General features: G+C 35.2%; 5 protein-coding genes across 5 annotated transcripts; 3 read left to right on the plus strand and 2 right to left on the minus strand.

Annotated features, from left to right (window-relative positions):
- The first annotated feature begins 7,391 nt into the window (after window positions 1–7,391).
- On the plus strand, window positions 7,392–22,467 carry LOC132175353 (kinesin-like protein KIN-UA). Its single transcript, XM_059587273.1, has 19 exons — window positions 7,392–7,900; window positions 8,442–8,542; window positions 8,634–8,756; window positions 9,387–9,572; window positions 9,779–10,000; window positions 10,133–10,286; window positions 12,466–12,615; window positions 12,949–13,037; window positions 13,318–13,521; window positions 14,093–14,239; window positions 15,397–15,531; window positions 15,670–15,801; window positions 18,376–18,508; window positions 18,622–18,714; window positions 20,145–20,270; window positions 20,486–20,611; window positions 21,686–21,829; window positions 22,060–22,188; window positions 22,271–22,467. Exons 1-19 carry the CDS (start codon window positions 7,702–7,704, stop codon window positions 22,429–22,431), a joined length of 2,754 nt encoding a protein of 917 aa, XP_059443256.1. The 5' UTR covers window positions 7,392–7,701; the 3' UTR covers window positions 22,432–22,467.
- Window positions 22,468–27,613: 5,146 nt separating this feature from the next.
- On the minus strand, window positions 27,614–29,147 carry LOC132175367 (AT-hook motif nuclear-localized protein 24). Its single transcript, XM_059587299.1, has one exon. The coding sequence runs from the start codon at window positions 28,740–28,742 to the stop codon at window positions 27,849–27,851; it is 894 nt and encodes a 297-aa protein (XP_059443282.1). The 5' UTR covers window positions 28,743–29,147; the 3' UTR covers window positions 27,614–27,848.
- Window positions 29,148–44,932: 15,785 nt separating this feature from the next.
- Window positions 44,933–47,094, plus strand: LOC132175191 (protein DETOXIFICATION 56). Its single transcript, XM_059587057.1, has one exon. The coding sequence runs from the start codon at window positions 45,225–45,227 to the stop codon at window positions 46,719–46,721; it is 1,497 nt and encodes a 498-aa protein (XP_059443040.1). The 5' UTR covers window positions 44,933–45,224; the 3' UTR covers window positions 46,722–47,094.
- LOC132175192 (ATP-dependent Clp protease ATP-binding subunit CLPT2, chloroplastic-like) lies at window positions 47,019–50,302 on the minus strand. The gene is made up of 5 exons (XM_059587058.1): window positions 50,050–50,302; window positions 49,908–49,946; window positions 49,697–49,806; window positions 48,522–48,701; window positions 47,019–47,426 (listed from the first exon to the last, which is right to left on the minus strand). Exons 1-5 carry the CDS (start codon window positions 50,262–50,264, stop codon window positions 47,278–47,280), a joined length of 693 nt encoding a protein of 230 aa, XP_059443041.1. The 5' UTR covers window positions 50,265–50,302; the 3' UTR covers window positions 47,019–47,277.
- Window positions 50,303–66,447: 16,145 nt separating this feature from the next.
- LOC132173980 (ACT domain-containing protein ACR8-like) lies at window positions 66,448–69,698 on the plus strand. Its single transcript, XM_059585694.1, has 7 exons — window positions 66,448–66,745; window positions 67,378–67,423; window positions 67,535–67,649; window positions 67,749–67,816; window positions 67,918–68,484; window positions 68,580–68,684; window positions 68,863–69,698. The coding sequence occupies exons 1-7, from the start codon at window positions 66,678–66,680 to the stop codon at window positions 69,223–69,225; spliced, it is 1,332 nt and encodes a 443-aa protein (XP_059441677.1). The 5' UTR covers window positions 66,448–66,677; the 3' UTR covers window positions 69,226–69,698.
- The last annotated feature ends 2,391 nt before the right edge of the window (window positions 69,699–72,089 follow it).

Genomic DNA, 72,089 nt, shown 5'->3' on the forward strand with positions numbered 1-72,089 from the left:
GACATTATCTGTTGAAAAATGCTTCTTTGTGTCCATCTCATGTATATTTTCATAATTTCGTTGAGTTGATGGCATGCTTCACTCATCATTGATTTTTTTTCTTCTTTTTAATTAAGGGTGGGTGAAGCATGTCAACTCATAAAAGACAAACACCAGATAGACACCAAAATGCAAAGAAGCGTTTTTCTTATCTTTTATCGGTTAAAAAGTCATATATAAGATCAAGTGATTGGTGCCACACCAACACCAAAAATAAAATAAAATAAACAAAAATAAAAATAACACCATCCAATTATATGCTGACACGTGTTAACAAGTTGTAAAAGAGTGATTTAACATTTTTCTTGCAGGTTAATTTTGCATCAAGGATCAATATTCCTCTTCCAAGTGCCTATAAGAACTTCAAAATTGAAACCAGGCTTGAGCAGGCCTAGATGCCATCTCTTGAGGAAGAAAACTATCAGAAAACATCCTTCAGCTCACTCAACAATGTCATCAGCCCGAGTAAGTTGCTTCTACATTAACCATGAAACATGCAGGAAGAAATTGCACGGATCTAGAATTATTATCTCATATTACTATTTTTTGATTAATTAATTGTAATCTTTTAGGAATATTTATTATTATTATTATTAGGAGTCTTATTAGAATTTGGATTAAGAGTTTAATTAAGATTTAGATTAGAAGTCCTGAGGATAGACATATTTTCCTTTAGAGTCGAGATTTCATTTCAATTCTTATTTTAAGCCCATATGAGGCATTTTCAATAATTAAAATTTGATAAGGAGTTTTAATTTTCTCATACATAGAGTTCTTCCAAGTACCCTATTGTCTTAAGAATTCCTTAATTTTCTTAGCACCAAATCAGATTATGACACTTATAACTTCATAGGGTGGTTTAATCATATATGGGGTGGCCAAACCACCACTTGCCATTTGAGAGTACTGGTTTCAGCCACTCCTAAAGACCATATATATATATATATATATATATATATATATATATTAAAGAATATTTTTATCATTGAGATATTTGACAAATTTTAATAATTTAAATGAACATTAAAGCAATAATGAATCATTTCTCAAAAATTAAATAATAGTAAGCCTTTAAGGGGTAGTGGACTTTTCCTTAAATATAAAAATAATTGGGTGATTGAATTTTCTTTTTTTTTTTAGAAAAAAAAAAGTTGGGGGGGAAAGCTTTTGGTTGTTGTCCTTGTTTTTGTCTGCAACTGCAAGTAGGGTGGAGCATCTTAAACAAGATGCCTTGCGTGAGAAACTACAGAAGACACTAGATTTGGAATCTAACAAAATCTAATACAGCACAATACGATCAGAGATTCAGAATTTATTATTTATTTTTTTAAAAAAAATCTTCTCTATCTCTTTAAAAAAAAACCAGAAAGTTTCTGGTCAAAATGTTTTAAAAAAAAAAGTATTTTTGAGATAAATTCCTAAGTCAACACGCCAAAATTGATCACACCGTAAATGTTTATTTTTTCTTTTCTATTTTAAACGCATAAGTTTATCAAAAAGGTACAATAGATCCTTATGTTGTTTTTTCATCTAAAATCGTGCTATTTGTTAGAGACAAAAATTAGCTACAAACTAGTTTGTAATTGCTACAAATCATTCTAATAAATTGCTAATTGTATCTTAACATGTGAGAATCACATGTTTTTTTTAATAATGTACTTCTCATATGTTAAAAGACACTTAACAATTTTATTAGACCGAGTTTGTAGCTAATTTCTCTCCCGCAACAAAAGTGTCTATGGTTATATCACATGAATGAAGTTTCCTAAAACCTTAAGAACCATAAACCTAAGACTAATAAATCCTAAACTTATATCCTAACAAACATTTTTTTTTAAGCAATACAACAAAGCAAGGAAATGGTTAAAGATTAGAGTCTTTGTCACTTCTGATTCTAATGGCAGTTATTGGAAAAGAGTGAGTGAGAATGCTTCAAAATACACGGTAAAAAACGACTCATTTTGCAAGTTGGCTGACACATATGTAGTCGGAGGCGGTCCGGCTTGGGGCAATACACTTAAACCCAATCTGCATAACCTAAAAGTCTCTAAATCCTAATTTTTTAGACGTAATCCCTAAAAATAAATTAATATTGTTTTTTTTTAATCTATTGAGGGGACTCTTTCACGTGGTCCTTTCATCCTTTGTACAAGTCAAGAAAGCCTGCTGCTGTATCACAACTTAATTATAGTGATTAAGACAGCCTGCTCTTTGACTCTTTGATAGGCCGGTGAATGAATATGGAGGTCCAAAAACTTTTGTTGCTTAGCCCCATTGGGAATTATTACATGCCATTATTCTTTCAATGGAAAATAAATGATTGATATAGCAAATAATTATACACATAAAGTAACACCTAGATCTACAACATATATTTGCTATAATCTTGTCACTATCTCGTATTCTCGTAATTAAGTGCATGGTACGTAGCCTCCCAAGTATGGATCATGATCTTTTACAATTAATTATATGAATTGCATTTAAGTTTGGTAAGCCATACATATAGAAGGGGCTGCCCTGCAAGCACCAAGCACACCATACATGTGTATGCATAAGTTAATATGTCTAACGGTGTACATGATTCTATATTATTTAATTTTTTTATAATACGTGTTAATATTAACTTCATATATATACACTATCAGATACACAAATTTTAAATCATAACCATAAAGTAGATACTATTCATTTAATTTGAAATGGAGAGAATCTTGTTCCATATGGATAAGGAAATCATATGACAACATTGAGGTATTTAACATGCACTTGCAGACGACGACTTCTCAATGTCTCCTCTCTAGAGCGTCTAAGATACTTTTTAGAGACCGTGTCATCTCTCTTTCACCCTTCGATCTCTACTTTAACTGCTTCTTCAAACCGCCATTTCAGGCGGCCTCTTTCTTAGCTAGTGGGGCAAGAACCCATTTGGCCGGGCCATCCATATAGCCATTTCACAGTAAATTAGTCAGGATTTTTTTTGTACTCTTTTGGTTGTAATGGGATTTTTGTTGGGATGCTCCACCCATCTTTTATACTCTACCCCGGCCCTTCCCTTCTCCCCTAGCACTTGCTTAAAAAAAATATAAATAAATAACATGCACCTGCAGCACGATCTATGGACCACTTGCCCTGAACTACTGAACTGATTGGTCTCTGTCATAACAAAGTGCAAGGAGAAAAAAAAAAAGGTTTGAGAGAGTGGATGAGGCTCGCCATAAGGCCTGCGGTGGTGGAGCAGACCCTGCTTTCTCTTCACTCTTACTTGACACAGAGTTCTCGTGCCATATTCAATATTGGTGTAAAGTTTCTATCAATCCATGGGAATCCTTTCTCCCTTTCTCGTAGTCTCCTACCCTTTATAACTAAAAAAGATAACTATACTTTATCTAAAGAACATTTGCAGTACCATGATGTGAAAATTCGACTGCTCATTAACTCCCCTTGGCCTTGTAGATGAGCATGCACTCGCAAATATTTAGTGCATTTTCCTCTTTCTTTATTTGAATGTCCCATAAAATATCAAATGACTTCTTCTTTTAGGATGAAAAGTTGTATGGATTTGTTTTGTCAACCTCATATGGTGATTAAGGTTATATTTTTGTCATACACTCGGAATACCTCTAAGAATAACATTGTGCTCATTAATTTGTTTTGTCTACAATACAAAGGTCCCTATTTATAGAGTACTGCATAAATACAAGCATAGTAATCCTAGATTTGATTACAATCAACCCATAAATAGAGAATATTTTAATATCAACCTAATTATAGAATATACAGATTATATTTTCCGTATATTCTAACACAATTATTCACAAAAAGAGATATGGAGAAAAATAACAAAGGCCCCACTCAAAAAGCTTAGAGGTCTCATGCCCCTCCCACTAGGTGGCAAAAAATAGGGAACATCATCTTCAAAGGATATGACATAAGAAGGGTCACAAACCCCAAAAAAAGATATAGCTTCTACCGTCTCAAAACACGCTTTATTGAGTTCTATTCTTAGAATCTCTTATTGACTTGAGCTTCAGAGGCTATTTATTTGGCCTCCTCAGGGAGGGCTGGCGTCATTATAGTGATTTTCTCCTTGTTTTGTAGGTGCTCATCCTCGAGTCCGGCGGTGCAAAAATTTACTTCGACAAGAAGCATACTTCTCTTCCAAATTACCCATAGAAAAGCATGAGTTTGAGGGGTTCAATTCTCTTTCAAGTTTTGTATCTTCATCATAGGGCTTTAGCCTGCTGTCATTGTTCAGCGAGCAGTGCATCTCATTCTCAAAAGAGTCTTTTGGTGTCAGGCATTTCCTTTATGTTGAGTAAAATCATTAAGAGGGCCCGGATCAATGGACTTGTTAACCACCTAGCTAGATGGTAAATCGAGTCAGAATTTGACACAGCCTCCAACCACATCACTGTCTTCTCTAGATGATTTAGGCTTCTTATCTTCCTTGGCTGCAATAGAATTTTTATACAAATTGAATATCAATAGAAGGTACCAATGCCATGGACCCACCATGTGATTAACAATTCAATGAATCAGAGGTGAATGTTGTGGTATAGATGAAGAGTAGATACCTATTAACATTTTTGTGCCAATTTGTGAATGCACCCATGACTTCTGCAGAATTGGACCACCTTTTTCTTTTCTTTATTGAGTCAGATGACTGTCAAATGAACTCCTTACTGGGATCCATTTGCCTTTTTATAGTCCCCCACAACTTCTATGATTGGATTTGAATGGAAGAATCTTAAATCAATTCACTTCGTAAATGTCAGTGCGATCTCAGAGGGCTTTTGAAGAGAATATAAGGCCTATATTGAAAGAGTAATACTATTTAGTAGACTGTTATATGATTATTTTTCATATAATTGAAATGACGTGACAGTGAAAATCAACCTTTAGATTACTAATGGCTAGTAAAAAAGAAAATTAAATGCTGATTTTCACTGCTACATTATCGTAGTTCTGTAATATATATATATATATATATATATATATATATATAACAGTCTACTAAATAACATTTCTCATTTTCAAATGACAAATACTTAAAACTAAGGGTATCTATACTTCATTTATTGGACTTACTTTTTTGTAACTTTTAGTCGAGCTCTACTCAGTCCCCTATCCTAGCACCATACGATATAGCAAGCCAACCACTAAATTGGGTATAAGAAAATACTTTCAATCAGCATATTGAAGTGACATATGTTCTTACATTATATGATTCTAGCATAAATTTTCAATTCTTACATGCATTTTTATGAGATCTTTAAAAATGTATGTGAGAATTGCTTAAAGGACAAATATTAGTTTAATAGACTGAATTTGATAAATTTTTTTTCAACCCATTTTGAAGAAAATTTTTTAAAGCATCTCACCAATCTTTTTAATGGAACATGTCATTCTCACATGCATTTTTTAAAAAAGCTTTTGAGAGTCGCAAGTTCTAAGAACGTATATTAGTTTATATAGACTTAATTAGACAAATTTCTTCTGACTTAGATCGGAGGAAAACTTGTGTGTTGTTATTCTTTTTCACTTTAAAAAAAAAAAAGGCTTAGTAGAGGTTAGTGGTCTTTTGGCTCCATTGTTGAATTCGAAAACTTGTTTGTCAGTAGTAATAGTAGATTCAATGATTCAAAGAATCATCTTTACTCACTTTATTTCTTTTTAAGCAAAAGTAGTTTCTCTCTCGTGTACTTGCCAAATCTTTTTGATTTCTTTTCTGGGCCCATCTTCTTCTCTAATTATCACTTTTTCCTTTCCATATTCTTTTTAGTGCCTCTCTCAAAATTTTGAAATCCAACTGCTCTATCTCAAACATTCAAAGATTGCCCTTCTACCTTTTAAATTTGTCTTTTTTTATTTTCGATAATTTTTTTTTTTAATCCTATAATATTTTTATCAGTTTGGGCACGGAGCAGAGACATTATTGAAACCCAAGTAGCATATTGGAGAATATTGCAAAAATTAAAACATGGAGATGAACATTACGAATACAGTAGTAGCTATAGGAAGTAAGTGTAATTTTTTTCCTATGATTAAGATTATTATTTTTAATTTGCTTAAGATAACTACTAGATAAGTGACTATTCAACATGTATTATAACAAATGTTTTAAATCTGAATCATTTTTCCGTAATTTATTTTTTATTTTATATAAATATTTTACATATTAAACCTTATTTATTGACAAAGAGTTTAAACCCAGACATAAGATTTCTAATGGAGATGGTTCCTGGTCAGCCTCCCCTTAATTCTCAACAAGATGATACAAATCAATTATTGATAGCTGTCCTAAAGCATAATGTGGCTTTTATTTTTCTGTGTCTATTGATCAAATTATGCCTCGTTATATAGCTCATTTTCTGTCATAATAAATGAGAGATTTAGAATTCTCAAGAGAGAGAAAATTTCTTAAGGATAAAATAAAAACTTACATTAAAATTGTTATATCAAATTGTAGTTTACCCAAAAAGAAAATAACTACTATAATGTTGCTTGATGCATGAGTGTAATGGACATATGGAGTCACGTGACTAATTTTTCGTCCAAATTAATAGAAAATACTAACACCGGAGGAGTGAAAATGCGCGATGATTCGAAGAAGTCAACCGTTTAATTTTTGTTTTTTTTTAAAGATTGGATCAACAATTATTTGCCAAAAGAAAAATCATATTTCACAAGAGGAAAACAAAGTGCACTATTTACAATACCAATGATATACAAAATCGTAAAAGCGTCTCGTTTTGGAATGTGTTTGAAAAAAAAAAAAAAAAGATTTGAAAATAAGGGGTTAAGTTCTTAAAAATGTACAATTATAATGGTCGAACCGCTTAACAACATTTTTTTATTATAAATTTTATCAGAAACTTAATTGCAATTTTAAAACCGTACGTTTTGAAATCGTTAAACTTTTTAAAGGTGATGAATTATGAGACATTATTAATTATGGTTGGGTTGCATGTCACATGTGAATCCATCCAGTCATGTCCTCTTGAACACTACAAATTGAAACCTTTGCACAAGCTCAAGTGTGACTTTCCTAAACAGTCCTTGTTAAAATCAACTTCCCTGTTGCCAACAAACGTGTGCGGTTGGAGGTTGGGAATTGAATGTTACAGTTAATCGTGGAGAATGTACGAGGGGCAGTTCTGTCAATCAACGCGTTCGTGAGCCCACGTTTACACCCTTCACGACACACTCACGGAACCCCGTTATCCACAACGGTAAACCAGAATTAGGCACGCATTTCCATGTCTACCCTAGTGAAAGTAAATGGAATTTCAAATCTAGAAGGGCCATTGAGTACTTTCCCGCACACACTCTTTTGAGTAACAGCAGAAATGGTCAAATACGATCTCTGTGTCTCTCAATACGCTTCAATTGAGAAAGCAAAGCAAAAGCCCGGGTTTCTCTGAGTCACATCCTACACGATTATCCACCTTCATTGGGTTTACTTCAATTTCAGCACTTGGGTCTTGTTGGGTTTCTTCTCTTTCTCTCATATTTCTTCGTATTCTTCAAAATCCCAAGAACATTTTGCATTCTTGCGGTGTACTTTTGTGTTGTTCTGTGCAAGCGAGCAGAGTCTATGCTTCAATGGCTTAAGTGGGGAGACCAAGTTTGAAGCTTTATTGGTTGGTGGTGTTGTGGCTGATGAGAATGGCCACTTCTGGTGGTGCGAATTATAGAAATGGGACTTACAGGAGCTCTCTGAAGGTGGACAAGCCTCTCTCTTTGAACTCAAACCCCAAGTCCTCTGTGAAGTCCAAGCCTTTGCCGTCTTCCGGGCCTCGCCGAAACAGCACCGGCTCGCTCGGCACCGCCACCGGAGCCGCCAAGGACGACGCTGGAGGTGAGTTTGTGGTTTGCTGTCTTTGCTGAGTCGAAGAGTTTGAAATTCTTATAATTGGTGATTGAGATCTTGGGCTACCTATTTTCGTGTTTTTGTTAGTATAGGTTACGCATTTAAGGAATGTGAATTATGGTGTGATTTCGTGGGTTATTATTTATTTATTTATTTTTAATTTTTTTTTTTTAATTTTGGATAAGTAAGATTTCATGGGTGTTTTGTGTAAAAGGAAAAGAGAGGTTTTTTCTGGTGATACTGGCATTATGGGTTTTGTGTGTGAACTACTTTTCTTGCTTTTGAAAATGATATTGCGTTGGAATAGCACTAAAGAGGAAGAAAAGTACTTTCCAAGTCAAGTAAATTGGACTACAATTTTTGAATTCTTATCACCAACATTTCTTCACTAAGATTCTGGAGCATTGTGTTTTTGTTAATTAAAAAGGGATGATTAGTAATGTTTCCTATTTAAAGAAGCTGTTTTTTAAACTTGCGTTGGATAATGAACTTTTTTATTGTTCATTATATGCTTCTATTTTGAGAATAGTTCCTGGAAGAGTTCGAGTAGCTGTGAGATTGCGACCGCGTATTGCTGAGGAATCCGTGGGAGATGCTGATTTTGCTGATTGTGTAGAATTACAGCCAGAGGTACTCTTCAATTGACATTGATACTTACGCTCTTGACGGTTTCATTGTATGTTCCTAATACTGTAGTTTGTACTTTTGTGTTCCTTCTCAGCTTAAAAGGTTGAAACTTCGGAAAAACAATTGGGATTCGGACACTTATGAGTTTGATGAAGTGCTCACTGAGTTTGCATCCCAAAAGCGTGTTTACGAAGTCGTGGCAAAGCCTGTTGTTGAGGTATGTATACACATCCATAGTTTCTTTGTATACATATGATTTTCAGTTTTGCTTTCTGAAGACATAGCTGGTGCATGGATTAATCATATCACTTGGCTGTTCAAGATACAACATGGAATCAAATCAAGAATCTTACCATACATGCAGTTAGAAAAAAAATTATAATATATTTGCATATTCTGAATTTAAAAAAGCCTAGAGTCTATAATATTGTAGAGAAATGAGGAAAAAGCTCTTAGATCATGTAGGTTTTCAGGTTATCAATAAAATTGTGAATACAGCTCTTTTGTTTTCACTTAAATTGTATGAGGGTCAAAGTAGAAGCTCCTGAAGGTATTAGTTCAAGTTGAGTTTCCTCTTTGGTTTGTACCTACATGTTGTGCTCATTGTTCCTTACATCTGAAACTATCATTCGCTTATGTCAATTATTCATATGGGACCAGCACAGAAAGTCATCAACTATACTTGTTTTTTCACCTTTCATATGCCTCATAGTGGGGAACATATATATAATTGTTTATATCCTTTAATCCTTCATATTACATTAGTTTCGACAAGTTTGTTTGTTTGTTTTTTTTTTTTGGTGGAACTCCCTCCAAGCGACATGCCTTTTGTAATTTGCTTTTGCAGAGTGTTCTGGATGGTTACAATGGGACCATCATGGCATATGGGCAGACTGGTACTGGTAAAACATATACTCTTGGACGACTTGGAGAGGAAGACACGGCTGCTCGTGGAATAATGGTTCGTGCTATGGAGGATATTCTAGCGGATATTTCTTTGGAGACTGATTCTGTCTTGGTCTCATATCTGCAGGTTGTTGGCCTTTAAAGGAGATATCCTTATATGTTGTTTCTAATATCATCATTCTTATTCCTTTAATTCTTTATTGACTAGTTTATTCATATATGAATTTGTAATAATTTTAAATTTATCTCGTGTTCTGAAGTATTTGTTAAACATTCTGTCAACACTGTTACAACTTCCTGTTTAATATTTTGGTTCCTTCCACATACATGCAGCTTTATATGGAGACTATACAGGACCTTCTTGATCCTCCAAATGATAACATTTCTATCGTGGAAGACCCCAAAACTGGTGATGTTTCACTCCCAGGGGCTAGCCTAGTGGAAATCAGGAACCAACAGAGTTTTCTTGAACTACTGCGATTAGGAGAAGCTCACCGCTTTGCTGCAAACACTAAATTGAATACAGAATCTTCTCGTAGTCATGCTATACTGATGGTGAATTAATGCACTTTTTTTTTTTTTGTGTGATGCTTCTGCACTTCAAATTCTTGGAGCATAGAGGCAGTTATATGAAAATTCTTCTTGTTGATCTTAATGGAGCATTGATGAATACCTCTAATCCTACAGGTACATGTAAAAAGGTCTGTCAAGGGAAGGCAATCAGCTCTTTCAACTGAAAATGGTGCCAACTCCCACTTGAAAATGTTAAAGCCTCCCATTGTTCGAAAGGGCAAATTAGTTGTGGTTGATCTTGCTGGTTCAGAGCGTATTGATAAGTCAGGTGTGTGAGCATAACAAGAGGACTTGATTAGTGTTCTTTCCCCGTGATGATCAGTAATTTTTCTGTTGTTGTTTGTTTGTTTTATGGTCTGACTCTTTCTTCACATGAGTAGCTTACCTACTGTTCTTAAATTTTTGGTAAACTATGAATCTGTATCTTTATTCTGGGTAGTTTTTTCCTCTCTTAGTTTACATCAAGCATTTGCGTGTGATTACTGGGCTTGCATGGCACAAATAATCCATCTCTGTAATGAACCAGTCAATATAATTCAATTTCTGCTTTTGAGGTGAATTTTGGTCAGCCGATTTGGAGAACTATACTCCATTTGTCCCACAAGAGATGAAAGTTTACAAACGTATTTTTATGAAACTAACATTCTTCCTAAATGTCCTTAGATAGGCCAAGAAAGTAAGTTTAAATTTGAGAAAAGGTGAGTTCAATTTTTTTTTTTTTAAAAAAAGGCAGTTCCAATGTAAGGGTAATATGGGAAGTGAAATTGATAAATACTTTCATTTTTGAAAATTTATATTTAGTTTGGGATAGTCTAAAAAGGTCTATTGTGAGATGAAGGGAGTGGATGAAGAAGAAATCTAGGGCTGCTTGGAGATCAAACAAACTATGACTAGGAGTGTGAAGTGCTGATTGGCAAATATTTTTACTTAAAAAAATGTTGGAACTAGGCTTCATCTCATATACTACTAAAAAAATCAGAAAAAATTACCCGAATGGTGATTTCTGATTTGTTTTTTGTTGTAAACTATGAATATAGATTTTGATAGTACCCTGTAGTGTTGTTTTGGTTCACTCGAAAATAGAAATGTCTTTAGGCTGAGATGGTAAGAGTTCGAAATATTTAAGCAGGTCAAACATTAGTTATGTTGGTGTACTAGACAAATGCTTGGGCAAGAGATAGACCATGCTTTGGAGTGGAAGTTAAGTTGTGTAATAGTGACAAGATGAAGGAGAACAATTAGAGGGTTTTATGCCACGGAGTTCTCAAGATGCATTGAAGGCAGTTCTGGATTAAAAAAAAAAAAAAAGGATTCCCTTAGAGTGGAGGCCTTTGCATCTTACGAGGTAGAATTGGTCCTTGCACTCCCTTTTGCAAGTTGGCTACCACCAATTGGCTAGAAGAATAGATTGAGGAAGCAGAACAGATAGAGGGCTTTACATCAGGGAGGTCCGAAGGTGCATTGTTGGAAGTTCATGATAATAAAATTTGATTCCCCTATAGCAAAGTTAGCTACAGCAATGGGCTAGTATCCCTATTCCAATCACACAAACTAGTGTGCTTGTGGACGGTAGGGTGTATAAGATCAGTAGTTGCAAGGATGGTAGGGCATGGCTTAGGGCTGACGAGTCAACAGAGACAGCAGAGCAAATCATGCATCTGAGATAGTTGGCTTAGGAAATAGAGAGTGTTTCCCTCTTAGGTTTGGCTGAAGCTTTACGTGACGTGTTGGGCATAGCATGGGCACACCCCTGTTTTTATAAGTCTTCATCTCCAGGAATGGAGGAAAAGCCTTTGTTTCATTTCTTGATTTGTAAACAAGGCTGCCTTGACCCTCTGTCAACAATTACCATATTCATTTAAAGCTCCTCAGTGGTTGCTCCTGCTAGGGGAAGCATCTTATGTCAAGATTTCCATTGATGAAGTTACCTTCTTTTTTTTTTCTTTTTTTTTCATTTGGGTAAATCAAATAGTCGGATTCTGAAACAGTATAAATTTAGGCAATCTTGTGGGATTTCAAACTCAGATTATGGAATTTCAAATTAATCACTTGGTAGTGATGATTGGTTTGGAACAAACTGACAGCACAAGCTCAACTCTATCAGCATGGGAGAGGTTCCAACTGCTGTATTTGAATTATATTCTGAGTTTTCACCTGTGGTTTGTTGCTGATAAAGCAATCTTGTGAATTTTCACTTTTTAACTTTCTTTAGACTACTTATCAAAAAAAAAAAAAACTTTCTTTAGACAGTGGAACAGCAACGTTTGTGAGTTTTGGATATATATAATTACGGATTGTTGAGCATGGACAACAACAGAAGTGATTCATATATATATATATATATATATATTTTTTTTTTTTGGGATTTAGTTTCAAAGTTTACCTTGCTGTGTTAACCTATATATCACATATTGAAGGTTATTGTTTTATTCTTTTTGTTGGGGCAGGAAGTGAGGGACATGCACTAGAGGAAGCCAAATCTATCAATCTCTCCTTGAGTGCACTGGGGAAGTGCATTAATGCGCTGGCAGAGAATAGTGCACATGTTCCTGTTCGTGATTCAAAGCTTACAAGATTGCTGAAGGATTCATTTGGTGGTATGATTCACATGGATATGAAGTCATTTTTTCTTTTGCTTTTTGACTTGAACTCAATTTTTGAGCAAATGATGTCGGATGTCTTTCCATCATTAAGACAACTGAACGAGAATGTTTTCAAGTTGGAGTTCTTTACGTTCTCAAGTTTATCATATGGTGGGATGTGGCTAATTGTTAACAAATCCCTCTTTTTCTTATAAGTGGAAGATTAGTCCATCTTTGGAAGTGCCTTGCATTATTATACAAATGTCCATTTTTTATATCTATCTTTATCAAGTACCATTTGCCGTACATAGTTTTATTATGTTACCTGACATTTAAAAATTTTATCAGGCACAGCGAGAACTTCACTGGTTATTACTATTGGTCCATCCCCCCGTCATCGGGGAGAGACAGCAAGTACTATAATGTTCGGACAGAGGGTGAGTTCTGAAGTAACTGCCTTGTTTTCTCACATTCTGAAATGTATCTCTGACGAGTTATCCTCTCATAGGTGGAGTTCTACCACTTTTATTTGAACATCATTATAGCAGACCCCTAGCATTTTTCTTCATGATATCCTTCTTGTGTGCTGGGATTTCAAATGTTTGATTTATGGCAGCAATGAATATTTTTTCTGGGGGACTTTGCACTACATAGCACCTATGTTGACTTGATCCCTTTTCATCTTTTTGAAGGTGCTAACAATTTGTTATCTCATAGGCTATGAAGGTGGAGAATATGTTGAAATTAAAGGAGGAGTTTGATTACAAAAGTTTATCTAGAAGGCTAGACATACAATTAGATAAACTTATTGCAGAACATGAGAGGCAGCAGAAAGCATTCGAGGATGAAATTGAAAGAATTAGTATAGAAGCACAAACACGGATTTCTGACGTTGAAAGAAACTATGAAGAAGCATTAGAGGTGAGTGCTTATATCTACATTATACTTAACTTCAATCTTGTATGTGCTTGCGTCTGCACATGCATGCGTGGGCACATGCGAGTGTGTGAGGGGAGAATCTTTCTCATAGGCTTATATCTTATTGTGCTAATAATATAAATGCTTTGTATTAGATATAATTTATAGTTGATGTTCATTTTTTTTGGTCTATATGATATTTGCTTGTAATACCATATATTTTGCCGTAGTACCTCTGGCTTGTGTCTTAAGTATGATGCTATAGTTGCAAGCGTTGTCATATATGTAATGATGCACACAATGGCCTCTCTAAAAACTTACATTTAGTTTCAATCATATTCTACATGTGCATTGTATTCTATTCCCTCCTTAAGAAAGCTGTTTAACATTGACTTGTACCTTGGAGAATGGTAAATAATTGATTTCCAGCAATTTTCTAAAGCTCTTTATCAGAATAGTTGCTACAAGTGGAATGCTTGTGTTGTCTGTTTAATGACCAATTGAGCTTCATTTGACAAATATCATGCTTATCTCATTGCATATTGAAATCCATGCATGCTTGTTCCTTTTGTAGAAGGAAAGATTAAAATATCAGAAAGACTATATGGAATCAATAAAGAAACTTGAAGAGCAGTTGGTAAAGAATCAACAAAAGCATGGCAATGAAAAAGTTCCAGTTGGGCTCAAGGGTGATGGCTCTGCTTTGACATCTAATACAGAGGTAACCATGTTATTGAACTATATATTTTGTCATTTATCATTGTACATACTCTTGATATATGCATGGTATATGTACTAATACTGTTTACTTGTTCTCGTATCATTTGTGGATGCTGAATGCCCAATACATTGTCACAGTTTGAAAAATGCCCTATATAACCCATCAGGCTATCTTTTATTTCTCACTCTTCACACTTAATGTCAGCCTAATATCTTTTCCTTCATCAATATATTTAATCTTTTTCCATGCTTAGAAAAATATGAGAATTTACTAGAATTTATGGCTGCACTGTATTATTATGCCCTTCCATAGCTGCAATCCATCCCGAGTTTTCTTTCCCATACTAAGAAATGATTTTGTTTTAATGGCAGTTGGAAAATTTGAATAATAACAGAAACTTGATTTGAATTGAGTACAAAGATTCAAAATTTAGTAGCTCTTGAAATTCTTGAAGATGTTTGCTTTGTCCATTTGAATGTTAATTAAATCAACCAAAATCCCTACGAAAAATACTGATATGGTACATACTGTATCTAGGCTATGCCCTTAATTCCTAGTATACTGCCTTAGAGGCAAGAGGGACTTACTAAATGTGGTCTGGGAACATATGTGTCTTGAAACTACTGATAAAGTTGTAGCTGTGGTCCGGAAACATCAATGTCTTGAAAATATTGATAAAGTTGTAGCCTATGCGGTGGAGTGTCTCTTTTTTACATGACATGTGGTGTGCGGAGATGGCTCTAGAGATGCCATTCTCAGCTGTATCATCCATTGCATGGTAAGAACAAAAATCACTTTTATGCATTTTATGTAATGAACAAGAAAAGAAAATCATTAGCACCCAATGTTTCAAAAATTTATGATAATATCTATCATTGTGTACTTCTTTGTATGTCTTATCAAGGTTGCTTTTCTTTTAACCTACAAAATTAAAACAGAAGCCGACTCAGATTTTAATGCTCTTAACAGTTTAATTAGACCCACTTATCCACTGCCATGGGGTCTTCAAACTGTGAGTGTTAAATACTGTTACTGTGAAAGACAAATTTGATATTTTTGGTCCTCTCTCTCTCTCTCTCTCTCTCTCTCTCTCTATTAATGGCTCACATGTCAAACCATCTCTTAGCATGTTCCATCACTCTCAATGTGGTTCACAGAGTTCCAAGGTCTCTGCTGTCGAGGAAGTTGCTGAGCTGAAAAAAGTGCTTCAAAAAGAGAGCCTTTTAAGGAAGGCTGCTGAAGAGGAAGTTAAAAGTCTTAAAAGTCAACTAGCTCATTGTAAAAGGTCAGAGGTATGTTTTGTGTCTCTTTAAGCATTTCTTGCTTCAACTTTGTCTATCCTCAATCCTCCCCCCTCCCCCCTCCCCCCTCCCCCTTCCCCAATCTTTGGTATCTTTGACTTACATAGGCCAATACCTTTGATATGCTAGGCATCAGGAAATTCAGATATCTTAAAGCTTCGCAAGATGCTGGAAGACGAGGCACGACAGAAAGAAAAACTTGAAGGAGAAATAGCAATACTACATGGTCAATTGTTGCAATTGAGTTTTGAAGCTGATGAGGTATTCTGTATTTCGAATTTATAAGGCTGTGGCTTGGTTTGTGTTTTTATGACTTTCTGATTGAATGATCATCCATTAACATCCTCCGTTTGAAATATGTCCACATATTCATTTTGTAACGACTCTAGGAAAGTGCTAGACACATATGCACTATCACTTCAAAAAGACTAGTCAAGTTGCAATTGAAGCTTTCTAGAATTACTTATAAAACCTACTCTTACCTAGTAAGGAGCCAATGTGGGATTAAGCATTTGTCGTTGTGAGGACCTTTATAATCCACCAACTCAATGTGGTCAATCTATACGCCCAATGTGAGGCTAACTTTCTGAGATGTCACAATCTTCTCTACTCAAATCTTTTATATTCTTGTCAAGGCCCACGTCATGCAGTGCCTCGGTACCACATGGCTTACTAGGTTGCTCAAATACTATTTATAACGACTTAGGGAAAGCACCATCCACATTTTTTATATCACTTCAAAATAACTGGTCAAGTTATAATTGGAGCTCTCTAAAATCACTTCTAAAGTCCAGTCTCGCCTAGTAAGTAACCAATATGTGACTTGGCACTCATGAATACTTATAATCCACCCACTCAATGTGGGGCTAACTTTTTGAGGCATCATAGCCTTCTTCTATCTCTCATATGATAAAAATGAAGTACTCCTCTTGCCATTAATCCTTTAACACATGGGTTACATGGTAAAGGCTCATAACTTCTGTGGCTTTTGTCCATTGTGTATTAATTTGGACTCTAATTGTATAGTTTTTGAAAATTTTCTGAAATTTGTTTGTCCATGTAGTAATCTTGGGATTCTTGGTTCCCGAGCAGGGGCGGAACCACTTTATGCCTTGGGCCCCCCCAAGGCATAAGGTGGTCCCCCAAAAAAATAATTTAATATATATATATATATTTTGTAAAATAAACCTTTAAAATTTGATTTTTGCCCCCCCCCCCCCAAATATATATATATATATATATTTTAAATTTCGCCCCCCCAAATTAAAAATTCTAGTTCTGCCTCTGTTCCCGAGGATACCTCAATTCACACGAAAGGGGAATTTGAAATCTTAGTACTTGAGGAAGAAATGTTTTGAGTGAAAAAAAAAAAAAAAAAACTTTGGTCTACTAGTAAGATACTTGAGATTGGACATTTGTTTATCTTAATTAGCACTCAATAGTATGCTTACCCCCTACAATCCACCACACCCATTTGCAATGTACCCCCAATCTTGCAATTTGATTAATGTATCCTATCAATCTATCATTGGGGTTGCAATCTCCCCCTTTTATACCAAAAAGTCAAAAATACGCCTATATATATATATAAAACTAACCCACAGCTTGAGGGTCTTGGTTTTTTTTTTCTCAAGTTTCTTATGTTTTTTTAGCCTTTTTTCTTGTTTTTTGTTGTTTTAGGGGTGGGTACTTTTGTCTTTTGGGGGTTGCTTTTAAATATGTGTTTTTTTTTTAACCCAAAAGAGGTTGGTTGTGGTAAGTCACTTAGCCCTGGTGCCTCATGAAGCATCATGTCTAAGGTTCGACCCTGCTTGAGTGCAAACAATTCTTTAGGTCTATGCCCGCGGGTGAAAGCCCAAGTTTTACCCTATCCATGTGGAGAGGTCGCTTTGCACGGTATCTCGGTTCTTTACCTTGGCTATCAAAATAAAAATAATTTTTTTTTTTTTTTGTCTTTTTGGGCAAAGGAGAACATTGCAATCCCCAATGGTAGATCAATAGGGTACATTAAACAAATTGAAAGATTGGGGGACTTTCCAAATAGTGTGGTGGATTGAAGGGGTAAGTATAGTTTCCCATAATATTTATTAAAGTATTAATTAAATGATTAAATTTGTCATTTTTATCTGTGTTGATTTAACATGATCTAATAGTATAGTTTCTTAGTTTGAATTTTGTCTCCACATTAACCTCCCATTAAAATTAAATATTCCACGTTTTTTGCCTCACTAAGGAAGTCTGGGCCTACACGTAATGGAATTCACCATTTTCTATTACTTTAAGCTTATGGGAAAACTAATTATTTAACAATATCCAATGACTTTGATCATGTGACTAATATGTGATTATTTAAGGCATTTTGTTCTTTTCTTTGGTTGAACCATGCATTCATGCCAACATGATAGCCATTTTTCTAATGCCTGCCATCATGATAGGCTGACACCTTGAGCCTTCCATGTGGTCACATCCTTGGTTGTGCAAGCATGGTCAGCAACAAGCCATGCCTTGAGTTTGTGCTGTCATTTCTCAGCTGAAAATTAGGATGCCTATAAAGAAAATTTTAAAGGGAAGTGAGGCATCAACATTCTGCCATTGCCAGGCATTGACTTACTAGGCATTTACAATTGTAAAACATTATGAATTTAGCTTTTGGGACTTATTTACCACATGTGCAGACCTTGTAATTTTTAGGAATTGCTCTCAACAAATATTAAGGCCGAAAATGATGTTGCTTATGTCATCTTTTTAATCATCAAAATTTGTTCATGGTGCACATCTGTGTCTGCTAAATTAGTATTTGAAATATGAATACTAAGCTAAATATATGTTTTGTAGACAAGAAGAAGACTTGATAGAGGTGGGTCTGAAGTTTCTGGTGCCTTAGATTCTCTCATCTCTCAAGTTAAACTTCAACAGCACGACTCAACAAATGGGGAAAAGGCCTCAGTAGCCAAACTCTTTGAACAAGGTACCAGCCAGTGCTTGTACTGACATCTATTTTTATTTGATGCTAATGATTTATTGTTTATCTTTCTGTGTTCTTGGTGTTTCTTCCTAATAAAGAGTTCAATATTCTCATAGTGGGATTGCAGAAGATCTTGTCATTGCTTGAAGCAGAAGATGCTGATGTGCGAATTCATGCTGTGAAAGTGGTTGCAAATCTGGCTGCTGAAGGTGTCTGTATTTCATTGCACTATTAACCATCATATCACCAACTCATTCTACATTGCCCTGCATAATATGCATGCACCATGGTCTTATGTATTTGCCAAATGTTCAATTTGTTGTTATTCTCTTTGCTCCAGTTCTTGCATGACGTGGTGATCTAATGGGTTTACTTTTGGAAGGCTTGAGCTTTGTTCTAGTGAAATAGGAAGACAGCAAGTTGGTTGAATGAAAACTGAATTTCTGATTTGTCATGTATTATAGAGTCGATTGAGATAGGGTTTGCCATGAAAAGAGCCATACTTTTTAACAAAGACCCAAATTAGGGGAATTTATGGCAAACTGTCTGGGGGTTCTGAGCTGCTTTATTTTGGCTCTGCTGGAGCTCGGTGACATGATCCGAGGTATAGGGAGATGAATCTGCTCTCAATCCTTGATTTTTGGATTAAGAGCTGATCTGCGATGAGTTTGTTTATTGATTTTAGTTCTACAAAACAGTACCACTGTCTTAAAATGTCAGGCATATTGACTGCCATGTCTACGCGCTGTTCAAGTCAATGACACATGGGGGAAAAAGAAAAAGCCCTATGCCAAGCATTTTATGTAGCTCTCAAGCTAAGGTTGAGCTAAGTTTTGAGCTGTATTTATTTTAAGCCATAAAAGACATACTAACTGTAAAATTCTATTGATCTTGACTGAGATTTGGCTTGAGTTCCAGTTCAAGGTCATGCTAGCCAGCCATGCCAAACCTTTATGTAGGTCATGAGCCGAGCTCAGTCAAAATAACTATTGAAAAATTGAGTAGAGGCTGAGTCAAGCTCAAGCTGACTGATAAAACAATGTGTTAAGAATATGTAAGATATTCTCATAGTTTAACTAGTTAAAGTTGACAAAAGTATTACATGAAATCAGTGCATACAACTCCAAGTAGAATTGGATGATAGAGATATAGGGAGTACGGGAATTTTGTTCAAGAAGATTTTAATTTAAAAAAGTGTTCTAGTAGGTGAAAAACATGTTAGTATCAGAATACAAGGGAAGACTGGGATCTCCTTCTTCTTTGTAGGTTACTTTGAGTCTGTATCTTCTTATTTCAAATGAATTTAATGCTTGTTCTTCAGAAGAAGTTCCACTTGGGAAGTTTAAGTGTTACTTAAGGGTTGATTTTCCTTGGTGACATATTTGCAAGGCAAAAGTTCTGGCAAATATGGCTTTTTGTTAACGCATGTTTGACTTTGTTTATGATTTTGTGCTGAAGTTGAAGTAGAACTTTGTTCTTTCTCATTGTGATATATGTCTAAATTGTTAAGGATATAGTTCCATATTAAACCAAGCTTTCTTTCTGTACATATAGTTATCACCTCAATAACACTTCATATTTGCTATTATTTTACTTCTATCAGCACTGATAGCTTTCCCTAATTTCCTCCTATGTGCAGAAACAAATCAGGGTAAGATTGTTGAAGCTGGTGGTCTTACTTCCTTGTTGATGCTTCTTAGGAGTTCTGAAGATGAGACCATACATAGAGTTGCAGCAGGGGCAATTGCCAACCTTGCAATGAATGGTAAACTTTTCAAGTCCATTCCTATGTGATTTGTAAAATATATGTGAATCTTTTACAAATAAAAATATGTGAATCTTTTTTGTAAGTGTAAAATATGTGCGAGTCTTAAAAAATATGTGAATCTTTTTTGTAAGTGTAAAATATATTTTACTTATCAAAAAAAATATTACTAGTTTTGGCTATGATTTTCCTCGTAACCTTTTGTCTCCTTTCAGAAACCAACCAGGAGCTTATCATGGCTCAAGGCGGCATTGGTTTGTTATCAACAACAGCAGCCAATGCTGATGATCCTCAAACCCTTCGGATGGTTGCTGGAGCCATTGCAAATCTTTGTGGCAATGGTAAACTGTTTGACCTCTTCCAATATTTATTTGGGCAGAAATTTGTTGTTTGTGTTGCATAGTATGAAGGGGATTGCATGAGTTCAAATATTTATAATGTATTAACTTTATGGATACTATGAATCAGCTCCATGGGTATATTTGGTAAAGCCTTTGGAGGTGATTTTTTTTTTTTTTAATAGTAGAAAGTGATTGATGTGGTATAAAAGTAGAAGTTTTGAATTTTTTTTTGTATGGAAATGTGAAAAGTTTTGTTTTGTAGTGGGGTTTTTTTTTTTTTTGAATAGTAATAAAAAGTGAAAAAAGTTAAAATGTTTTGAAGTTGACTTTTGTCGGGAAAAGTGAGGAAAGGGGAAGGGGGAGAGGAAAAGGGTTATCAAACAAACCCCATCTTTTTGCCATCAAGTTCAGATGAATAGACAACTTTATTTGAAAATCTGCAGTGATAGAGAAGATACACTGCTTCTTCCTGCAACAACTTTAGACACACTTGCAAGTATTCGTTTTGTTTCCTCCTTCTTGTCATTGTTATGACGAAAAAAATGGTGTATTTCCCTTAAATTTTGTTCTCAATGACGGGCAACATATTTAGAAAATTAGTTTTTCCTGGCCATTAAAATTTATCCATTTAATGTTGTTGGTTCACTTTGTCTAGTGTTGTTACTATTGAGGTCATAATCATGTAAAGTAATCTAGCTCTGCAGAAAGTCTAAATGAAACGAATTATCAAATATGAAGTTCATCTGATCTTGGTATTCCTCTGAGGTTCTCCTCTAGTATACCCCCATATGGTGGGATTATGACCCTTTGGTATCTAGCCTAATAAACTGGTTGTTAGTTTCAAGACACACACACACACACACACTATATATATAGTAATTGTTATTTCATGTTTGAACTATGGTGGACCCATCTCTCTCTGAGGGGCATTGGTCTGAGTGAAGAATGTAAGCAAGTGCTCTTGTTCCTTTCGGAAGTGATAATTGTCCAATTACCCAATAAAAAGTTCATTTCAGCTAGTCCATTACATTGGCAGCTTGCTGTCACTAACAAGCATGATATTGCATTGTCCAGATAAGTTACAGATGAAACTAAGGGGTGAAGGTGGTATCAAAGCATTGCTAGGAATGATCAGATGCAGACATGCTGATGTTCTTGCACAAGTTGCTCGTGGAATAGCAAATTTTGCCAAATGCGAGTCAAGAGCATCTACACAAGGTAAAAACCTTGTAAAGATTCCTTCTTCATGTTCTTGTTGCTGTTCTGCGTGTTGTGATACACAAGAACTTTCATCTTTATTCGTAAAAATTTGTTCCAAAGTTTTCTTCAGACTTTTTGAGAAAATTACTGGTGTATGAAGTCTCGAATTGTACCTGTTATTTTCATGAACTATATGTGGTTAAATCATCCTGTTTTTTGAGTTTAACTAGTTCGTTAACGTTATATAGGAAATAAGACTGGAAGGTCTCTTCTGATTGAGGATGGTGCACTTCCATGGATTGTACAGAATGCTAACAATGAAGCCTCACCAATCAGGCGTCATATTGAGCTTGCACTCTGTCATCTAGCACAACATGGTATGTTAACCTTTTCTTGTCCTTGAACAATTTGAGTTCCCTTTGAATGTCTCCTGAGAATGCTTGGATTACTACATTTCAGAAGCAAATGCAAAAGACATGATCAGTGGAGGCGCCTTGTGGGAGCTGGTTCGCATCTCCCGAGACTGTTCTCGGGAAGACATAAGGACTCTCGCGCGTCGAACACTAACTGCCAGTCCTACATTCCAAGCTGAAATGCGGCGTCTAAGGATAGATTATTGATACACTAGTGAAATCATTGAAGCAACTGAAGATGTGCACAGTATTGCAAAATACATATACCCAACTGGAAGGTGTTTATCTTTTCTCAAGATAAACAAGCAGGATGCTTTGAGTTGGATGATTTCAGCTGCATTTGCCCAAGTTTTGTTATTAGTAGTCCTTTTATGAAGTTGATGACATACAAGCTCTAATTTGTTAATCAGATTAGTCATTAATCTCATTTAACGTATTCACTCAGGCATGACCATCCCATGTTAGCTTTTAATCAGCTTGTAAATTGGTTTGTATATGGAATAAATGGAAAGGATATTTTGTATCTATCAAGATATGTTCAGATTGATATTGTCATTCATGTAGCACAGATTGATTTGCTTGGGTTATACTGATCTTTTTAACACCCTTTTTGTTTCCACTGATTCTCTGATATCTATGAGATGCTCCTGCATAAATTGTGATTTTACTTATTTAACGTAATACTACCACCTCCAACGTGCCTTCCTCTGCATAAATTGTGATCATTGTATCATGTGTCACTCGGGACATAAGGGGCATGATGATTCATAGATGACTTTCACTTATTATTATCTGTTCAGGATTCTAAACTCAACAGTGACAACTAAATAAAAAGGTCGCGCCTCTTCTTGGACTAAACTCAATATCTTAAGACACGAGCTGCCAACTATATCTGCATTTCGAAAACACCTGTCTCTTTTAAGAAGCTTCACAGCATTTAAAGCCTTGACATTGGTTGTGGTGGAAGTCAAAGGCCATGTCAATCATATATGTTTGGGGCAGTGCAATTCATGAACTAAACGTCAATGTTAAGCTTGTTAGTAGGGTGTGGAGTAACATGCACCATACATTTATCTTTGATAGCTAGAGACTAGACATTTAGGGGACCAAAAATTTCTCCATTTTGGTGAACTTCTGAATCTTTGAAAAGTAGTAGTAAGACTAGGGGGGATGGCAATCACAAGCTTTTCTTTGATCTGGACGGCATTGACCAGTTTTGTGTGAGTAATAAGAGTGTTGCAGCTGCAGAGGCAGAAACCTAAATCAACCTCGAAAATAGCAATCTTGACAACCTCGAAGTGGTCTATTTTTGCACAAAGACTTTTGAAGGAAGGATCCAGCTGTTATAAGTTCAGATACACAGTGAATCTTTCACATTCGTCTTACCACTACTATTAAATAGTATTACAAACTAGTTTACGTAATATTGTTATATTAGTCATAATCAAATTTAAAAGTATTATATTTATTTTATATCGATTGAAATTTTTTGGGTCAGTTACTTAAAAAAATAAAAAGAAAGCTACTTAAAATATGTCATATCAGTATGTGTAAAATGAGATTAATAAATGAGTGTAAAGAGTAATATTACTTTAAATTTAATTTTTAATGGCTGACATGATACGTGATACATAAACTTACAAACTGATATAACAGTCCATATCGACGTAAAATTTTATCCTATAATTATCCAACAATATTGACGTGACACTCCAAATCATCCATTAAATCTTTTTTTTTTATTTAAACAAGAATTAATCCAATAGTTAGTTGGGAGTGCCACTTCAATTTGTTTGATAGAATTATATTATCTAACACTTCTCTTAATTAACGTGATAAGTGCCACGTAAATTATCTGTAAAAAAAAAATTAATAGTGAAAATTATAATATCCCTCCAAAACCCAAAAACTAAAAGTAAATTAAAAAACTAAATTTCATGCATTATTGCAATCAATCAATGAGCTATTATGGCGTCTGTACCTTCTATATGTCCTTATCATAAAATAAATATAGAAAAGTCTCTCTCTACTCTATCCGATCATACTAATTTTGTCTATTTCACATTTGATTAACGAAAGAAATTAGGGTCTTGGATTTCAAGTACAAACATCGTAGGGCAAAGGACGGTAACTATTCATATAGGGATCGTATAATATTGTTAATCAAATGGAAAAGCCAAGTTATAATACATGCAATTAATCCGTGTGTTCTGTTTTCAAGATAGAAAAATATATAATGAAAGTCAAAAATGATACCTGTGTAATTAATAGGAGGGCTGATATGGGTACTACAATATTTACTACAAATTAACGTAATAGTTCACTAGACACGTATTAGGTTAGCTACTATAAAATGTAGTTTACATGATACTTATTATGTTTATAAACTAACACGGTAGTTTAATGGCAATTCACATGGTTACTACTTTTAGCCGCCACTAAACTGTTCCAATATATGTAACATGTATTTCTATAAAAAATGGATTATCATATAAGTTTGTAAGGAATCATATCATATATACAGAGACGGAGGGAGGGGGGGACCGGGGTTGGCCAGTTCCCAAATAGGATTTGTAAGGAAAATTAAAGTAATATTTTAAGTTTAGTCATTTGGCCACCTAAAAAAAAAAAAATTGGACATATTTTTAGATTTTTTGGCCATATCCAATAAAATTTTTTGGCTCTATTCGTAATTTTTTTGGGCCATATCCATTAAATTTTTTTATTTTTGGTCCTTACTTTTAAATGTCCATTTTTTGGCCCTTACTTTTAAATGCTCACCTTTTTTTGCCCTTATGGTAGTCTTTAGTTCATAAAAAACAACAAAATAATTTTTTTTTAATAAAAAAATTCTAAAGAACCGAAAAAAAAAAAAAAAAATTGATTGGTCCCCTCTCATATAATTTCCTAGCTCCGTCCCTGCATATATATATATATACCAAATCACTCTTTAGAGGTATTTTAGAATTGCGACATGTGCCGTGAACCTATTTTTTTTAAAGGCTAAACCGGTTTTTTAAGGCATAATTTTTTAATCAGTTTTTTTAAGAGTGAACTGGTTTTTTCATAAAAAAAAAAAGGTCATTAATTAGCGTCATGAATTGCATTAATTATATTTCAAGAGTTTTCTATATATAAATTGTTCAATAAATTAAGTATTATTAATGTCCGAATCAAATACGAAAACAAATAATATAAATCAAATTATTATGTATTAATAGGTTTAGTCAATTTAATATGTATATTAATACGTTTAGGATTCTAAAAAAAAAAGAGTCATATATATATATATATATAACTGGTCATTAATTAGCGTCAATTATATTTCAATATAATCCACATGTCATTAATTAGCGTCATTAATTGCGTTAACTATATCATAATCTATGTATTCTTCTTGCTAATATTTTTTTATATATACTATTCATTTTAAATCATATATACTTATAGCAATAAAGATTTATTTATTTTTATTTAAAGATGTGAGATATATTTTTATACGTCTTTTTAACTTATAATGAAGAATGATGTGTTTAAATTTTAAAATTAAATTATAATTAACAATCTCGCGCATAGCGCTGGTTATAAGCTAGTTATAGTAAAAGTTGTAGTAGCCCGATATTTTTTCTTGTACAAGTTTGGAGGTTGCACTTTCATAAAACTTGCTAAAAATAGGTCAAAACCAAAAGAGTAATACTAAAAACCATTCTTTTATTTTGGGGTGACAATTCATGCATGTTCATATGTTGAGTTATGATCATATCGAGGCATGTGTATAAGGCTATATAGGTTAATCCTAACCCAATTGATTTAATTAAACAGATCCAAACCCTCAACCATAACCCACTAATTTCGTATCAGGTTTACAGATCGTGTAAAACATTATCTACCCTAAATATCGCGTGTTGGGTTTCGGTTATATCGATGCATGATTATAAGACTATATAGGTCAACCATAACCTGACCTCTAATGATCTAGGGAAAAGCGCAAACCACATTTCCGCTATTACTCTAAAATAACTAGTCAATTTGAAGCTTCCTTATGATTTCTTATAAAACTCAGTTTCTAGTAACTAGACAATGTAGGACTTAGCACTAATGACTATCTTTATAAGCCAGTCACTTTATATTACATGACCTATTTAATTATTAAACATGTCAAAGCCCTCGACCCTAACTTGCTAGCCTTTACCTTTATCATATTACTATTTCACTATGGTGATGTGGCACTGTTAATCAGCATTTGTTAAAATAAATAAATAAATAAGGACTAGGTGAGATAAAAGTATAGTTTCTAGCCTTACCCAAATCAAAATAAGTTGTACTAGCTTGGAACTAAGAATAGATTTCTTGTTCCCGAGCTTATTTTAAGATTCCAAACCAAACTAAAATAATGTAATGAAGCTCAAAAAGTGGGCTATTAAGAATCCTAACCAAAGCAAAAACAATATAACAAAAATTCAAAAGTGAATGGGCCTATTCCTTCCCCAATTTAAGATGCCAACCTCAAGTAAAACAATATAAAATTTTGAGAGAAACCAACCAACTATATGCTCTAAGCTAACAACAAAGAAGAGGTTGGCAACTCAAAAAATTCCCCACTTTTACAGTAGGAGGAGACTTTTTGAGTTCAAGATATATTAAGAAAAAGTTAGAGAGACTTCAATGTGCTACAGAAGCAAAAGTTGAGCACAGTTAATACAAACTTCATGAGTTACAACTCATCCTTAAAAATTGGCTGTAATTAAGAAGGGTTCGAGGGCCAAAAAGTTATATATACATGTAGAACATTTAGAACCGTAACGGCAAGAAGGATGGAGAAGTTTGTGAGGCCAAGTTTTTGGAAGCAAAGCAATGTGTTTAAGAGAAGGTATCAATTTCTTTGAACCTTATTCTCTCAAAGAAAGTCTTTTCCCGAGGGAGGGTATATATAAGGGTAGAGAGAACTTTGGTGTGATGGACGTTGTTGTTGCCTTTTTAATGGGAGTGTTGGAGGTGTAATATGCCTCGAAAAGGAGCTTGATCAGAGCAGTGCACGTGTAAACCATCACCCCAAATATTTCCATGTCCCCGTATATATATGATCAGAAGCCCCTCATCACAACTCTCTAGAAAGAGAGAAAGAAATGAATACATGTGCAAAGAGTCTAAAGCCCATACCTCATTTCCTTGATCTCGTAAACACTTTGCCAATGCCATCCCCATTGAAACCGTCGCTAGCTTTAATGGTGACCCCCTAGCTCCTTTGTTCTTATCACCATCTTCCCACAAACAACAACCATAATAATTGTGATATAATTATCCGTTTCTATCTTTTCTTTGCTAAATATTGCTGCATAAAATAATACTCCCGGCCCTAGTACTAGAGAATTTGTTTGAATATGGGGGAACAAGCTAGTGAATAAGCTGTTATTTGAATACCATCAAACTCACTCCAATAATCCATGAATTTACACAGCCCGTCAATCAACGTGTAAACACATCCATCTAATCATCAAACTCGAAACCAAAAAAAAAAGGAAAAAGAAAAGAAAAAACTAACAAGACAAATGCTTGACAACCAAACTTTCCTAGCTACAAACGTTGCAAGTGAGAAACCTGGTATGGCCTTCCCATGATGTTTGTCAGTATGGCGGGCGACCAGTATTCCAGTATGCCTCAGCTGGCAATTGAATAGAGTTGAGAAGATTAGGAGGTAGGCCATGAAATAGAGGCGCATTTGCGTCTCCCAAGAGTTGTTGCTGTTGCTGCTGTTGTTGCTGTTGTTGACTGACCGCACCCGGGGACCCAATTGTGCCCGGTTGCATTGGCAGCTGCGTCTCCTCCTCTTCTAGCGGAAGCCTTTCATATGCGGCGTTGCTAAACGAGGCTGCCATGATCACAACCGGGCCGGCTGCAATTAGGGTCCCGACCACGCTTCCCCCGACTACCTGGCCTTGTCCACCTGCTAAGTATATAGTCAAGCCAGTCGCGGCTGGTGGTGCTGGTGGCGGTAAGAAGGATCCGGCGAGAGATAAGATCTCGAATCGGCCGTGTAGAGTCACGATTGCACCGGGCGTGGCCGGCTGCCGGAGAGTGACATTAGTGACTGTGCCTGTTCCACTCATTATGCACACACCTCTCTGGCGTCTTCTGGCAAAGTTAGCAACACTCTCAACGATATCACACCCATCACCAATTTCCATCACATGGGTGCGAAGAGCATTGGCGCTGTCACGGGTGATGATGATCGGCGGCTTCGGCTTGTTCTTGGATCCGGCCGGCCTACCGCGAGGTCTTCTAGTGATCTCTCCTTCCCCGCCGGAGCCCATGACGAGCTCGTTGCCTTCGTTGTTGCTGCTGCTGTTGTTTTCATCGCGATCGCGCTTCTGGGGGCGGTTAAGGCCGCTGCTGCCGCTTTGCTCATCTTCTGAATTCTGCTGTTGTTGGTGGTGAAATTGCTGCTGCTGCTGTTGGTGGTGGTGTAGATGGAGATCTCTTGTGTGGAAAGGAGGGGGAAGAGAATGGCCATGATCCATATTACTTGTTTGACCTTGTCAAAAACCCTCAAACTTTCTTGCACAGACAGAAGCCCAAGAAATTAATGGAAAGACAAAGAAGGAGTAAAGCTTGTGTAATTTTGAAAAAGAAAAAAAAAAGTGGGGAATAAACAATAACAAGACTTCTGGGTGTCTCCCTTTTCTTGCTTTCTTGTTGCTTTATCTAGTTTAATGAGCTAATAATCAATCAGTATAGCCCTTGAAGAGAAAGGAGAGAATGAGTGGATTTATGGTGTCATCCACCCAATTCTCAGCTGAACAAGTTACCATCTTTTAGGGAGAAGCTGTTGTTGTTGAGAGTTTGGGAGGAGTGAAGAGGAAAAGGATAGGTTAGGAGGGGGGATTGGGTTTCTCTCTTCTTCTAGGGGATAGTGTTGGGTTAGGGTTAGCTAGACTGACAAAATAATCAGAGATGGGTTTGGTTTCGGTAAGGCTGCTTGCTTATGGGCGGTGGATGGGTCCCCACCTCTCCCTCTCACTTGTTTCTTCCAGCACTCCACGTTCTCTCCTTCTTCCCTATATATATCCTCACACAATAAAATTACTATTTTATATATATATATATATTTTCCTCTTAACCTTTAATCTCTAAATCACACTCTCACCTCATAAACCTCATATCGTTGACCTTATGCGTTTTAAGTGATTGACATATATAAGAAATAAGAATTTAAGATGCCTTTAACTAAGCCTTTAAAAGGCATAATTAGTTACAAGATTACAAATGAATAATCTTGCATTTGTGAAACCTTATTAGGAGCAATTGTTGGAAGTAATTTTTCTAACTTTGAAATTATCTTGAAACTCTGACTAGCTGAAACCTTAGGACCACTCTCTCTATTGTTCTTAGGCATCGTGCACATTGATTGCCAAAAGTATTAATGCAGAGGCAAGCAGTAGAGGAAGTTTTCATGGTGATCTTTCTGGAGTTTACCTTGAGTAAAATAATTTACTGGACATATTTTCGTGCAGTCTTCCAGACTCCACTCGATCTCCACATGTAATTTTTGCACAGAAAATTCTTGGTAAATTTTTTTTTTTTGGAGGGAAGGTAGGCCAAAGTCTTCTTTTTAGAATAGGATTCTTTCAATTTCAAGTGCAATGGAAATGAGCTATTTTACGATCAGGATTTAATATTGTTGTATCTAACGATGTAGATGATGTTACGTTATAAATTTGTTGGCATGCTATTCAAAAAAATTAAATGGCCTGTGTGACATCATTTACACAACATTAAATCTTGATCATGAATTATCTCATCTCCAATATTCTACCAATTTTACTACGAATCTGCATGCAGCAAATATAAAAGAGCTCTTATATATATATGGGAGCCATCAATCTACGTACCTAAATAGATTTCGAATAATTCACCTATTTGTTTGAGCATGGAGACTCCATAAAAACTTTCTAATATTTGTTGTCCAAGTTACTAGCCATTCAAATAAGAAAATTTTGAAAATCCGGATCCGAAATGAAGAGAATCTTGTCCCTTGTTTTCAAGGCACTTTGGCAGCAACACCATGGGAAACATAATTTAAATGAAACAATAACTGGCCCATTAAAATTGGACTGCCCTAGCTGTAATAACAAAAGAGAGATGGGGTGTAGTTCAAATCTGTATGACCCACATGTTACCACAAGGGTCCGAAAATTCCATCTTTATCTCTATAGTCTAAACCTTAACGTGAAGGGTCCACATGCTTGTGTAAGCATGATACGTGTCTTTTCCCCCTCTATTTTCGGGTCTATTCCACTGAGCTCCTCCCCCACCCCCCCCCCCCATCTCATCTTTTACTCGGTTTGCCCCTCTTTAGATAAGAGTTATAAGTCGATGGCCATTTGTCTACACCAATGGTATATCAGAACAGACCAAACAGAAGAAACGAATCTCTCCCTCACTGACTTCCTCTGCTTTTAATATCTCCCAACGGGCCATTCTAGCCCATATGGGACCAAAAATCTCTCACTTTTTTTTTTTTGTTAATTTCCTCTAAAACAAACAGTTAACTGAAAACAACCCCTCAAATAAAGTTGGCAGCTTATCTAACAAGTGTTGCCCATCTCTGTCTTTGTTTTCTGTGTTTTTTTTCTTTTTTTTTTTAAAGATAATTAATACATTACCAAACAACTTAAAATGAAAAAATACATAAATCCAATACGAAATTAACATGTTAGGGTTAGAATTTGATCCGTTTAATTAAATGAGTTAAGTTATTATTAATCTCACCAGGCTCAATCTCAACAGGGAAACACGAATTGCCATCTATAATCATGATACATTTTCAAACTAAAAAAAAAAAAAAAAAAACAGGTCTCAAAACACGCTAATAAACATACCCATTTATGTTTAGACAAGCACATTTCTTGTCCCCTCGGTTGTGTTGCAAGGCAGTGAATAAGAAAAGCATCCATGAGCAGTGTAAAATGGGGTTGATTAATAAATTATTGAACAAGTTCAGCTGATCATACCGATCAAGATCTTCTTGTTTACTTCGCCCAAAGATTCTAGCTCACCTTGGTTTATCTAACCATACATTGTAAACACAAGCAGGCGATGAAATGGAATATATACCTAATTGAGTGATCAGCTATACATATGAAAGCTTCTTTCTACCTAAATCTTATTGAGCAACAAGGGGAAGGGCAAGTGCAACTGCAAGTTGCTATATATATATATATATATATTAAAAGAAGCAATCTGCCTCAAACCTAATGATCAGTAACCAAAAACTTTCCTTGAAATTACTCAAACCCCATGACAATGGCAGCTAGCTCATATCATCTCAGTCTTATGGCAGCAGTCATATAATAATTTACTAAATAGCATTTCTAAAAACTAGCTAATCCCCATTTGAAAGAGTAGGGGTTGGAATATTGGAACATACAGGGTGTAAGGTTGGTAGAAGGCATGGTTTGACCGCATAATCCAGAGTGTTGGGGGCGTGGGAGTGAGAGAGAAAAGACGCGTGGGAGGCGCTGACACACAAACACACGCACACGCGCACACACACACATACACAGCCAGCACGAGCGCCGGAGAGTTCGCTGAGGATACTGAAACTGAAGCAAAGACGCTCGCATGAGCAGCACAGGCCGCATACCCATGCATTAAAAGATGCTCTTTGTCGGTCTCTCTCATCGATCTCATGGTGGACCCCCATCTCTCTAATTACATCCTAATCCTATTCCTAATCCATCTATCTATGTTTTCTTCATCATCCAACTCTTAACTCTTATCCTCATCAATGGAGGTAGATCATATGAGCCAGCTGCATATAGATTCATTTACCCCACGTGGAAACTACTTTTCTTGTTAACCAAAACCTTTTTTTTTTTTTTTTTGGTGATCTTTCATTTTAATACAATGGAGTTCCTATCTACTAATCTTATATATATATATATATATACACACACAAAATTTAAAGGAAAAAAAAAAAAAAAAACTTTTATCTTTCATTTTGCCACATCTTGGGATTATTAATGCTTGTCCTCGAGAATATAGAAGATTGGTTGAATAAACAACAATTGAGTTAATTAATTAATTGCCCCTTTTCCCTTCCCCTATATTGAAAAAAAAAAAAAAAAAAAAAAAAAAAAATTATTGTGCTAATTAATCATCATTATCCTAAAAGCTTAAATTAATAAAAAATAATAGAAATAATGAATTTAATAATTTAATTAATATTTAAAATATTAGAGTGTATTGGGTCATAACCATGTTCTGGAATATATAGCAAGAACATGATACCTTTAACACAATAGATACGAATATGCTGAGATTAGATAAGCCCTATTATTGCTTGCTGCCAAACATAAGCAACTTTTGCTCTCCTAATCTTTCTTTATTATTTGCTATCTTAGCCTTCTTCAAGCTGACCGCCTTACAAATTTCCGATACGAACTGATAATTGATAGAGAAGATTATGACCGAGTCGACTGACCTTCTAAACCTCAGTTCTACATTGGAAAAATGTTTAGCCTACACAAAGTTGGTGGATTATAAAAGAGCTCATGAGTGTTAAATTTTACATTGGCTACTTACTAGGTAAAACTAAGTTTTACAAGTGATTCTAAGGAGGTCAAACTACAACTTGACTAGCTAGTCCTTAATTTTGAAGTGATGATACAGATATAGTTAGCACTTTGCTTAGATCGTTATAAATGGTATCAGAGCAACTTAGTATGCCATGTGGTACTTAAGCATTGCATGACGTGGTCCTGGCTAGGGCTGAGCACGAGTCGAGGCGGGGCGGGTATCCGGGTTTTTTCCACCCGCCCTACACCTTGCGGGTTTGGGATTTCTTCTTTTCTTCAAGATCGGCGCGGGTTAATCGATTTCTCCTTCATTTTCTTCATTTTCTGATTCAGATCCACGCGAGTTGAACGATTTCTCCTTCATTTTCTTCATTTTCTGATTCAGATCCGCGCGAGTTGAACGATTTCTCCTTCATTTTCTTCATTTTCTGATTCAGATCCGCGCGGGTTAAACGATTTCTTGGGTCTCGCCTCTAGATCTCTCACTCTCGCCTCTCGATCTCTCACTCCGTGCGGTGCAGCTGTGTTGAGAACTTGAGTCAGTTGAGTGCTCACTGCTGGGTGAAAGTGAAAGGGCATAAACGAATAGGTCTGAGGGTCTCTTGGGTTTTCTTTGTGTTTTATGAACTTAAGTGCGGGGCGGGGCGGGTACCCGCATAAAAATATTAGTAAACCCGAAACCCGCCCCGCCCCGCCCCGCACGGGTTGGATATTTCCAACCCGAACCCGCGAAAATAAACACTAAACCTATACCGGGCGGGGCAATTAGGGTCGGGTCTGCGGGTTGGGCAGGTTTTTGCCCAGCCCTAGTCCTGGCGAAAATGTCATCATGAATTTGGGGAGGGGTGTGTTGGGGTGTTTGATTGCAACGCTAGTCTGAATCTTATCTGTGTTGACATTGAAACTGATTTTTGAGCAAGGAAAATGATGTGCTACCAAAAGTCTTAACTATGGACAAATCCATGAGGAGCTCATGTAGGGCACATTGATTAAACAATCAATGACAAGAACATATGTCACTATCTCCCTTTATAGGGGAAGAGATTTTAGCTCTAAGATTATTGTACTTGTGGGCAACCATTAATATCTTGTATAAGGTCCCTCATATTATATTGACTTCCCTCTCACAGACTATAACATAATGCTGATTTTCCATCACATTTTATCTTACAATCAACAACTCCCCTCTTTTCGACTAGATATCTATGACTGAAACTATTCAGGGAGTTAGCCTTTAAGGCCGGGGTAGCACAATTGGATATATATACTCTATAAGGCCTAAACATATGTTGGGATATCACCTCAAATAAGGCCCTAAAAAGCATACAAAGTTAAGTCTCACATATGGGACATCACTTTCTTTCTTTCTTTTTGATCAAATATATATGGGACATCACTTAATCCTACATCAATTTGATAAAAAAGTTTCCTTTTTTTAAGTTTTCCTACATCACATTATCTTCCACTAAATTCACAATTTTTCATCAGTTTAAACTTTTAAAATAAATGGTGATTTATCATGACACTGGAGCTGAAGTTCTGATGAGTTTTAATTAAAATACTCATTATTGTTTGATTCTACACATGAAAGGGCCGGAATGTTAAATTATTAATTAAATAATTAAATTCATCATTTCCTATCAGCTTAATTAAACTTTTAAAATAAGTGATATTTAACGCCTTTTAACTAATAATCTCACTTTATTGACCATGACCAACAAGGATAAGATAACTTCCTAAAAAAGTAAAAATAAATAAATAAATAAAATAAAATAAAAAAGAAGAAGAAGAAGAAGATCTAGGCATGGGGCTATTAATCCTGGTCAGAGATGAACAGAAATCTTCCTTTGATCTAGAATGCCACACGTTGGGGTAACATTGATATCTCTTCTCTACAAGCATTAAACACCCATAAATGACTTGAATCTAAAGGCTAGCTATACTTGGTGTCCCTGCTATATATGTCAACTAGCTAGCATTACAATATGAAAGGCTTAATTTCAAGTTCACGAGAATGGATATGGGTTTACAGCTTGTCGCTTTTCAATGCACAGTTATAAATAAAACCAGCTTTTCATGCTCCAAAGTCCTAGAGCTAGCTATAATATCACTTCACGGGCTCCTAATATTAAAAGGGTAAGCATGAAGTTTGCTGCCCTTACGAGAATCAAAGTTGTAGTTAAGACAGGACCACCATTAATTATGTGGATGTAGAACACCATATGATTCACTATGTATACCCATCAATTTGATCAGAGAGTTTTTCTGCCTACTTGGTCAACATAAGGTGCAGGGCTTATCTATTCGGAACAGATAGGTTCCAACCTATGATCTAATTGAAGGGAATCACGATCCCTTAGTAAAAGAAGATGTGTGTGTACGCAGGGATGGAGCCAACTCTAAAAATGGACAAGCGGGAGCCATGGCTAAAAATTTTAACTGGTAGGGGCCCATTAAAAAAAAAAAAAACTCTTAACCATAAAAAAATATTTTTACCTTAAAAAAAATTTATTCTTATCATTTGGGGGGGAGCCCTGGCCACTTCCAGTCCCCCCTTCCTGAGGCGAGAACTTAGAAAGTGTCACAACTTCAATGTTGACGACTTAATCATAGTTTAAGACATCTTAAACTAGTGGATGTCATAAACAAATCAACTTGTCACCATCTCCATATAAACAAATAAAAATGTATGAATTGCAAGTCCATGGAGGGCTAAATAAGATGGAGGGGAGAGAGTGGGGAGAGAGTTAATTAATTAAAAAATGGGAAAATATATATATATATATAAAGTCCCATGTGAAAGGCACCCACATGACCTAAAATCTGCTTAGGGCACCCACATGCAACCCTATATTTGCGGATATATGAAGACTGTTGCATACCAGTGGTTAAGGGAAGACTAAAAAGGATTTCACATGTGAGTTAATTAATTGTGATGCACAGATTATTGGAGTTGTTTTTAGAGACTTAAGGAAACGACAAACCTGGAAATCCGCGTGATTAATTGCAGCTTATCATTTGGAATCTTTCTGGTCATCGCTTCATGACCTCCATCAATATAAACATTATCCCAGTTTTCTAGCATTGTGTCAAAGATCCCCTTCCACGTTGAAGGTTAGATGTCAAGATCCTCATTTAAGACATATATAATTAATAATAATTAGATCATCATTTTACCCTTTCCAATATTTAGGTTTTTGGGATAAGTGATAATAAGTTGTTTTTGTATCAAGAGACGGTGGGCCCGGTGGTTTTATCAATGGGTATTTTGTCAAGAAAAGAAAAATAATTTGGTGTTAAGAGTTATATTATTTTTTGGTGTTTTAAGCTTAGGTGTCTATTTCATATTCGATTGTGCAAAATACCTAGTTTACATCACAACCTGATTGAAGTTATTCTCTTACAGCAAAGCTCTGGTGATAAGTTTGAAATTGAGTAATGCTACTCTTCGCACTTATATATTACACGCATTTCACACCAGTTGACTTTGTCATGTTTTAAGTAGGTTTTTTTTGAAGTGGCTAATATTAGAAGCTAATTAAAGCACATCATGTCAACTGGGTATAATAAATAAGTGAAGAGTAGCATTATTCTTTGAAATTTCACATATTAAGCTCTACTGATCATTAAAAGGAGAGTATTGCTAGAAACCAAATTCTTATTCCATAATTATCTCACAATACTAATGTGAGAGTTCCAACCAACTCTTTAATCAGTCCCAAAAAAAAAAAAATTAAAAAGTCCAATGTTTAGTTGAGATTGTCACGTCAGCATTGTAAAATAGTTATGAGATAAAAATATGATTTCTAGGAAGATTGGCAATTCATGCGTGTAACGAAAATGAGAGACTTTCCTTACTTACCATAGTGAAACATGTGGTAAATACAACATAACACATATTGTTACTGAACTAATCTTTTCCTTAACCAGTGCTGAACTTTCTACCTTCTTCAACCTAAGGGTGTTGAATGTTCTCTCACATTCAGCTAAAATGATCGAGCAAACCATCCAGCTCAAATAAGGCTTCGAATGATTTACTGTCGGATTGGATTTCTTAAATGTCATCCCTCATTCAACCAAAAGAGTCAAGTATGCGACCTTGCTTAACTAGGGCGCCGCATATGAACTTCATACGACTTAAGTTTGTTGAGCGCACCACCCTGCTCAACTTTGGGTAGCGAAGGACTAACCCATTCGATTTGGGCACATTGAGCATGGGCTCAACACTAAGTTTTGAACACATAATCCCCGATCGAATTAGGTTATATATCATGTGTTGGGATTATCCCACATCGGTTGCGGAAGGGGCTGGTAGTCAATTTATAAGTATGAGGGAAAGCCTTACTTCTTGAGCTAGCTAGCTTTTGGGGTCGAAAGAAGTCTAAGACCACTCAACACGGCTATCAAAGCCTAAGTTCAATCAACAAGTCTCAACCCAACATTCTATGAGAAAAACGGATTGTCTCTGGTCCAGCCCAATGTGTAAGGGAGAGATTATTGGGGTTGTCCCACATCAATTGTGGAAGGAGTTGATGGTCAATTTATAAATGTGAGGAAAAGCCTCACCTTTAAGCTAAGTTTTGGGTTTGAGAGAAGCCCAAGACCATCTAACACGGGTATTATAGCACAGGTTCAACCAACAAGTCTCGGTCCAACAGTCCAAGAGAGAAACGGATTGTCTCTGCTCCGACCTAGGACTCGATGTGTGAGGGTAAGATTATTAAGATTATTCCACATCGGTTGTGTAATGGGCTGGTAGTCAGTTTATAAATGTGAAAAAAAGTCTCACCTCTTGATAGAGCTACCTTTTGGGGTTGAGAGATGCCCAAGATCACCCAACATCTTGAGTAAAATTTCATACTTTATTCTTTATACCTTTAATTTATTTAATCATAAGACTAGTCTTAAAAATAACCTCCAACACTTGATCCAAGTTGTGATACGTACGTACGCATACTAAGAGCAAAATAAATCAGTCCTTCGACAAAGTTTCAAAAGTAAAATATGTTTCACTTATATAATATTGCATTAATATTTGATCCAATTAGTTGTGGCCTGCTAGACACTATTGTCTTCATCAAAAGTGTACGGATGAATAAATATTGCAAGAAAACTGATATCAAGATTTTTTTTTTTTTTTTTTTTTAAATAATCTTTAAAATATAATAGCCATTTGAAAAGCCTAAAAGATCATGATATCTAGGGGAATAATATTTTAACTAGAGATCAATCCATAGGAACAAAGCCTACAAGGTAAGAATAAAGACAACAATATATATATATATATATATATAGGAAAGATTACCCGATAGTTCTTTCTAGTCCTTAGTTGTCGATCTGTGCTGGACCAAGAATTATGCTTGAGATGAGTTATTTAATGAGGTAAATACCGATATGATAATATAAAACATTCTTTCTTTTGTAAATAATGATATCCACAGTACTTTTGAGTCATATAAATCAAAACCAATAGGGTTCAAGAAATAAATGTTTTATTTCACAAGCAACAACAATATCATATTGATGCCTAGGAAAAAAGTCATTTAATTAATGGCGATTTGGATCATTCTTTCTTGCACAATAAATCCTAATTGATTTTTGGCAAAGACCAATAGAGGAATATTGAATCCCTCTGCCAACAATTAAGTAAATTAAAGAGTACACACACTTCATGTCAATAGCATCATATTATTCTAGAATTGCAATTTATGAGTTCGATAGTAATAAGATTTATAACACATTACATATACCTAAATCATAATCAACAAACCAAACCCATGCTATAGGTTCACACAAATATGAGCCTTAGGGGTCCTTAGGTTTTGTTGAGGTTTTTCATTAAATTCTTATATATATATACTCTTTCAAGCTCAGATAATTATTTTGCTTGTAGTTTGAGCGATATAATTATTTTGCTTGTAGTTTGAGCAATATGGGCCTGGCACAAATATATAGGCTCAGATAATTATTTGACTTGTGGACTGTGTAAGTTTTGGTGAATGGGCTTGATTGTGATAATGATATGTTATTGTCTGGTTGTGGGCTGTGTGTGGGTGTGGGTATGGTGTTTTTTAATCCATGAAGTAATTTTTCTTCTAAATATTATAATTTTTATTATAATTCATTCACAAACTTAAGTAATACATTTTATGAAAATGAGTATCACATGGACTACTATATAGCAATTTACATTTTAGTGGTTGATACATTGTATTTACATTTATTGTAAATACAATAAATGTTATGTGAACTGTTACATGGCTTCACATTTTAGTGCTTGACTTAGTAAGTGTCACATAAACTATCACATCGATCAGTTTATGAGTGATTTTTTAGTAAAAACTGTAATACCCCCAACAACAATACTCTTAAGATAATGGTTACCGGTTAAAATATATACACCCATGTTTGCTTTGGATTTGATTTTGCATGAATTATAGTACAATTGAAAGTCTTTGTTATTCGTTTACGAGTAATGTTATATACCATATAAGCATTCCATAAATATTTTACAAAGCTGAAGTAATATGACAGACTTAGAATCTAACTCGATCATCTTCTAGAACCCATAGTTCGTACATATAGTAACCTCACTAACTTAAAACTACTTGTGGCAAAAACCAATTATTGGGACACATACCTAGTGGAAGAGATTCATCGAATTTTTATGTATTAAATTGGATCAACATAATCCCATTAATTGTTGGATTCTGCACCAGCTTGTAATCATTAATGGATAGGATAATAAGTCATCATTTCCATCATTATTATCATTATACTCTTTTTATAGATTAAAAAAAAAAAAAAAACACTTGGATAGTACTAGAGTTCAATCTAATCCATTGGCTCAGATAGAGGTATTCAATTAAGATAGTGTCAAAACATGTATGATAAATATTATACGTCTAAGTTAAATTTTTGTGCACACTGTATTGCGTAACGGAGTCTAAGTTAAATTTTTATGTATACTGCATTGCGTAAATGATCAATATGGTATTTTCTTTTACGTTGTCATTAAGGTTTCGTGCCAATATATAAAGATGATGACTCATATCCCAAATAAAAAAAAATATCAGAGACTTTAATATAAAGGTCATATGAGTGGAGCATAGCGGAAGGAGTAGAGTATACGCGAACTATTTCCCCCAAAAAAACCCTAACATGATAAATATTTGAGATGTTTTAAGCAACATGCGATTAATGGACATAATACTCGTATTGATTGTAATGTAATGTAGTAAACGATTTAGGCTAATTAACTTTGGGTGGAATATGAGACATCTCCTGAATGGTCCAAATTAAACGTCGTTTTTATTAATTTATATGCACTATCGTTATTGTGTGTGTCGTGTTAGAAATTCTAATGAAGACAATTCTGAGTCTTTTATTTTTCGAAATCGACATGGAAAGTTGTCTATTAATTTCTACTGTCATCAATCAATCAATCATTGTCTGGACAAAGTGAAGAGGAACACATTTGATTCCACGACTAAAGCACAAAGCCCTTGTCAAGGACTCTGGTGCTCTCTCACTAGAATAAAGCCAACTCACACCATGCACTCTCCTAACAAACTTGGGAAAGGAATCTCTACATCAGTAATCGACTACTGGCGAGAATTTCTGAAACCCTAGAAGGAAGTGCGAGGATCCAAAGCCTATAAAAGGAGTAGGAGGATATTCGTTCAGGTATGCCTAATTGACCATATCATTACACTGCTAAAATTCCCTCTTACCGCACCAAAACTGACTTGGCAAACTTCCTTGCAGATCCTCCCCGTACGTAGCTAGCGATGTGCGATCACTATATTAACACAGCAAATTAAGCTTCTCTTTACTTTGAAATATATATATATAATTTTGAATGCATCGATCATTGAACAATGATGGTAACTAAGTAAATCATGAATGGGCATTAATGATCCCTATCTTTTTCCGTTATATGGTGACCAACTAATCATATATAAGTTGCTCTTCTGCAGTACTTTTTTATTCCGTAATCATCATCATAACTAAAACGTCATAACATGCTCATATGGGCCACTTGACAAATAGCTAGAGATAAAGCTTCCCACCTGCTAGCACTTGGCCTCATCTCTCACTCAGTGCCACTTCCACTTTACATCTATAGTAGTGCTGAATCTAGCTTTCTTTTCATTGCAAAGTGGACATGGAGAGAAACTAGCTAGGTCAGGTGCCTCTACCTTTACAACAAAATATGAATATAGCCCTCCCTTTTGTGATGTACATGCTGCCTATGATTGATGAATGCATGTTGTATTTAAAAATCCATTTATTTGTTAAGCTTAATTTGTTAAAATATTAATTAAATTTATCGTTTAAATGAGATAACAGGTGATTTAACATGTCATGAGTTTTAATTTTTAAGATAAATCATAATTCAACAAGCTCGATGGAAAATATATATATATATATATATATATATATATATATATATATATATATATATATTAAAAAAATGCTTTCTTTGTTATGTTCCTCATATTTTTTTCAACATCTCCCTTGATTCGCAGTACATTCCTGAAATCCTTGAAAGTTGCACTAAAAATACTCGATCTTCTTATGTTCTTTATACTAAAATTCCTCCTAAAATTTAATACCTAGTTTTAAAGACTATGGCAACTTTTCCTTACTCTTATTCTTATTCTTATTCGTCAACCTAACATTCATATTGCAGATTTGCATAAATTAAGAAAGTATTATGGAATTAATCTCATCGAACTTCGAGTCATACAAGCAACAAATTCACCCATAGTCAATGCGAAAATAGATGCCCACCCAAGATTGATTCTTCAACATTTTTATGCTCATGAACAAACCATTAAATTACTATGTATCCCAGAAGTTTAAGTTAATAAAAAACGAAAATTTTAATTATTTAATTAATATTCTAATACTCTTTCTCACATGTTTTTTTAATATCGTGTTAAATTATCGCTTATCTCGAAAGCTTGAAATGATTATAAAAATAAATAAATTTAATCATTTGAAAAACTCTAAACAGATAAATATCATAATTTTATGTGGAATTAATGGATATTTAAATCTAAGCAAACAATCACAAAAAACAAGTAAAATCAAACACAGATTTTGGTGACGAAAATGAAACCTTTTAGAAAACGTTCTAAAAGTAAAACCTCTCCGGAGCAGCCAAACCCAAGAAATCCCTATCAAAAGATTATCCAGAGATTACAGACACTAGGAACACTTACAACCCTTTGCAAGACTTTGACTCTGTAAGATCGACAAGCTTCCAACTTGTCTCCTCGCTCACAATTTTCTTCAACGTGATTCTCCTTTATCGGACCATTCCGATAGACTTCAATTAAGCACACAATCAAAACTAACAAAAATCTTCTAAGAGGGATCAATTTGGCTCACAACAAAATAATCACTCAAGCACAGCCTCACACGAACTCTCTGGGGTTGAAGATTTGTACCTCTCTCTTCTATAATGATGTATATATACCCCCAACAAAACTCACTTAAAATCACGTTTTTGGGCCTAAAACTTACGGGGTGTCCGGACAGGGCTTTACGGAGCAGAAACAGAGTTTCTGGAAATGCGGTCCGGACCCGGGGAAGGCCTGTTCGGACAGGGCATGCAAGGGGTGAAACAGCATTTTGGAAATGCTGTTCAGTCTTAATCAACAGCTCCGATCGATAGGCGTTTGTGGTCCGATTGAGCTAAAATTTTGCAGGGACATTCATAACACATGAATCTACATTATGAGCAGTGGAGATTGGATTCTGAGCATTCTATACCAGTGTTTGAGTTTGTGAACAGTAACATTTACATTTTGAAACTGAATTAAACCAACACAATAGCTATCATTTAATTAATATTTTAATACGCGAAGAAGTCGATGCAAGCTATGTTACAGCCATCTTGTGTAGGTCTAATGATGTTCATTGAGGGTAAGATCAATCATACAGACATTATTAAATGGAAAACACTCACTAGTACCGATGCAGATATTGATGTTTTACAAATGGGGAACAAGTGGAAAACCAAGTGCTCATTGTAAAGGGTGAAATTAAGACGAATATAATGATTGATCCACAAGTGTGTCCTTCAGCATTTTTTAACTAGTGGGTTTTGTGTTTTCGAATTGTTTATGTATTAGAGGCTTTGAACAGGGATTTTGAGTTTGAACTTTGATAACTTATTTTTATTTTAATTGAATATTTCATATGTTAGACTTTCTGAACTTTCACGCGTTATGAAATGACATTTTTAATGTTTAAAAACTCTTAATTTAGGATATTAAACTTTCAATTTTTTGCAATGCCTCCGTCCGTTAGAATATTCCATTAAATCTAGTCAAAATTCACAAAATACCCCTTTTATTAAAAAAAATTGCAAAGATTCAGGTGTATGTATTTTTTGCAAATTCAGTTAAATTCTAACGTCTGAATCTTTACAATTTTTATTTTATTTTTTTATAATTAAAAAAAAAATGGTATTTTCAAGATTTTGACAAGATTTAACTGAAAATCCTAATAGAGGGGGACATTGCAAAAAATGGAAAGTTTAATACCCCAAATCGAGAGTTTTTGAACATTGAGGGGGTAATGTCAAAACGCGTGAAAGTTCATAAGGGTTTTGTAAAGTTTTTTCTTAATTGATCATTTTTTTAAGCTTATACATTTAGAATAAACAACGTATTAATAAAATTCTACTCCAAAACGCAAAAAAAAAAAAAAAAAGAAAGAAAGAAAATGATGTTGGTGTACATAATGCTAGTTTGAATGGAAACCTTACTATAATTTCACAGACAAAAGCTAATGGACATTGCAATGTGATATGATTAGTACTCTCATGCCTCTGCCAAAAAAAGCATCATCTAAGATTTTCATTACTTACCTCTTCTCTCTTCTAAACATAGATTTTGAAGGCCATGAAAGAGCCAAATATGTAAAGACAAGAATTATAATTTTATATTAGAGTATGATATCTTCATGCTATTTTTCTGCAGCTTTTCATGTAGCTATTAAAATATCAACAACAAAAAATAAAAAACCACAATCATTGAATCACTGCAAAAATAGTTGTGAAAATAAAGAAAAATTAATTTTCAAAACTAAGCCTAGCCTTCTGATAAGATGCAAACACAATATAAAAAAATAAAATAAATAAAAATAAAAAATAAAAAATAAAAAAAAATCATTTTCATATCCAACTTTCCCATCAACTTGAAAGCCACGCTTGGAGGCTTACAATTTTTTCTCTTACAAAAAGAAGTTTGCTTTATACCTAGGCTTATCTCCTAAATAAAAGTAGATGATTTGTGAGTGGCTTCAGAATATGAAAGCAAAGTTTAAGGAAAAAGTTTTCCTCCAAAGAAATTCTTGCAAGTCAATTTATCAAACTGACATCTACCAAAGATGCATATAAAAACACATATACTTTAGATAGATGCCAGTTTAATAGATAGAATTGAAAAAAAATTTCTAATATTCAGTTTGATTGAAAGAAAACTTTGCCAAAGTTTAACAGAGAAGCATGGCAATCTCACACCTTATGCTTTGGACCACAGCATTATTATTAGCAGATCCGACCTACCCGTAATCTATCTTGCTCAAAGGTTTCTAGGAAGGAATTTTTGTTTACACCTTTTATTTTCTTTTTTAAGATGCATATATAAACCGATGGAACAATATAGGAATATTATGTTAATTGACATATCGGCTGCTTCAAATTGGTCTATACTTTGTCTCTAACAAATCAGTCAATAAATATGCGGGAAAAGACCCTCATTTTTCCATCATGACTTACGAGGACTATTATTGTTGGTAGGATTTTCGTGTTAAATTACCGTTTATTTTAAAAATTTAAGCCAACTTAGACCAATAAGAAATTATTGATTTAATACTCTTAACTGACACATTAATTGACATGACGTGTTTTAAGTAGTTAACGTTTTTTTTTTTTTTTTTTCAAGTGAATGACATGAAAAGCTGTGACATAAATATACATAGGCATGACAAATAAGTGTAAAGAATATCATTACATACTCTTTCTAGAAAGCATTAGAAATCAGTGAGAAAGGTACAAGGTACCCAAAGTAGTTTTGGCATTTAATACACTACCAATGTTTTTTTTTTTTTTTTCAAGTATCTTTTTATTAAAACCAAAGTGACATCAACATCTCAAGAGAGATCTGATCATGGGGGGATTTATAAGCATGATATGGCCCTTGCATTCTCATCACGCACTACAAATCCTCCACCACCATCTCTCTTCCTTAATTGGCCGTTACAAAAAGCCCACCAATTGCTCCTCCTTTCCAACACCCTCACGAAACCCATGCACTCGCATATAATTAATATTATCTAACAAGACTCCTGCTGGTTCATATCTATATCCGGAGCAGACCCAGCAAACCCTTTTTCTCTGCAACAATGTCTGAAACTGAGAAAACCATTAATAACCCACCTTCATCTCCTACACCTATAACTCCATGGCCAACTACCATGGCAAAGGTTATGCTTTTGGAGCTGAAAGTGCAGAGGGGAATTGCTGCTCCTTTGGTAGCAATGAACTTAACATGGTTTGCAAAGCTATCAATCACAACAGCTTTCTTAGGTCGGCTTGGGGAACTCAAACTGGCCGGCGGCGTGCTCGGGTTCACGTTTGCTAATGTCACCGGCTTCTCTGTCTTGAACGGGCTCTGTGGCGCCATGGAACCCATCTGTGGTCAAGCTTATGGAGCTAAAAACTTTAAGCTACTTCACAAAACCCTTCTCATAGCTATCTTCTTGTTGCTTCTAGCCATACTGCCTATAACTTTCTTGTGGCTCAATGTTGATAAGATCCTTGTCCGTTTTGGCCAACAAGAAGACATTTCCGCCATCGCGAAGAGCTATCTTTTCTATCTCCTCCCTGATTTGGTAGTCAATGCATTTTTGTGTCCTCTCAAAGCCTACTTGAGCACACAGAGCATAACGGTTCCTATAATGTTTAGCTCGGCTATGGCGCTTGCTTTTCATGTGCCCATCAACATATTGCTTGCAAAAGCTAAGGGTCTTGAGGGAGTTTCAATGGCAGTGTGGGTCTCTGATCTCATAGTAGTGATTTTACTTGCCTTGTATGTGTTTTTTATGGAAAATGGTAAGGAAAGAAGGTGGAAGGAAGGAGGGTGGTGGGATCACAGCGTTAGTGACTGGCTCAGGCTGCTCAAGCTCTGCGGGCCATGTTGTCTCACCACCTGCCTTGAATGGTGGTGTTATGAGATTCTAGTCTTGCTCACAGGCCGGCTAGCAAATGCCAAGCAGGCAGTTGGAGTGTTAGCCATTGTGCTGAACTTCGACTATCTGCTCTACTCTGTGATGCTTTCACTGGCCACGTGCGCCTCCACCCGTGTCTCGAATGAGCTCGGTGCCAACCGAGCCAGCGCTGCATACCGGTCAGCATATGTGTCTCTGTCAGCGAGCATTGTCGCTGGTTGCATAGGTGGCTTAGTGATGGTTGCAGCCAGGGGAATATGGGGGCCCTTGTTTAGCCATGACAAGGGAGTTATAAGAGGTGTGAAGAAGATGATGCTGCTAATGGCTTTGGTGGAAGTAGCGAATTTTCCATTAGCAGTATGTGGAGGAATTGTCCGTGGAACAGCTAGGCCATGGTTGGGCATGTATGCCAATCTTGGTGGGTTCTACCTTCTGGCCCTGCCCTTGAGTGTGGTTCTAGCCTTCAAGGCTGCTCTTGGACTTAGTGGGCTGCTGTTAGGGTTCTTGGTCGGCATGGTAGCCTGCTTGGTTTTGCTGTTGGTCTTTGTCACAAGGATCGACTGGGTTGAAGAAGCAGGCAAGGCTCAAATACTTGCCTGTAATGCAGACATTGTTAAGGAAGATGAAAATCACAGGAGACCTGTGGAAACAGTCAGTAATGCTGAAGTATGAGAATAATTTCAAAATATTTGTTTGTATTAATAAGCATCTCTACCATCACAACACAAATTAGAGTTTTCTTTCAAATTGGGTTCAAAGAAATTTCTCCAATCCAGTCTATTAAACTAACGTCTCCAAAATGCATGTGATTTTTGGATGCATTTTAAACACATGTCAGTTTAATATACTGAGTTGAAGGAAAACTTTGTCCAATTGAGAAGATATAACCCCACAAGTGGCATCAATTCCCTTAAGGAAGCCCATTTAGAATGAAACTGCAGCCAAGCAAGGAAAGTATGACAACCAAAAAAGTTAAACGATTGTCATGACATTAAACTAGCTGCCAAAGATGAGCTCCAAAACATTATTTGCTCAAAATACTAATCCATATGGAGAAAAAGTTACATAGGCAAGCTCAAAAGGGAAGCAATCTGCAAAGTCCTAAAGGATGAATTCATGAGACAACTTGTAACTTCGAAGGAAAGCAGAGACAGCATCATTTATCCACAGCTGACGAAAAGAATTACACTAATGGTAACCATAGGAATCGAATGAATGCTTCAATCATCTACATTCCAGATTCAGAACTTAAAGACTCCAGCTCTTTGGCTTTCTCATCATTAAAACCAAGGGTAGCCATTATCTTATGACCTGGCGATCCTGCTTCAGACCATATGCCAAGAAGCAGATGAGATGTTAAAATTTCCCCACCATCACCTGCAGGTCATAGGTTAATCAAGCAGTGAATGTTAAGAAGAATGATCTGGAAAAATTGGGATCATTGGGTGCAATATTGCTTCCTTGGAATTCCAAGGCACAGCAGAGCTGTCTCGAATACAGAGAATTTTATTGAGTACATAAAGCATTATAGCAGCAAGATATTTTAATTTTCATTTATCAGTATTTGAAAGAATCATTCAAAAATCCCACCTAGCAAAATAGTTAAATATACACTAAATATATCCTATCTAGAACAGAAACAATAGGTCCCACTATGCTTCTATCTATACAAAATGTTTTATGCATCCAGAGATTAAAAATACATCATTTGTACCTTAGAGAACGTGGCAGCCATCTCACAAGTGACATCAAGTAAAAGTAGTATTAGCTAAGGACCGCTTAAAAGACACTTATTTTGCATGTCTTCTACAATAGTCTACTCCATATAATTAATTGTTATCCTAGAATACTCGTAAAATTTTAATGCAGCGACATGGAGTGCATACTCTTATGTTATTTTTCTCTTTTCTTAAGTCATTCATAGATACTGCAGGACAGAACTTCTCATTATATAATGGAAACCACTTTGATCTTTGCTTTCTCATTCATAATACTAAGATTTATAATTAGAAGATCTAAAAAGATAAAGAAAACAGAAAAACACTCCAAAACTCGGAGTCTCTCCATGATCAATGCTTCATGTATGACACAAGCTATCTCAGAACATAAAATAAAAAATCCCACTCAGACAACATGAATAGATAATGATATCAAAACAATATTTGGATTTTTTATGTTCTTAACCACAGAGTTGTCAAAGGTAGAAGACCTCAAGGCACCCAAGTCCTTGGCTTGAAAATAAGCAATTACTCTATGTTGAGATCATCTCAGCTATTTTACATAACTTTTCAAACAACTAACTTCTTGTGCAATTGTTTGCATGATCATTATACCCTTCATCTGACCATCGATGTATTCCCCTTTTTGTTTGTGTACATATCTCCAACTATTGCATATGCTCATAAAACATAAAAGAAAGAAATACTACTACATAGAAATTACAACACTAACTGCCAATCAACAGGAACTTACCAGCTTTTAGTTTCTGATCAACAGCCCAGTCAAGGGCCCTTTGAGCTGCTTCAGTCAGGGGAGGATGCTCAGGACTAAAAAAATACATCTCGGCTTTCCCAAGTAACTTGATAGTTTCATCACGCACCTTGAAAAGTGTAATTCCATTCGCCCGCAAAAACTTTGAAGCCAGACTAGTGCCTGCAGCACAAAGGAAAAGATTCAGTATAGTGCATAATAACTGCAGAATAATTGTATTATAAAAGGTGACCATTGAGTGGTGGTGATGATGGTGGCCGATCTTACTGTCTAAGGTCTAACGTGCCCTTAGCAGCAGTGCCATTGGTGAAAGTGGTGTGGATCCAATGGCAAGAGAAGTAGCACAGGTTGGTAAAGATAAACGCGCAAGATGAATGGAAAAATAGGTGTGGAGGGGGGAAGGTGATTTCTTTTTCCCTCCTCTTCCCCTCCCTAATTCCCTGCCCCCTGGGTCAAAGTAAGACATCCCACTTCAACATGGGTGGAAGGCACCATTTGGTCACAACTGCTATATATCCATCAATTGATGTTACATTATTGGTTTTGCTATATGTACAATTAAGTTTTCATGAATAAGGTTGCCGATGAACTCTAGTGCAAATAGTATTTCCTACCTCCATAAGAGGGCAACATCATGGATTCAAGACCCCTTCATTGCACCCTTCGCATTCTTAATGAAGTTCTTTTACTCATCAAATAAAAAACAAAGAAAAAAAGTCTTCAGGCATAAGGTTGTCACACGAAAGGCTCTAGTTCACCCAAAATATTATAGTCATCAGCAGTGTCCGTTCCGTGGCACATCCAACTTCTTACTTCAACTAACACAAGCTCACACCTCAAAAATGTCAGGAAAATATTACGATTTAATTAGCCAAATCATCTCAAGATCGTCCACTGCAGTCAATCTTAGATGAATTTAAGACTACCACTTTAAGTTAATTAATCATAACTTTGTTTCACTTTTTGTATTTTCAGGCTTAAACATTCTTACATGTGAAATTCAGGCATAATAATAACATGTAGAAGCATCACTTAATAGTTTATGCCACTGATATTAGCGAGAGACGAATGACTAAATACAGCTACTGAAATATACTTAAGATAAAAATAAAATCAGGAAAAGAAAAGGCAAAGGTGAATGGAGCTTGGTTTCGTACCCTCAATGAGAATCCCCATGAGAAGGGCTTCAGTCCCAGTAGTTGGATACTTGAGCTTCCTCGCTTCCAATTCCCCCATAGCAAATGACTTGATTGCCTTCCTAGACCATCTGCTCCATTCACCCACTGCAAATGCTCAATCCCCACCAACCCAAAACAAAAACCCCCAAAAAACAAAAAGAAAACCCAACAAAATTTCGACAAAACTCACTTGGGAACTTTCTCAGCTGAGGAAAGTCTCTCTGGGTTCCTGCAAAATCAAAAGAATCTGAAATAACAACTTGGGTACATCCAAACATGGTGAAAATTTTCCAAGACCGGTGCTTTTCAGTAGTGTGAGAGTTGGAATTTACGCAGTGGGGAGGCTGGACAACACCGAGGCGGCGATGGGTCGGTGCTTTGACTGTTCGTGGGGTCTGAGGTTTGAGTACCGAAGCGAGACGTTGTTGGTGCCTAGCCATGGGAGAGGTAGGCTTTGTGGTCGTCTTCTTCTGGTATTGGAGTTGGAGAATAAGGATGCTGATGTCGAAGATGTTGTTGGGAGCTTCGAGAGCGTGTGAGCAGCCATTTTTGGTTGTTTCCAATTGCGTACGAGTGTACCAAGGATAGAGGATTAGCACACACTAAAACGACACCGCATAGGTCATTGGTGGGTTTTGTCCAGCTAGATTGATGCAAAATCAGAAGGGTTTTTTTTTTTTTTTTTTTGTAATAAAATCAGAGGGTTTTGGCTAGGCTTGAAGGAGAGCAAATTGGGAATGTTTTGGGGATTCTGAATTTTTGATGGGTAGCAATACGGACAATTAATATGAGAGAGTATTTAGGGTCTCGCTTATTTGAGTAGAGAGTTCAGATGCATATTCGAGCTCTCCGAACACTTATCCAATCAAGTGGGAGCTCAGTAATCCTCTAATATGAGTTGTACATATTGCATGCAATATGTGCGGCTCATTGTACTTTATCCCTGTAATTTGAGCTTAGTTCATAGGCAAGTTGAATGTACAGTCCGTCTAAGAGTACAGTATAAATAGGTTCACATGATAAACACTTTGGTGAGTCTTTTCGTTGAGATTAGTATAATAATATTAAAATACCACTAAATCTAAAAGCTTAAACTAATAGTTTAGACCTAATTATGTGATAGTTATGATATTATTTTAAATGTAAGACTTAATTCTTGTTTATTCACAAATGTGTACTCAATGCACTCGTTTACTTCTTCCTATTGGAAGACATAACCTTTATAATCAAATGTTAGTTTTGGATTCTTTTGTTTAAGTTGATTGGAGGTTTTGAACTAATACACTGCCTTCTGGGATGTAGCAATCTCCATTCTCCTTAAACACTAGGACTTTGTTCAATAATTCTTTTTTGTTCAAAACAAAAATATTAATAGATAATTAAAGGAAAAAATTACAATTTACCCCCCTAAAGTTGACAGTGTTTTTCAATTTGAACATCAAAGTTTCAATTTTTGCAATCCACTCCTATAAAGTTCCAATTTATTTCAATTCGACCAATATTATCCCAATATTCCCATATTGCCTCTATTTTTTTTATTTTTTTATTTTTTATGAAAAAAAAAATTGGAGGTGCAAAAATGGCTAGATGGCCAAAGAGCCACCCCGAATTTTTTTTTTAAACTTTTTTATAAAAAATAAAAATTAAGGGCAATATGGAAAGTTTTGGATACAATTGGTCAAACTGCAAAAATTTGAAACTTTGGGGGGGTGGATTGCAAAAATTAAAATTTTGATGTTCGAATTGAAAAATGCTGTCAACTTTGGGGGGTAAACTATAATTTTTCCATAATTCAAGACATAAAATACTTATAATACACTCAAAACTATTTTTATTTTTTTATGTCATATTACAATGTATTTTCAATACTTAATCTTCTCTAATACGACACCAAGATCATAAATTCAAATAGATATTCCCTAGCAATATTGTTAGCAATTCAAGCAGCAAATGCGAAAAAGCTTTTATAAGACCTAGTTATTCGAGCAAGTGAAGGATAGTCTACCTGCTTACTCGACAGATAAATCCTATAAAAACTCTTTCACATATACTGTTCAAATTATTATCAATTCAGACAATAAATTGCCGCAAATTTACATGAGGCCATATGCAATGGGCCGAGACTAGAAGAAAGAGAGTAAAAGAGAACCCAATTGGTATATGACCAGCCCAACCTCCTGAATTTGCTGTCATCGTCCAAGGAGCAGAACATAAACGAATAGAACTGACGGGCCCAGGCCTATCAGAAAGGATGTATGTCAATTGGTGATACCTCAGCCCAGGTATAGCCCATTTAATATTTGGGCATACAAGCCACTGAAGCCAGACAACAGAAAGATAATATTCTTTTCCCCAACTTTTTGGGCCTCTAATGCAATGCTAAGAAATTATGTAACAACAAGAGGGATATTTCTAATAGGTGCATCTTCCAAATATATTCTAAAAAAACATTTAGGGTACTACCGTTTTTACTATAGTATTTTTTAGTCAACTGCCACGTAACTCGTCACGTCAATTTATAAGAAACTTATAATAAATGGTGTAATACCGGCAAAACGAAAGTTTGATACCCTAACTACCGCATGGTACGTGGAAATAGTGTATCCCTAGATATACAAGTAGACTTGTAGCTTTTACGGAATCCAAAAACAATACATACTAATAAAAACACTATCCTTAACAGCAATTCAAGTATGCCTTTTTTTCAAAGCTCTCAAGAAAATCTTGGGTCTCCCGGTTAACCATTTCTTTTCTGAATAGTTTTGCTTGTTAATGCTTTTTCATTTTTCATTCTCCATTTCCTTTGTTTTTCATTTCCAAACAAAAACATTAACAAACAACCAAAAACACAAAATACTCAAAATTATTAAGTAATAAAAAGTTACAGCGTGATTACAAGGCAAGACCTGAACATTAAACCATCGATTAACCTAAATGGATTTGCCCGACCACCGTTAATCGAGGAAAATGTCCAGAAAAACCGGACCCAAAACTTTATTACAACATCATGTGGTGCCACAATGTCATGTGATTAAGCAACAAGTGAGGGACCAAATAAAATCTCTCAAGGGGCACAAAACCCTTTGGGCAGAACCAAAGGTCAACCTTGTATATGAACACTTTAACATGATTATGTTATATTATGTTATGTCAATCTCTGGAAAGAAAAATCTTGCACAGTCCCAAGCTCTAGACCTTCTTTAATTACTACCCCACAACCCATCACCATAGCCGACCAGCTGTGGAAGATAATCCTCCGTGACATGTTGCAGTAGATTGAGGAAGATTTACAGAGAATTGGGTTGACTGAATGGTCAAATTTGAATCTCCTTTGTTTTTTTTTTGTTGATAGAAAAAAAGCAGTCAAAACTAGAATTGGGGAGAACATGTGGGGATGGGACATAGAGATCTCTGCATGTGCAGCTACCGCCTATCAGATCTCGTGTGTGGGACCCAAATCCCGCTTCGCATGTGCTCTTGTGCAGTACATTAGCCTCACCATATTGACGTTGCTCGTTTGAGGAGTAAATTTTTTTTTTTTTTTTTTTAAATAATACTTTTTTAAAGAAAAAATAATTACTTATATTTGGGCTCTTTATTTTAGTTTTTTTTATTTTTTATTTTTTATTTTTGAGAGAGGAGAGAATGTTACATATTAAAAAATAATTTATTTTTATATTTGGTGAGTAAATAATTCATCAAATATTCTTTTAAATTGTTGACCCGTACGCAACTTATTTTGCTTCTATTTTAACATCTCCGCTAGCCAAAGTAACACTTAATTGGCTTGCCATATGAGAATTCTTTGTACAATGTTCTTTTGAATTTTCTATTTGTGCAATGTCTTCGCTTAAACTACTCTTGGGGTTTCAATGTCCCTTTTTTGTCCAAAAAATAACAAAAATATCCCTAATAAAGAAAAATTCAGATTTTTTTTTTTTTTTTTTTTTTCACAAAATGAGTACATTGCAACCTGAATAAAAGTTTAGGAGAGACATTTGATAAATTGAAAGTTTAAGATGAAACATTGCAAATCGCTTAATAGTTCGAAGATGATAAATGCACTTTCCTCTTTTTTTTTTCTTTTTTGGGGTTCGCAAGGTAAAGAATTTTCAAAAATTATATCACTTATAATTTTTTTTACAACTTACTAGACGTGTTAACATGCAATTGGAGTCACGTCAGCGATTAAAAAGAGAGAAATAATTAGTGTTAATAATTTGTTCATATTTTTTTTCATATTCTCCTATAAATTTAAGAAATTAACCATTGACTTATATAAAATTCACAGAAGTCCACAAATCTAATAATTAATTTGTAAAATGAAATGAAAAAAAATATTAACACCAATCATTTCTCATGTTAACGCCTATCAATTATATGCTGATAAGTGTCAATCAATTATAGTTACATATAAGATTTTCCGATAATATATATTTGGTTTTAGGTCCGTGGACTCGTGGAATTGTTCAATTCAAGGGCATCAGACAAGTTATCATGAATTCGGGTGTGTTTTGGAAATGTCATTGGAACCACACCACACATGCGAAGAAATATGAGTCCGCAGGGTCCCACAAAGGTATTTGTGTTCAGATTTTTATTTGAATGTAATTGGGGCTGATTTTTGGAATTTTTCTGTCTTGTTTCACATTACTGTTCTCTGTTTGGTTGCTGAGGAAAGGTAGGAAAGAAATTGACTTTAAACGTGGAAAAAAACAGGTCCTTTGTTTTGCTTCCAGATGGAATGATACAGATTTTCTTTGCATGGAAGATGAGATATTTGCTTGATTCAGTGCTTAATTTTATAGATTGAGCGCTTGGTAGTAAAATTACTAGCTAGGACATAGAGATTAATGAATTACAATACCAATTTTAGCATGCATTCCAACTAAAAGGAAAAATAATAACGACGGGGTAAAAAATAATATGTAAATAAAATAAATAAGGATTTATGGCCTATTTGGGATTACGGGTCTAAAAGTGTATTTAACAATTAAAAAGTTCGTTTGAAGAAAAAGTACTCGTTTAGTAAAAAAATTAAAAACGCTTTTAAGGGTCTAAAAAGTCTAAAAATGGTCAAAACGCATTTTTAACAACAGTTTAAAAATAAAGTTTTTGCCAAAAAATATTTTTTGACTTAAAAGCTTTATTTTTTAAACGCAATTCTAAATAGGCTCCTAGAAAATTTGTTGTTAAGTACTTTTGAAATAGTAGCTACACTAGGAAAACAAAAAAACAAAAAAGGAAAAAGAAGGATTTTTTCTAGCCATGTTTTAGCTAGAGAGTAGATAGTTCAAAACATTCACATTCCACTAGTAAAGTTTCTCTCAATTTCAGCTAAAAATTCACTTTTTTTTTTAATTTTTTTTTTTAATTTTATTTTACTTATTGATTTTTCTAAATCACATATATCTCACTTTCTATTTTGGTTACCCACTTCCACCATTCCATTTAAATATTATTTATCCATAATCTTTTTATTCTTTCTTTTGATGAGTGAAGAATAATGAAATTTAATATATATATATATATAAAAGTTTTATAGATTGAGAATAAGGAAATAATATTTAAATGAAATAAAAAGAGATTTAGAGAATTTGTTATTGTCTACTTTTGGAAAGTGAGTAGCTAAATTAAAAAAATAAATAGTAATCAATAAAGACTAGCTACTTCACAACATTCACATTCTAACTTAGTAAATTTTCTCTCAATTTTAATGAAAAATAACAATTTTCTATTTTATCTACTGATTTTTTTTTTTTTTTTTTTTAAACAGAATCCATATAAGTCTCATTTATAAAAATTTTGAGCATAAAGCTCTTACAAGCAACCATAGCCAAAATTACATAGGCTATAAGCGTCACAGATGATGTATTACATTTCAAACTCAAATCCAATTCATTAACCCATAACTAATTTACATATTAAAAAACAGATATGTGCCAAACAAACTCAAACTAATGTATAGATAGTGCTTATTCCTCGGAAGTGAAGGTGGACAAACCTCCAACCAAAACTCTTCCTCCTCAACCCGCTGTACTGATTTTTCTAAAACACCTACATCTCTCAATTCTTATATTGGCTATCAGTTTCCACTATTCCATTTAAATATTTATTCTCCATAATTTCTACATTCTTTCATTGGGTGAGCGGAGAATGATGAAAATTAAATGAAGAAATTTTTTTTTTTTTTTTTTTTGGTGGTATACTAGTGATGAGTATAAAAATTTGGCGAACAAGGTAGTTTCATTAATCGAATGTGAATGATTTTTCACCAAAATTTACCTTCCAACCAGCCAAAATAAAAATATATTTGTACTTAATTATTTTTTTATAACTATAAAAGTCACCATATAAGAACCGAATTTCGTTGTTGAATGACTCCAGCAATTACGTAAAACATGTCGTGGGGGATGAAAGCAAGATCTGATTGTAGATTAGAAAAAAGATATTTACTTTTAATAATGCAAATTAGTTGTAACCATCTCTACCTGCATGCTTTTCTTTTCTTTTCTAATGTTTGAAAAACACGACAAGTTGAAAGAGTAAAACATGATTAGGTCGCATATTCCAGATTTGTGTCAATTTCTCATTAATTATATATGTATTCAATTCCCTATATATATATATTTATTTATGTTGAAATTACCATTGACTTCTACAACTAAAAAGGGATTATATAAACTTTCGAAGCCACCTTTCATCATTTTCTAAAAGGTATTCATTCCTTTAACAATTTGACAAGTCAAAATCACCTTTCTTCTGTGTTCTCGCAAGGCTGCCAAATCAGCAGCTAGCTTTATAAAGAGTTTTAGGGCCGGCTATCCCACTACAAAACGAACAAAATTATACTTCTAAATCTTCCCATATATTATTTACTTGTTATAAAGAACTAAATCTTAGATTAATTATAATCAATGAAAGTTTTAAGAGAAATAGAGAGTTATAAAGATGACAAAAAGCTTATTATTTACTTGTTACAATGAACTTCTATTTATAAGGAAGGAAATGTAGTATCTATGTCACGTGGTTGTAACTCAGGCTATATGATGCCATTTAGTTGGAAAGCACATTGTCGATCGATATAAATTGCTTATCCCTGAACAGCTGACATCCTATCAATATGGATTGCTTTGCATGGGATAGCTAACAAACGCTTCCCTTAACACAATTGTTAAGAGTGGTCCCTCTGCCACCACATGCTTGTTGGGCTAGAAACCGTCACTCGACGCCTCCCTTGAGGGAAATGGCTAACTCATCCACACTTGTCCTCATTGGCTAACGAGCACAACCTAGCCTGAAAGCCAATGAAACCTTCTAAGGCCAAAAGGTAAACGAGCCTTGTTGAGCTTGAGTAGGCCTCGAAAGGCTCAAACAAGCCTATAATAAAAAGTATCATCACGTAGGATTAGCTTTTATTATAAATTCCTTACAAATTGATGTATTAGACTACATAATACTTGTCACGTTAACCACTAAAATATATATTATAACGTAGTAGTCTACACGACAGTTCTGAATTTGGTAAATCTCTTGCAGATTTTTTGGTTCACTTTCAGAGTTCACTATTCAGTATAGTTTTCTTTTTTATTTTTCCATATTTTTGGTAGGTGTCGGCAAAACCCAAAGAATAATGATCCATCATAATCATTTTAAGATGGGAGATTAGTTGGACTTGGGCAAATCTTTCTTTCCCTCTAGACCCTTTGAAAAGTGACCCTAGTTAGAGCTGCCATGTCTTCTCATAGGGAGCCAAAAGGACTAAAAATGGCCACCCTCTCATCTTCTCAAAGTCACATCCCAAGACTCCCTTCCATCTCAAGGAAATCTCCTTGGAAGGTGTTTTCCAGCTGGCTTATAACTGCTAGCATCTGTCCGATGGGTATGTTGAACCAACTAAAGTGATTGAGAAGGCCACTTCTTCACCTAAATAAAACGCAAGTTTCTTATTTTATTACTTGTGACCTAAAAAACTATATAGAATTGTTTGAGAGGGCTTTCAGTTCCTGTTGGAGTTTGATTGAACAAGACATGTTTGTGCTTCACGTGGTAAACAGGCACACATATATACATCATCTATCCTATTCTTGACAGAACAATTTATATGTATTGAGTTTGATGGAATTAAGTGATACATGTGCAGTAAATATGGTGCATATATGATGCATTATGTCCCCAAGAGTAAGACAAATGCCAAATTATCTCCCTCTTTTTCTCTCTAGTTTTTTTTTTTTTATTCCTCTCTTTTGGTTAGAAATTGTAATAAGAACTCATTTAATTGAGTAGGAATGACAATTCATGTTTGTTTGTAGAGTCCAGATCATATTGAGGCATGTGTATAAGATTATATATGTCAATCTTAAATTAACCAATTTAATTAAACGATAAAAACTACTCAATCTTAACCCACTAATTTATGATCAAATCGATTTAAAACATAAATATAAGACTACATAAGTCAACCATACATCAACTCAATTAGTTAAACCAATCAAACCCATCAAACCTAATTTATTAATTTTGTGTTAAGTTCGTGGATCGTGTAAAAATTTTAACCATGGAACTGAGATATATATGTATTGGAGGAAAATATTTTAACTTAGTCTATTAAATTTATATATGTGTTTCGACTATGTAATTTTTACTTGCAATTTTTAAAATATATCTAAAAATGCATGTGATTTATTAATCCTATTACAAATTCACATGAAAATCACATATTCTAAGAGCATATAATAATTTAATAGATTGAATTTGAGAAAAATGTTTCAATCCGATGTATTAAGTTGAGAACAAGGATCCTCCCATCCTTCCCATTTCAAATGAAACAAGCATCTATTAATCCCATTAATATATATAATCATGTATTCTAAAAATATATTCAGTTAATAAATTAAATTGAATAAAATATTTCTTCCACCAAATTGCATTAAGAGAAGCTTGGGAACCATACGACAAATGAGGAATAGCAAAGGCTTTGTAGTGGAATAATTTGGAAAATTGAAAGAGAAGTCAAACCCATAGCTGGATCAAGATTAGTCTCTAGGCAGACAATCCAAAAATGGTCGGATGATCCGATCTTCCATTGCTTTGATAAATGTGAAGCTCTAAGCCGCAAGAATGAGGTGGAACTTACTTGGATATTTTGCTTTGGAATGTCTGCTAATTCATGCTCAACTCTATTCTTATAAGTATCTGAATTTTTAATAATATTTTTGAATATTTTTGTTTGAATTGTTAGTAAATCGAACGGTAAATGCGAGAAAATATAAAACATGATGATGGCTTTATTACAAATTGAGATATTCTATAATTACAAGAAGTTCTGATAGGGTTTATTTTGAAATTCACCTGGAGCCAGTAATCTTTTCAAACATATAATTCGAAATTATAAGTTTTATCGAAAAATGGTTATGTGAAATTCAAACCAGCGATTAGCAGGGATCCAAATCTCTTTATCACATGGGTGTGACAATCTAGATTGTTAGATTAGTATGAGATAATGTACATGTTTAGATGGGGCCCGTGGGGGACATTGAAAAGTGTTTATTGCCTTTTTTTTTTTTTCTTTTTTTTTTCTAAGCTAATAGAAAAATAATTACAAAGGATAATTTTTTTCATCCTTGATCCGAATAAAAGAGAAAATGGGAAACCAATTAAGAATGCTTTCGAATATGAAGTTGAAAGCAGCCCATCTAGATAAAAGATGTGTGCAATAATTTGTACTTGTGGACACGTTATAAGCCTTCTGACTACGAAAAAAGGACAAATAAAAATGAATATATATGAGACGGTAGAAGCGAAATTTCAAACCTCGGAGAGATCCAACAAGTGGCAAGTGATCCAAAGACCATTTCCTGTTCCATCTCAATCTGAAATTTGTTTTTTTCTTTTTGGGATAAGGCAATGAAATGCAGTGGCATTTCCAAACTACTTAACTACTCGGAAATTCTTGAAAACCTTTTGGTGAAGCTTTCCAAGTAGTCCTTAAAGTACTCGGAAATTCTTGAAAACCTTTTGGTGAAGCTTTCCAAGTAGTCCTTTTGGTTTTGGCATTCCCACCTCTTTGACAGCTTGATAAACTTCTAGATAAGCCACCAAAGTGATAGTTGAGTTGGTAGCAGAACTCCTTTCATCTTAGTGGTCGCGTGTTCGAATCCGCTTGCGGTAGTAGATACGTGAACCAGATGCTACTATGAAGGGGCTCTACCGGCTCACACTTTGGTAGGGTTGTGGTGACGGGCTCGCCTTTCCAAGCAGTAGCTTTGGCTCAAACCGGACATTCCACAGCGTATGAAAACCCTGATGGTCACGCCCAAGGGGGGAAACTACACTGGTCGCCCCTTCCCATCATTTCTTAGAAAAAAAAAAAAAAAAAAAAAAACTTCTAGATAAGCACTATTCTTTTTATCCTATATTCTTCAATCTACAAAAATAATATATATATACATAAAGGCCAAATTCAGTTGTATTAATCTTGGAGCTGAAATTATTGAATATTTCGGACGCCCAAAAGGTCACTAATTGCTTTAAATGTGTGGAGCTAAGTCACTATATCCTATATTCTGTTTTTCTGAGCACTCACCATCTTAAATTCACTACAAATCCACCATCTTAATGTTTTGTTTTTTTGGCAAAGGGTATTCTTGCAAGAATCATTTACAAGCCGGCGGACTTTGATTTAGCGGTTTTAGAATTCGAAACACATTTACAAATATGTGTTTGGTAAATTCCGTTCAAAAAAAAATAATGATGTTTTTTGCGATTTTGCAAACGCATAATTTTTAAACTCGCACGTTTTTTTTATTTTTAAAATACATCATTTGGTTAAGGTTTGCAAACGTGAATTTTATACATTTTTAAAGTGCAATGTTTTTCAAATATGCTGCCAAAATACAACTTTTTTCACGAATTTAATTGAAGATACAAAATTTGAAGTAGGAAGGCGATGTTGCAACTTGCAAGGATTGAAAATTCTATTTCCATCGATTATATATATATTTGTTACGTAGATTAGATGGTATGCATGATCTGCACGACTTGTTCATGCTCTTCATGAAGGTGACACCCATCGTATTCCAATGAGACTAATATTACAGCCATTTTTCTATTAAAAAAAAAAAGAAAAAGAAAAGAAGAAGGTATATAAAAAGTATTTGATTTTTAATAATAGTGTGAGAAATGATTTAAAGTCAAATAATAAATAATCAAATATGAAAAAAAAAAAAAAAAATTATTTAGGTTCGACTTTAAATGTCAATGCCTAAAATTTGCAATTCATGTAAAGGAACTCAATTTTTTTTTTTTTTTTTCAAACTGATGTGGCAGACCATGAGTAGCCGACAATGAAGAAAGAATTACATTTTTTTAAAAAAAATTTAGAAACCCTTGCCACGTCAATTTAGAAATTTTTCTAGGTTTATTTATTTGGGTCTCTAACACTTCTCAAATCTATATTAAGTTTTTTGATTTGGTATGAATTTAAAGGTTTTATGGATTATAATCGTTTATATATAGTGTATGATTTTAAAGATTTCATTAATGGAGACAATGAGAAAGTATAGAGAATTTTATCGAATTGTCATTAAAAAACAAAAAAAATTAAAGTGAAATTCTATCTGCATTAACATTATTGAGAAGTCATTTAAAGTACTTGAAAAACTATTTATTAATATTTTATTTTAAGGGCCAATCCTAAGTTTACTTTTTTCTTTTTTTCTAGGCCGTAAGTTTATAGATTGTGATTTGCTACAATTAGGTTGTGCCCACAAAAAAAAAAAGAATTCATGTCTATTTGCTCGAGGTAGGTGGGCTCTATATCTTAGGTTGCTCAGAATAGGTAAACAGTAAACTCAATGACAGCTCTTAGGTTGCTCATATATAATAGGTAGACAATAAACACTACAACGGCACAACATACTCTCTATGAGCTGTGCAAAACTAAGTGCAACGGTTCTTTATAGTCAGATTACCTTTCATTTGTTTACAACTTGTGCACATAATACATTAACATGTATTTATATTTGTTGTAGATGAAGCTCTCAAATATCTGTTTAACCCTAAATTAAGGATGAAAATAAGCTATGTAACGCATAATCTAACAACTATAACTTGATAACGATATTACAACTTTTATTACAAGTCTCATAAAGACACACGAGACATTAAATAATTAAGCTAACTTATTAAATTTTATTGCTTAATTTTTTTGTCCGATACCACGTCAATTATGCGAGTTTGTATATTATCATAAATTTATAATTTTTTGCTTTTATTTAAAAAATTAAAAAAAAAAACTCAGAATAATGAATAGTTAGTGATTTACTCCTACCCATGTGTATAATGCTTACAAAAATGAGAACAATTTCCGAAGTTGCAAGGAAAGCCAATTGGGGGGCTGAGACATTGCTTGGTATTTACGTTATCTTGGTGTGAAATGTGAATGTCAGTCCACCTGAATCATCTTGTTTGCCTGCTCTTTAGTGGAAACATAAGCCGTCTGATAGTGATCAGACGGTCCGTCACGTCGCAATCCAGTTGGCATGCACATGTATAGAAGAGATGGTGGGGAGATGGTATTGAGAATGAAAAGACGAATATCTCTATATAGAACCACTATCAAATTTGAGTTACACCGCCTCATCAATCGTCATCATTCACAACCAGCAACTTCCTTGCTTTTTCATTTTTTTTTTTTAATTTTTAAAAATATATATAAGTTTAAGATTTTTTTTTTATGAAGGGCATTTTTGTCATTGAGAGGCATCAACATAATTGAAAATTATGATCATTTCCGAATTGAATAATATTTAATTAGTTTTATTAAAAGAATATTTGTGTCTCTTAAAAAAATAAAAAGACAAAAATATTCCTCTAATTCATTTGAACCGGAGAGAGAATCATGTTCCATGATTGGTAGTTTGTAAAGAACATCAACAATAAAGTAATAGTTTGAGAAAATATATATATATATTCTTAAAAATTTACTGATGTAACGATGTGATGTGACACGACTATATTAGTTTGAGAAAAATTTGCAAGGTTGCCTCAACCGGATGCAACGACCTTGGAGCTATTAGGAATAGTTGTGACCACATCTAGCGTGCTATTTGGTAATTGCGATCACTAATCTTGATGGTTCGACCTCTCCGGTACGGTGGTCGAAGGTGGACAAATTTTTTTATTTGACCTAGCATTATTGACGTACATCAAGGAATAAAGAAGAAAGAGTGAAATGGGAGATTACTCATAACAAATGTGGCCACTGACCATCAAGATCTCCTAGACTATGCCCCATGTGATTGGGTTTGCTCAGTTGGTCTAATAGATTAGGAAAGTAGACCATTTTGAGGGTGTGACAAAATTAAACAAAGAGGCTTGTTTTGGGATGTGGGCAAACAAAACCAGCTATTTGATTTACAAATCATGGAAAGGAAGAAAAAAACATGCATTTAATGCAAACCCATTTCCAGAAAACATTCAAACAAAGAAAGAGTGAGAAAATCATGCTTTTGACCGACAAGTTTTTGTTAACAAAATATAAGAAAGAAACACCCTTGAGGCACAGAGTCACTCACATGGAGGCTGCAGCTACTTTGACTCATCCCTAAGCTTGCCTGGTTTTGAAGTGCAAAATCCTCTACTTCACTTACCTTTTTCTTTCGAGATTCCAAATGCATTGCATGCGGAAACCCACATAAAAGGTCCAATGAAAATGCCTTATTTTTTGTTCACACCAGCCAGCCAATACAACCAAATAAAGTAAGGATGTGGAAACCCATTTACCCAAAAAAGGTTAACCAAAGCAAGAATGACAAGAAATCACATTTGGTTTGATTTTTAACTCCAATGGAGTGTCTAGGTGGGACAAGTACTTTGTTCACTGTATTTTGAGACCAGACCAAGCTAACAACTTTTAAAACGATTCACGAACAATATACGAATTTAAGATAAAATTAATCAGTTATAATTAAAGAGTTTGACCAATTTAATAAAATAAGTTAAGTAAAATTTGGCTTATATAGTCTTATTTTCATATCTTGATACGATCTGAACCTAATACATAAAATTAATGAATTAGAATTTGAGGATTTGACATATAATCTTATACAAATCCTTTAATATGATTCAAATTGCGAATTACCGCCCCCTATATTTCTAGAGTTCCTTACTTCTCTAATACAATAATCCCCCATTTTCACTATGTGACATGATCTGAGAATCGTTCATTGAAAATAAAAGAGTTTTGCTTGGGTCTGGTTCTAATTAAAATAGGTATTGATTGTATGAGGAAAACACTTCAATTATATATTAGAAAGAAAGAAAAAGAACAAAGTTTGAATGTCGATTTGTAGCCAATTAATTAATTTAATCAGAACATGTTTAATCACGTCGCACGAAAACATGCGTCGAGTGTCTGACGGAGAGATATGCGGCGCCGCTGTATGGAATCCCCACCTCCCCCATCAAAGCCCCCGCTCGAGTGTGAATCTGGTTTTCGAATTTGGCGCCAACGTTTTAACGGTCAAAAAAGCAAGCCAAGGGGAGTTGTCGAGAGGCCCAAGAAAAGGCGGGATTTTCAAAAAAAAAAAAAAAATCAAATTATCTTACGTGGGGACCGGTGAGCTGTCATTCATCCACGTGTCACCAATCCATGACTCTGATGGGCCTCTCCTCGTACTCTCCACGTCGAACACGAGGGACCTCTCCACCCCTACGGCCCCATCCTTTGCTTTTTCCGCCCACGATGTGTTGTGGATCTCTTCCGTGATTGCTTGGCGTGGACCCACCACCGTCCAATTTGGCGGGAATCCGGTGACCTTCCCGCCAACAGCACTTGAATACCAACCCAAAAAGGGCCAAGCGGCGAGCGGTGTATTCAATTTCAACCGCCAGACATGTCGTTTCTAACCGACGCTCCGTTTCTCTCGAACATAACGGTCGTTAGTTTTTTTAGATTGTCGAGGGACTCCCGTACTGCCACGTGGAGGGTCGTTCGGCATAACGGCGAGGGACTTTTTGAAAGGTGGAGGTGGGAGGGGGGGGGGGACCGTTACGGCGTTACCGTTGGGACGGGTTTTTTTCGGTAGTGCCACGTAGGAGAGAGTCGGTGGCGAGAGACATCGGACCAGCCAGGGAACGTGTTTTCTGACGGGACTCCACGTGATGGGTCAGAGCAAAACGAGGGTCAGCCTGGGGGGGCCCAAAATGGTGGGCCATGACAGCATTCGGTTTGACATTTCTCGTTGTCCGACACGTGTCGGAGGTTTCAACATTTCAAAAGGGTAACTCTACAGTGAGGAAGGAAAACATAATAAGTCCGAAAGCGTGCCTCCACGACTACGTTACGAGTCATGCGCGTAATTGTGCTGCCCAACCAATCACGTGGGACCACTTCATTCTTGTAAGGAAAACTCTACAGTGAGGGTGGCCTCACAGCATTCCCAGTGCCCCCCTCTCACATCAATGATCTTAAATTTTATTTTATTTTATTTTAGAGTAAATTTGTAAGGAATTGTAGTATATATATATATATATATATGAGAATTTTTAAAGAAAGAAAATAAATATTAATGCTACAATAAAAAGGAATAATATCTCAATTTACTTGAAATCGCTCTTTTATGGTTAAAATTCTATTTCATTAGATTATTTCAAATATTTTAATTGTGTATATATTGTCATATCATATATAGTACTCTAAATGCAACAAAATATTCTATAAAAAAAATATATTTAATTGTAAATAGCTTCTAAACCCAGAAAAAAGCCAATTAATGATATGTAAATTATATTTTTATGGATAGAAGTTTGTAAAGATTCTTTCTCGTTCTTTCACGTGCTCATGAGGTTCACAACTCCAATTACGGATATCTATATTATTGGACTTTTAACAAAATATGCGAAATCTCTCTTTAAATTCATGGGAGTTTATTCTAAACGTGAAAGGTCAATGTAATGTAATCACCTAAACAAGTAGGATTAAGAATCATTGATATTATTTTATCATGAACAATATTTTAATTTTTAACACACAATAATGTAATAATTAAATTGCAATGAATAATTCATTAAAATTTATGTCAGATTTCATAAAAAGGTTGATGAGATCACCAAATAATACAAACCAACTCTTTTGAAACGCCAGTCGGCTAATTTGTCCTCGCACCCATCTCACGTACCAGGGGAATATGCCTTTTTCTGTCAATTATGGCTGCGAAATTACTAATTAACCCTCGCTTGGGGATGATTTTTGTGAAGCTGAACGAGGGCAGGACAGGGAAATAAAACGGTTATAAGCAGGACCAAATATCAGAAAACCGGCCGAAACAAGGACAGAGGAAAGGCCGATACGAAGGTGGGCGGTGTGGTGTACGTGGTATGGACGTAATGTCCACGTGTGGACGTAATGATTCGGGTCGGCAAAAAAAAAATCACAGCGTAATTACGAAGTTACCGGGTCGCCACGTGGGCCATTGAGTCCAATCCAAGCAAAGAGACGCTCTCGTGGCATCCGAGTTGGACTCTTGAACTACCGAAGAAAGGCGTTAGTGACGCGTGGCGGAAGAGAAGGGTCAGGGCGGGCAGGGTCTCGGGCAGGCGCCCCTTTGCTTGGAGGAGTGTATTTGGAAACAATAAAATATTCGCTTAATAAATAAATATTATATATTTTAAAGCAATAATATAAATATATATATACAGACATAGAGAGGCAGAGAGTTAAGAACAAGGCGTGCTTTGCGCTTCAAAGAGAGAGAGAGAGAGAGAAGGGTTTGGTGGGTGTTGTTAATAGCGATTGAGACGAGGGTTTTTGGAGGCAATAAAGCGAGAGATTTTGCAGCGTTTTTTGGGCAGAGAAGTTTTGAGGGTTCGCTGAGAGCAGTGTAAGAAAGGCGCTTTTTTAGGGGGGGTTTTGTGTTCGTTCTTGGAGTGCTCTGTTTTTTTTAGAAAGAAAAGGAAGATGGAGATGGAGTGGTCTGCTAGTGGGAACGAATACGAGAAGCTTGTGCTTCGAATGAACACTCCAAGGTTTGTTCCTTCTCCTTCTACGAATTTTAGCTTCTGGGTCAGGATTTGCCTCTTATGAGTCTTCTTCCCTCTCCCTCTCTCTCTCACGCACACACAGAAAAACAGTGAGTGTGCTGAGTCGACCTTTCAGTTCTTTTTGTGTCTGGGTTTCTGATTTTGCAAAATTTTTTTGGATTTTTGTTTGATTTGGCCTTTAATTTCGAACTTTCTCCGCTTTGAACTTCCCCTTTGATATTGGGTTGTGTTGTTTCAGACCGAATCAACGTGATCATGGTACAAATTTAGCGATTTTGAAGGTTTTTCGTGAAAACCCTGCAATCTCTGCTCTCCTTTTTCTAGAAAATCTTTCTGAGAACCGAGTTTGATCTCCCCCTGATTTCCCTTTTTTGATGCAAATATGTAATTAGTGCACCAAATTTTCACCGACTTTTAATTAATTAATTAATTAAAAGTAATTAAACGAATTTCATATTTTTTAAATTATTTTTCTGACTTTTCCTCCGAAATTTCTTATGTCTTACAAAGACTTTTCAAAGACCCTTGCTAATTGCCAGTTCAAAATCTAGAAGAAATCTTGGAAAGAAAAAAGTGTCTCCCTCTCTGACTTGACCATTCACTCTCTCTCTGCGCAGGGTCGTCATCGACAATGCCGTTTGCCCCTCTGCGACTCTGGTCACGGTAAGCCTTTCACGAAACCCCCAAACCACGTGCTTTGAATTTTCCCAGGAAAGAAAAAGTCACAGAAAATATTACCCATTTTTTTGGTTTTCACTTTTACTTGATTTACAGGTCGATAGCGCTAGAAGACATGGGATTTTACTGGAGGCCGTGCAGGTTCTCACCGATCTTAACCTTTCCATAAAGAAGGCTTACATATCTTCAGACGCAAGCTGGTTCATGGATGGTAAGAAGAAACCCCCCAAAGTCTTGTTCTTGGTGCTTGGAATTTTCGTAGAAGCTTCCCAAACATGTTTTAACGTTTTCTCACCATTTTTTCTCGCAGTTTTCCATGTCACTGATCAGAACGGAGACAAACTGACGGATGAGAGCGTTATCAGCTACATTGAGCAGGTAGTTATAATTAGTTTACATTTAATAATTTAATGCTCTGATTTAGAGCGTTTTGGAAACCAATGGGGGACTAATTAGATGTGTGTTTGATTTTTTTACAGTCCATGCGCACCATTCATTGTGGTCGAACCAGCGACTATAACGGCCTGACAGCCCTGGAGCTCACCGGATCCGACCGAGTGGGTCTGCTTTCCGAGGTTTTTGCGGTACTAGCTAACCTTCAATGCAACGTGGTGGAGTCCAAAGTTTGGACACACAATGGCCGAATCGCAGCGTTGATCTATGTGAAGGATTGTGATTCCGGGTGCCCCATTGAGGACTCGCAGAAAATAGACAGAATTGAGGCACGTTTGAGGAATGTGCTCAAGGGTGCTGACGATATTTGCAGTGCCAGGACCTCGGTGTCTATGGCTGTCACCCACACTGAAAGGAGGCTGCATCAGATGATGTTTGCTGATCGTGATTATGAGAGAAAACCAATTTTGAAGGCCGGTGTGGAGTCCCCGGTCGTCACGGTTCAGAATTGGGCCGAGCGGGGTTACTCCGTGGTGAATGTTCAGTGCAAGGACCGGTCCAAGCTTCTCTTTGATATTGTTTGCACGATGACTGACATGGGATATGTTGTTTTTCATGCCACCATCACCACTGGTGGAGACTACGGTTATCTGGTACTTACTTTGAATTGGAAATTGTATAGAATTTTAGGCTTTTTAGTATTTTACTCGGTTTTCTGACTTATTTTGTGCTTGATTTTATTTCTCAGGAGTTTTACATTAGGCACACAGATGGGACTCCAATCAGTTCTGAACCCGAAAGGCAGCGTGTGATCCTGTGCCTACAAGCGGCCGTCGAAAGAAGAGAGTCTCAGGTAATGTTCTATGCTCGTTTGGTTTAACGGTTTAAAAAAGTAAGCTTGTCGTCCTTAAAAATTGGAAGACCAAATGTGCTCTTCTTCATGTGTCAATTGGGAATGTTTTATGTGTGGCTTTATGAATTTATGAGTGTGCAATAAAATGTGTTAATGGTTTTAGTTTGTTTGATTACAGGGTGTGAGGCTAGAACTATGCGTTGCTGATAGTCGGGGGCTTTTGGCGGATGTGACAAGAACGTTTCGAGAGAATGGGCTAAATGTGACGAGAGCGGAAATATCAACACAAGGGGACATGGCTTTAAATGTGTTTTATGTGACAGATGCGATTGGGAACCCGGCAGATCCAAAAATCATTGAAGGTGTTAGACAGAGAATTGGGTTGAGTAATTTGAAAGTTAAGGAACTGCCATTGGTGTGCCATACAAAGGTGGAGAGGGAAGAACAAGCAGTTGGTGTGGGTGGGGCAGTGCTGGTTTCACTTGGGAGCTTGGTGAGAAGGAATCTGTACAACTTGGGATTGATCAGATCTTATTCTTAAAAGGGTTTTCTTTTTACTAAATGAGAGTTGTAGCCTAATATTCTTTGCTTCAGGTTTGGGCTTTGTGTACATAAAAAGAGAGATAAGGTGTTGGGGGGGATTTGGTGATGGTAGTTGTTATAGTTGGTTGGGTTTGGTTGGTTCGACAGACAGACAGACAGACACTTTGAAGGAGGTGGGGGCTCACCACCATCTTAAAAGCTCTACTTTATTTGAAGAAGGATTTGAATTAGAATAGGGGGAAACAGGTGGAAAAAGTAAAAGGGTGTTTGTTGTTGGTGGGGAGTGATGAGCTCCATAAGCTTGTTCTTGCTGGCTGGCTGGCATAGAGATTAAGAGAATAGTAGGTAGAACAATAGGGAATTTGTTTTCATACAGCACAAAATGTGTACAGAATGACTTTTGAAGTTTATCAAGTTTTAATAGTTGACTTGATTTTTTAAATCATATTTGTTCAATTGATTCTCTTGGTATCCTGGGGTTATGTTGTTGGAAGAACATTCTTGGATTAAGGCTCTCTTTTGGATGCTCTTTTGCCCTTTGCCATTAGCTCCCCCTTTAATTGAATAATTTTAATCATTTTGGGTATGTTTAAGTAATCTCTCTAGTCACAATCAAATCTTGGGTCCAGTTGTTGGAAAAGAGAATCTAATGAAGTTAAATGAGGAATCTTATTTGATGCGGAAGTTGCTTGAAATGAATTAGGATCATTTTCAATTTATTTGAACCGGATAATATTCAATTGTGAAAGTTGCTTAAAACGAATTAAGATCATCTTCAGTTTATTTGAATTTAATAATATTTAATCACTTATATTAGAAGTGTATTTTGTTATTTTAAAAAGTGAAAAGACTAAAAGATCATTTTAATATAATGAGTGAAGTTCACTTAACTCTCTCAAACTATCAAAACAATGACATTAATGTATTGTACGGTTATGTAGCATCAATTTTAACAAAATAATGAAATTATCCTCATTAAAATAAAAACAAAAATACTAAAATTTATTTATTTATTTATTTTTCAAATTTTAAGGGTATTTTTGCCTTAATGAAAATTTTATAGGAGTAATTTTGTCATTTTGTTAGTTTTGGGAGCACATTGTCATTGTTTTAGTAGTTTAGTGGGTAAATTGTGAATTGTGAATTGTCATTAGAATAATAGTTTGAGGGAGTTAAGTAGACTTTAACCTAATATAATTAATTTGATATTATCCAATTTAAATGAATAAAAATAATCTTGTTCTACTAAAAACATTACCGTATCGAATCTTTCTTTCCATTTTTTCTCCCCTTATAGGGACATGTTGAAAAAAGAAAAGGAGTGTAATAAATGAATTTTCTTTCCATTTTTCCTCCACTTATTGGGACATGTTGAAAAAGAAAAGTAGTGTAATAAATGAATTTTGACTAATGAAGTTAGAATTGGCTATATGATTAGGTATTGCTGTATTTTTTTTGTCTTTTTTAATACGTAAAAACTGTTATTTGAAAGACGGCAATTTTACCACACGGTTAGTTGGATTTTACTGCCCTAGTGGTTTTCTGATATTTACTAGCCAAAGAAAAGCTTCCATGTTCCTAGAAACAAGAGCCGACGCCTATTGGGAGTTGACGTGGCGGTTCAAGTCAATTCACAGATGCCAAGTCGGGCGGACCGGGTGGGGTGGGCAATGCCCAGCCCTAGGAACCCGGAACCCTACCCCTACATGTTCTTTACTGAGACATGTCAGAGATAAATCTTAATGCTACTATGCCAACTCTGCCAAGTGCCAGGAGATGTCTGAGACTTTTACGAGTCTCTTCTCTTTATTTATTTCTTCCTTTATTGTGTTATTCAGCAAAATGGCTGTGAACAAGGAATTAGGTAACAACAATCAGTTACTGGAACCAATTTGGTGAATATTGTGCAATTGATATAAATCATCTTAAATGTAACACCCACCTAGATAATTGCATTATTTGCAATGTCCATGTATCATTACTACTATTCCTGATCAAAAGTACGGCCAACAGTCTTCAAAGAGTACCTTAATCAGTTGTGCATCACGTCTTATGAAGCGAAGATCATTAGTTTAAATCTTTTCTCACTCGTCTTGTGCGGACATGTCAAAAAAAAAAATACATCCAACAAAAAATTGAAACTTATGCACAATTTAGTTCAATATATGTCCCATTATTGTTCCTAAGTTTAAAACTACATTAAAACAAAACGGCACGTAGGCCAACTTGACTTAAACCTTAAGTCTTCAAAAGATATGCCCCGACCCTAAAGCCCTATGGGTCATTCTAGACGTATTCCTTAGGCTCGTCCTCATTTGGTGCAGTTATAATTGTAAGATTAACAGTTTTACAAGTGGAAATTATTAGTCTACAGCTCAGCAAGTAAAAGCCTCAAATAATCTTATGAAAATACGTCACACGCATAAAAAGTGTCTTGTCATGCCGCATCATGCTGACCTACACAATTGATAGCGCCTACATTATTCCAACGCTATCAAGTCAAATACATTTATTAGACCATTAGTAGTAGTTTTTTAATTATTATTATTTTTTTAATTTATAGAATAAAATTATTTTTTGATTCTCTATAAAAAAAAATAAAAAATTCATAATTTTTTTTTTTAATTTTTTCTTACATGAATTAAATACTATTTATTTTTATTATTGTAACCGATAAAAAAGAAGAGAGAAGAGAGAATTATTGGGACATGTGAAAGAGAGATGAGATAATCAATTTTTTATAATTTAATAATGCATTGGATGCCCTTTCATGTTGGTTATATTTAGGGCTTCTGATGTGAGTGTTTTTTGTCATTTTTTAAAGATTTTTCCTAAACATAAGGAAGATAATGGGCTATAGAG

This window comes from Corylus avellana, chromosome ca3 (assembly GCF_901000735.1).
Source record: "Corylus avellana chromosome ca3, CavTom2PMs-1.0".
Taxonomy (NCBI): Eukaryota; Viridiplantae; Streptophyta; class Magnoliopsida; order Fagales; family Betulaceae; genus Corylus; species Corylus avellana.

Excerpts from the sequence above, each read along its gene's own strand:
- LOC132175367 (XM_059587299.1), bottom strand. The coding sequence starts at position 28,742 with ATGGATCATGGCCATTCTCTTCCCCCTCCTTTCCACACAAGAGATCTC.
- LOC132175192 (XM_059587058.1), bottom strand. The coding sequence starts at position 50,264 with ATGGCTGCTCACACGCTCTCGAAGCTCCCAACAACATCTTCGACATCA. Across the intron at positions 49,947-50,049 it reads TTGTCCAGCCTCCCCACTGC|GAACCCAGAGAGACTTTCCT; the intron begins GTAAATTCCAAC and ends TTGATTTTGCAG. Across the intron at positions 48,702-49,696 it reads CATGGGGATTCTCATTGAGG|GCACTAGTCTGGCTTCAAAG; the intron begins GTACGAAACCAA and ends TTTGTGCTGCAG.
- LOC132175191 (XM_059587057.1), top strand. The coding sequence starts at position 45,225 with ATGTCTGAAACTGAGAAAACCATTAATAACCCACCTTCATCTCCTACA.
- LOC132173980 (XM_059585694.1), top strand. The coding sequence starts at position 66,678 with ATGGAGATGGAGTGGTCTGCTAGTGGGAACGAATACGAGAAGCTTGTG. Across the intron at positions 67,424-67,534 it reads CCTCTGCGACTCTGGTCACG|GTCGATAGCGCTAGAAGACA; the intron begins GTAAGCCTTTCA and ends CTTGATTTACAG. Across the intron at positions 68,485-68,579 it reads GTGGAGACTACGGTTATCTG|GAGTTTTACATTAGGCACAC; the intron begins GTACTTACTTTG and ends TTTATTTCTCAG.
- LOC132175353 (XM_059587273.1), top strand. The coding sequence starts at position 7,702 with ATGAGAATGGCCACTTCTGGTGGTGCGAATTATAGAAATGGGACTTAC. Across the intron at positions 18,715-20,144 it reads TGCAAATCTGGCTGCTGAAG|AAACAAATCAGGGTAAGATT; the intron begins GTGTCTGTATTT and ends TCCTATGTGCAG. Across the intron at positions 20,612-21,685 it reads TGCAAATCTTTGTGGCAATG|ATAAGTTACAGATGAAACTA; the intron begins GTAAACTGTTTG and ends TGCATTGTCCAG.